The sequence below is a fragment of the Lycium barbarum genome, chromosome 7, assembly GCF_019175385.1.
Source record: "Lycium barbarum isolate Lr01 chromosome 7, ASM1917538v2, whole genome shotgun sequence".
Lineage (NCBI taxonomy): Eukaryota > Viridiplantae > Streptophyta > Magnoliopsida > Solanales > Solanaceae > Lycium > Lycium barbarum.
In genome coordinates, this window is record NC_083343.1 from 114,269,440 (window position 1) to 114,341,528 (window position 72,089).

At 34.5% G+C, this 72,089-nt stretch overlaps 4 protein-coding genes across 5 annotated transcripts in view; 3 read left to right on the forward strand and 1 right to left on the reverse strand.

Moving 5' to 3' along the window:
- The first annotated feature begins 24,952 nt into the window (after positions 1 to 24,952).
- LOC132603876 (protein BYPASS1-LIKE-like) lies at positions 24,953 to 27,286 on the forward strand. Its single transcript, XM_060317166.1, has one exon. It carries the CDS (start codon positions 25,619 to 25,621, stop codon positions 26,774 to 26,776), a length of 1,158 nt encoding a protein of 385 aa, XP_060173149.1. The 5' UTR covers positions 24,953 to 25,618; the 3' UTR covers positions 26,777 to 27,286.
- A 509-nt stretch (positions 27,287 to 27,795) lies between these two features.
- On the forward strand, positions 27,796 to 30,491 carry LOC132603877 (uncharacterized). 2 transcript variants are annotated; one of them, XM_060317168.1, is made up of 2 exons: positions 27,796 to 28,004; positions 29,622 to 30,491. In XM_060317168.1, the coding sequence occupies exons 1-2, from the start codon at positions 27,959 to 27,961 to the stop codon at positions 30,377 to 30,379; spliced, it is 804 nt and encodes a 267-aa protein (XP_060173151.1). In that variant the 5' UTR covers positions 27,796 to 27,958; the 3' UTR covers positions 30,380 to 30,491. The 2 variants fall into 2 exon arrangements, with proteins under 2 accessions (XP_060173151.1, XP_060173150.1); XM_060317167.1 differs by lacking the exon at positions 27,796 to 28,004 and adding an exon at positions 28,011 to 28,662.
- Positions 30,492 to 33,663: 3,172 nt separating this feature from the next.
- LOC132602455 (uncharacterized) lies at positions 33,664 to 37,216 on the reverse strand. Its single transcript, XM_060315301.1, has 4 exons — positions 36,741 to 37,216; positions 36,504 to 36,613; positions 35,642 to 35,983; positions 33,664 to 34,578 (listed from the first exon to the last, which is right to left on the reverse strand). The coding sequence occupies exons 1-4, from the start codon at positions 36,877 to 36,879 to the stop codon at positions 34,516 to 34,518; spliced, it is 654 nt and encodes a 217-aa protein (XP_060171284.1). The 5' UTR covers positions 36,880 to 37,216; the 3' UTR covers positions 33,664 to 34,515.
- A 32,550-nt stretch (positions 37,217 to 69,766) lies between these two features.
- Positions 69,767 to 72,089, forward strand: part of LOC132602456 (UPF0496 protein At1g20180-like) — a 3,093-nt gene continuing 770 nt past the window's right edge. The window contains exons 1-2 of the mRNA XM_060315302.1: positions 69,767 to 70,745; positions 71,582 to 72,089. The exon at positions 71,582 to 72,089 is cut by the window's right edge and continues 770 nt beyond it. Coding sequence (XP_060171285.1) covers positions 70,703 to 70,745; positions 71,582 to 72,089 — 551 coding nt within the window. The 5' untranslated portion in view covers positions 69,767 to 70,702. The remainder of the gene's footprint in view (positions 70,746 to 71,581) is intronic.

Genomic DNA, 72,089 nt, shown 5'->3' on the forward strand with positions numbered 1-72,089 from the left:
AGATTGATAAATACTCCTTCATTCTTAACCAAAATTTCAAGTTTGATCTTTGTTGTGTACGTAATCATCTTTGTTGGAGAGCGCTTAATGTAGGACTTCCCTGCGCGAATTCAAAATTTAACAGAGTCTCAATGTAGATACCGGACAATGTTAGAAAAAAAAAATATAACATGAGTCTAGAGGGAACCTATTGATCTATTGGTCCTATCTTATGACTTTTCAGCCTAGCTCAAACAAGAAAGCTTAACAAACCCAACAAATATAAAGAAAAGCCTTGATAAAAGGACCACTCATATCCACGGGCTTATTCAAACAATGGAAAAAAGGAGGCTGTTCATTTTAGACATGCCAATTATTGATTAAGGTGAGATTAGTTCCCCAGTCTTTTTCTAAATGATGATTATTAAGAATCCAACCCAAATATTATATTTTCTTGATATGCCATTATATATATTCTTAATATTAATGTTACAATTATTAGCTTAAAATCTTGGAAGTGAGTTGCTAATAATTTATTTGACCCATCGGAAGATGTTAAGAGTTTTGAGAATGACTTCTCATGTATTTAAAAAATTTACTTTTGGCCCTCAGGTTGAAGCTTAATTCTGATTTTAGTTCTCTTAATCACTGTTATAACTCCTTTATCTTTAGTTGTTATTAGAAGAGAAAGCTTCTGAATTGTACCTATATAACTAGAGATTGGAGGACGTTAAATATGACGTTACTTACTGTACTACAACATCGTGAATACATTCGTATGCCCAATTTTTTTGGACAAAATTCGAATAATCATTTAGGGAAAAAAGTCACATTAAAATTTTCTATTAGCATGACAGCTGGGTAGAGATATAATAGATCTCCATTCCCTAGGATGGTAGCTTCGAACTTGCAGAAAGCATGGATAGAAACAAGGCTTAGTAAATGACGATCTAACGATTTGATTCAATCGATCATCCACACGATGCCTAAGCTCTATAATTCCCATGAACGAGATTGATTCTCCTTATCAACATTAAGGGGCCCTTTCTTGCTCGTTTATGGGAATGCAGCTCACACAACCCTTATTCTATTTTCGGCCAAGGAGAAATTTGGAATATTGTAGTCTCTCATGATTATTTTGACTGGTTGAGTTTCCAATATTCTAGTTTAACAACTCTCATTCTTACACACATTTTCTCTTCAAAAAGTATGAAGGGTTAGGAATACAATGATCAAACATTCTAATTCATTTTAATTAGGATATTAATTTCTTATTATTATTTTTTACATAAACTTTAGATAACTAGAAATTACTTTTTATTATTAAAGGCATCTAAAACTGTATGAAAGAAAATCATAATTAAAGAAAAAATTATTTGATTCCTCAAAGTCATATCAAGTGGAACAGCATAGAGTAACTTTTACTAGCTAATCGCATTCTTCCCTTAGAGAACCTCGCTAAACAGTTTCTTTTTGCTTTACAACATTAAGCCCTTGTTACTAATGTAGACTTAGATATTTTTCTCGAGTGACTTTTTCTTTTATTTGAACTTCAAAAAGAATAGTACAAGCAAGAGGGAACTTGTAATTAATTTACTACTCAGTTTAGTTGGCAACAGGGGCAATGCCAACTATATTATATCACTTAACTTGCATTGGTGTACTAGTATACATCGGTATTATAATAACATATTAAAAAGATGTTTATTTAACCTCCCAAAAAACGACGACAGACACAAAAAGCTGAAATAGATAAGTACCTAATTTCATTAATGATCAGTACATCTCCAACAACAAAAGAAGATGATAACTAAATTTACATCAAATTTACACTGAGTTTTTGCAATGAGTTTTAACTTATATGAACCTGAATTATAAGGAATTCTTACACTGTCATGTCATATTTACCTGTCATAACTGGCTATCTGTCTTACATTTAAGATTACAAATCTTAATTTTCTATAAGCTGTAAATATAATATTGACAGTGTAAGGAAAAACTAAAACATCATTGTATATAAGTTAATCTCTTAAAATAGATCCCAAAAAGCCTTCAAGCCTTATTCATCTAAAAAGGCATTAATAAACATAATTAATCATCTAAAAGGCATAATTAACAGCGCCAATTGAAAGAAGAGATGAAGAACCGCTGTTCCAATTTAACCCCATGGAAAATTGTATTCTAATTACTAGCTTCTAATCCAGGCAAATATGCTGCTTGCTGCATGAGGTGGTCAAGAAGACTCAAACCTGAAGTTAGAAAAAGATGTAAGAATTAAAACCATCAAATATTTCGAGGGTTTTCTTGGAAGAAAAATGCCAATATTAGAGAACCATTTGGCTCTTTGGCAATGACAGATATCTGAGAAGTGAGCACTTTGTACTTTCAATCTTCACTTGAGTTCCATGCTTTACTTGTACACTTCATTTGTCTTGATGCACTCATGTTGAGTATCCAAGTACACAGTCAAAGAGGCGGATTTGAGCAGGTTTAGTGTATTCAATTGAATTCTACTTTTTGCTCGAATCACTTATACATATGGAAAACATAAAAGAAAAGTATATACTTATATACTAATTGATTACATAATATTTGTAACTCATTGGCTCTAAATCTTGAATTCGCCTCCGCTAATAAAGCCAAGTATGTGCACCATCAACTCGGTGATAATTTACCAATAACTTTCCATGGCCCCTGAAGATAGCTTCTGATTTTTGATCACCTTACTTTCCATTAATCATAGCAGATCATGATCTTGAAAAGCACAAGAAAAGACATGAACGTTAATCTCAACTTGTCTGTTTGTTGTTGTTGGATGATATATGCTGGCTTCTCTATGCTTGAGAAGCCAAAACAAAAGAAGAATATTGCTCAAATGGTTAATCCTAAGTGCCTAATATATATACACACACACACATCGTAAAGGGACTGAAAAGAAAAAAAAAGAAAAAAAAAAACTTTTTACTTAGTTAACATCATTGCGGAGATCATCATGTTCTTGACGGCTTATTTAATCATACAGTAAATATTTAATTGAATGCAAGAGTTAAATATTTACAAAAATTGATGTACGTTATGGCTAACTTCTTTTTTTCAAAAAAAAAAAAAAATGAGGAAATTCAACTAGTGGCTTACATTCTTTGTGGGGGTGGGGAGTCTTTGACATTGATTGGCCGAAAAATAAATCACGAAAGAAGGACCACCTCATCATAGGGATTTAATAAGATCAAGATCATAACATCATTGGAAGAATATGACACACCTTTAAGAGTAATTTTCTTAATCGTGTGTGATTATAGCAGTCATGTTCTAGTCTGCTAGTCTGTTTGTTGCTTTTGTTGCTTTCATCTGACTAATGTGATAAAAAAGCCAAAACTCCTATGTCTTTTTATTCATATATTTTTTAGAAACTCATGCTCTCACTTCTTTTGAGAATCACATGGAGGCCAGAACTCAATTTTGGCAACTTTAGTGCGACAATTTAACTCAAATGGTTCCTTAAATTTGAAGATAGGTATATTTCGTTCTTAATATTGAGCATAGATGGTCCTTTTAGTTTGTAAAATAAAAAAATTCAATTAGCTCAATTGGCAAAACATCCAAAATGCGCTAAATTAAAGGAAGTGCCACATGTCTTTTACGTGACCAGAGTGAAAACTATACATCCAATTTCAGCATAAGTCAGGAAATGTAATTGCATGTGGAAAACATATGACATTTCCGTATTAGTTTTAAATGACCCATTTGTATATGAGTTACATCAGTTGGATCAAAAGTGCTTCACATTTGTAAATTAAAAGGATCATTTTGCTCAAGGTAATACAATAGGAACCAAAATAAACTTACCCCCAGACTTAATGCATCACTTTAGTGCAGGCAATGAGACTAATAGAAGAGTTCAAATCTTTGGTTTGGGTTGGTAAAATCTTTGGTTTGGGTTGGTAAAGGATTAGCTAGATGTACCTAGAGAAATCCATAATTTAAAGTCAGTAGGTTCATGAGTTTAATCTTATTACACGTATCTGTCCATCTTATTTTTTTTTTTTATGTTTCAATACATAGCTCGAGATGAAAATAATAGATTTAATTGAATTTACATAACTCGACACTACAAAAAAAGGAGTAATTTGCAGAGGTTGAAAGTTGCAATTTCGGGGGTTTTAGCATCCTCAAACAATTAGTGCAGACTAAAACCCCCGCAAATTGTAATTTCAACCTCCGCAGATTACCCTTTTTTTGTAGTGCGATCTAGCTAACCCTTTTGGTATTACAAAGGAATTGCTATCCCTACAAGGAAAAAAAGGGTTAAACTGCCTCCATCTCAAATGATTTATCATGATTTTATGGACGTCTCAAATTATTTGACATTTTAGAAGTTCAAGACACAATTAATCATTTTCTACTCCTCATTTTAAATATTGTATAGTCTCTCTTGAGTAAATATTTACCTTACCTTATATATTTAAACATAAATAATTTTGTCTATTTAATGAGGAGTAGTAAATGAAGAGAGATTATACAATATTTAAATATAAATAAAGGTAAAGTAGTCAAAAACATCTCCTAATTATTTTTTTCTTAAGGAGCGTGTAAAAAAAACGACCAATAATTTGAGAGGAGTATAAGAGAGGATATGGTTGGATTACAATATATAATCTTGGAGGATTCCAAAAGTAATTATTTCAAAAGGTAACCTACAAGTGGTTTAGCGTTAGAGCATAATATTTTATTTTTAAGATTAAAAATTTCACATTTTAAGGAAGTTTATTTGTAGATATTCTTAGAATAAATTGATAGTGTACAATTTTTTTATACTGATAATACATATAACTTAAATATAATATTTTTCTGCGCGTGTTTTTTCCCAATACGATTTTTAGGGAAGGGTGGCCATGAATGAGAGAAGATAAAAAAGAACCAAGGCAAGAATTCTGAGTAAGATTTAAACTCTACACCTAAATTATGTTGGTAAAGTTGTAACTTTTGAATAGCCAATGTAAATAATACTTATACATTCAAATTACTTAGAAACCAACAATATGTGTGTCTGCACCAATTCAAGCACGAGCTAACATGAAAAAATTAAAGAGTGGGTATTATGTTAGAGAAAATTAATTTACAGTGAATATATAAATTAATTTTATATCATCAGTGTATGATCTTGACTGCTCTTAAAATAAGATTTAAGTGATATACAATATAAGTTACATTTTTCTTTTGTAATTTAAATACCTGTATCAAGTTGTCTATCCTTGATCATGTTACCAATATCCGTTGCAATAGAGAATTATCTCTTCTTGGTTTTTAAGTAACATGATAAGAAATTGTTATCTGCGGAAAGTTGGAAGGAGGGGCCTAGCAACTTATTGTTAAATATTACAACATTAAACTGTTTTTCCATATATATCCAGTTAAAATAAAAGGAAAGTGAGAAATTGTATAAACAAATGCTAATTTAAAATCAAAATATGAAATCAGGCTCCCAAATCCTATGACAAAACCCCTATTATAAGTTTTATATACAGTAGCAACAACCGACTGTGAATTAACTATAGTGGCAGTCACTTTCCTAGCAGGGACATCAATTTAATTATATACAATGAGTAGTACCTAAACATTTAACTCATATCTTACTGGCTAGAATTGTACTTGGGATATTATTAAAAACTTTTACCCAGAATACCTAACATTAAAAGAATACTATGCCCTTGAACTTGGAGATTTGTTTAAAAATTTGGCATATTTTGGTTTAAAATGTACTATAGAATTTAGAAAAATATGCTAAAAGTATTTGATAATACCTTGTAAATGGTTGATGTTATCTTCGTCATGGAGCAAGAAATTTTTTGTGCGAGACTTAGGGCCTATTACAAAAGCGCAATTTCTATCAAGATGATAGATGCTAAAGGTGTCTGTCTCTATATGAGTTTTGGGTAATCAAATATGAACTGGTATCATAGGCACTTTAACAACGAAAGAGGCGAAAGAACAACTCATAATTAAATAGATTTGGCGCCACTCACAAAATTATTATTTTTTTCAACTTAAAGCCACTTTCATGGTGGGGGTTATTAGGCTACCCCTACCTGTATATTAAAATCCAAAACTAGAATACATGTACGGGAGGTAGATGTTTTCTAACCTTTCCAATTCTACTTAAGCCAATGGGCATGCCTATTGTGCTACATGTTTTTCTCCAAGACAAAGTCTTGTAGGGTAAGCAAAAATTATAGCCCAAAGGCTCTTTACAGTTTATGAGAGTTGTGCTCTCATATTTTCCTTTAAATTCACAAAAAGTTGGGTACCAACTTTACATTATGTACCACATCATTGAATTTGATCTCTTTAGCTTTTTTGTTCCTCACTCGAAAGTTAAAGATGTGTGATATTATGATGCAAAACTTGTGTGATATTGTGATGCGAAAATACAAATTTATGCCCATAAAAAAGTTAAGGATTTATTATGAGGGACAAAAATTAATGATCAGCACAAAATAGGGATAAAAATGCAAATGATTACAACTGCAGGAAGAAGTTGGCCCAATTACGTTCTGAGTAAGTATTTTATAAATATTTTCAAAAGTCACATTACTATTTTTTTCTTTCAAAAATAGCAGCTTCATATATATTGCTAGCCATATGTATTGTGATAGAATTTCCAAAAATCAAGGGATTTGTTTCAATCCTTGTAAATCTATTCCTAATCTCTCATCATCTTAGTAACTAAGGAATTAAGTTACATCCTAATTAATACATATCATTTCTCTTTCATCATCATTTTTCTAACTAACTAAGAAATTAGTTTACATTCTAATTAATATGTACATATTCCTTTCCAGTAATTAAGAAATTTGTTTACCACTAGTTATCCATGTTTTCAGTTTGGTTATATATATTATACCATATATATCTTTATTATACTGTAATTATAATTAAACATACACGCATAAAATATTGGAATTTTTAAAAAAAAAATATACCTATAATATATTTCAAATATAATATATTATTATACCATCTATGTCTTTATTATACTAGGTATATCTTTATTATAATGTATATATATGTTACATATATTTATATCTTTATTATACTGAAAATACCATGCATATTTATGAGATAAATATGTTACATGAAAAAATACTTTTCAGTTGAAAAAATACCATGTATATTTATGATATAAATCTATTTCTTGTGAAAATATCATATATATTTATGGTATAAATATATTTTTACAAAAATACCAAGTATATATATATATATATATATATATATATATGTTTATGTGTATAATTAGATATATACACAGATATTGGGCAGTTTTATTTTATTAGATATATACACAAAGGTTGGGCAATTTTATTTTATATGCAAAATACATCTTAGGAAAGGAAAGAACGGAAAAAAAATGAGTGATTGTTTTAGTTATGAAAGATAAATAATTTATCCAAAAAACTAGGAACAGTTTCTTTTGGGACTAATCCTCATGCTTAATTCTAGGGATTCTTTTTGAGAAGTTAATAATTACTTGCTATGAAATGAAAACTAACTAATGCTGCTACCATCGTGAAATTATTTTTTAACTATTGCCCAGTTATGTTTTTTTCTCTCTATATAATGGGAAAGAAAATTCTTTTTTTTTTTTTTTTTGCGCGGATTGTCCTTCATTTGGGGTGGTCTTTAATTTTTACCCTTCAAATTGGTGGTCTTTAAGTTTTGTCCTTCGCCTAATAAGGGTTCGTGCCCCAGCTCAGTGAAAGAAAAAAAAAACCGCAAGGCAGAATTTTAGAAATCTGGTCATGCAAATTCTGTCTTATGGGCTAAATTTAAAGACCACCATTTTGAGGGATAAAAATTAAACACCACCCCCAGCAAAGGATAATTCCTGCAAATTGCCCAAGAAAATTCAGCATGTTAGGAACCAATTCAAGGCCCATTATAGGTACTTCAGTAGTTCAATTCACACAGCACAAGTTTCCGACAACACTATCAGATTAACACAGATGTTTTCATATGATTCATCTTGTTTATGAACTTCAATTTCTTATGCGTTTTCTTTTTAAGTATCGCGTGATGGAAACTTTAAATAAATTGAGCGATGTGATGGTGGTATATGTTAGAGATCAAAATAAAAAAAACGCCGTACGAGAACTAATAAAACAACCATATAGTATAGTGTCAACGTATGTTTGGACTTTGGAGACTTTCGTTTCCTTGAAGTGCTGCTACTATTTTCTCTATACAATTCAAAGAGACCTTTCCTTTGGATTGCACTTAAGTGGTTCTTTCGATTAACAGAAATATTGTGTTGGTATGAGGAGGAAACTTTGGCTTTTTCTGCTTTTTGTGGAAAGAAAAAGCCTTAAGTCATTGCTTGTTACCTTTATTGTTGTCGGTCCTTTAATCTGTTCCCTCCATTCTCGCCTTCATTTTTGGTTTTACAAATATCAAAAAATCTCGGAAGTCCTAAAAGATTTTTTAAATTTGATAAACAATTCATTAGGATAAAATATAATACAAAACGATGCATCATGAAACGATGAAAAGCAACATTTCAGATACGGATCGGAAAAACTTATTTGGACTCAATCCATACACATGAACTTGATGTAACCAAGAAATTACAGGTTCATCCAAATCCAATAATTATTTTGACTCGAAGCATGTATATGTGCTAAGAAAACAGATATTGGATCTAATTCAGCTCATGAGGTGTGAATTACATAAGATCACATAATGAGACTTATTTAAAAATCTTCATCTGATGTGGGATCTAACCATATGTTTCAAAAGATTTATTAAATTAATATGAATAATAGAGCTCAAACTTGGTAAATCAAATAAATCGTGGTTGAATGTCAAATTTGAATTCTTTATGTCAAACGATATAGAAACGGACTTTGGACCTAACTCAACTCCAAAAATTAGTTTAAAAGGTGAGAATTGTTCAAAACCATATAAAGAAGTCCAGTTTCCTCATTCCACCAAATGTGGGGCTTAACTCCCCGGCACGTCCAGTACTAGACATTTGAAGCGTAGACAATATATGATGGGACCCAACATCAGGTAACAATGAATTAGTTGGGTCTAACTCTGATACCATGATAAAAATAAACTTTGCACCTAGCTCAACTCAAAAGCTAGCTCGATAGGTGAGGCTTGCCAACATCATATAAAGAAGCTAAATTTTCCCATCTCATCCAAAGTGGACCTAACATTAAAATCCTAAATCCGTCTCTGTCTCATAATAAATCACATCACAATTGACAAATAAAGTGAGAAAACATATCACTTAGTTAAAGTAAAAAACCTTTATGTAGAGAACACAAAACTTACTGTTTTGAGGCATAAACTAGATTCAGATGAAGATTTATGGACTACTCGTTATTTCCCTGTCCATGTTCTCTCCTGAAACGACCACATACTAAAACTTTGAGTCAATTTTTCAGTTTTTTCTTTCAAATGAATCAGAGTCTACAAAGTCAAGTCTTCTGTCGAGTGCTGATAGTGAAAAATCAATGTGCAGATAGATGCAATTGTGTCCTTTGTCGGTGTCGATAGTGATACTAGTTGACGTTATGCTGCAAACAATGTTCATGGTTGTGTAAAATATAGTTCCAATTGTGCAAAGTGACATTGACAAGAATATTAGCTTTACTTACATTTTTCTGTTGATGTACAAATATGATTGTTTCCTCTTTTAATCCGAAGGGTGTTCTCTTTCTTAATTTGAAAATAATTTAATTTACGTTTCCATTTATCCTTAATGAGAATTTTTTATAAATACATAAATGTTGAATGTTCAAAAACACAAGTTTCAAAGTTTTCATCTCATTTTAATACTTTGTGTCCAGTCAAATAGGTATACAAAAATTGAAATGGATGGAGTATTAAATTCCACAATCTGTTGATGTACTATTTTCCATTAAATTGGTTCTAATTTATGATTTGATTGGATTTTTAAGCAAATATTGATGGACGTCTTAAAACATCCAAGGTCAGGTACTCGGATCTGCATCTCCATCTCTTCACACTCTCAGAGTCAATTTGTTTGGTTTCATTTCTTCATCGTTGAGATTTACAAAATAATATATCCTCAGAATGTCAAAGTACTATAATTAATTAATTAATTATGTGTAGAAGTTTATTAGTCTCGGGGTCGTCAATGTTTTAATTCAAGGTGCATGTGCTTTAACCTTTTATAGGACCTAAAACAAAGATTTTGTTAACCTCCCCTGAGCCGTTCCTGTCTCTGTCTCTGTCTCTGTTGACAAAGATATGTGTGTGTTTCTTGTTTGCCCTTTTGTTTTTCTAACCTGCTGATTTGAGGGAGTTAACTTGATGAATATTTCAAAGTCAAGGTCAAGATATCAACATTAAGATAGTGTGGTTAAAAATGCCCCTTGAACTTTATTAATTAAATATTTTTGGGATTCTTTTTGATTGGAGACCAAGAAATGGCACATTTTATGGGGTCAACAGTTTGGTCTAATCCTCATCCTCTTCAATCAAAGGGGGGAACTTTTGGGAGTTTGGACAAAATGAAGGAGAAACAATTGATAAGTTTTTACATTTCTAAATTGTTTGTTATCCAAGATTCCATAACACAAGTTGTGATAAAGTGTTTTTGATAGTGACATTAAATCAGCTTACTAAATAAACTCAAATTTGGAATTTAGATATGGTTCCATTTTCCTAATGAAAAAGAAATTTTTAAAAAGTGCTTATAATCACTTTTCAATCCCCCCCAAAAAGTAGAATAACAGAAAGAAACAGAGGGATTACGGACAGTTAACTTTTGGGAAAGGCAAAAATTGAACCATGTTATAAAATAAAACTATAAAGTAAATACGCAAAAGAAATATGTAGAGAGAATATGTAGAGAGATATCAGATTATATTACTTCTGCTCACTCAACATTGCATCTGTGCATCCTATTTATAGGAGCAACATACAAAGGATTAACATATTTAATTGACATGGGATATTTTGGGACATTTATAACTTAATGGATATCCACTAATTGGGATATTTTTAACACTCCCCCTTGGATGTCCATTAATAGATGGTGTACCTCGTTAAAACCTTATTTAAAAAAAAACCCTGTGGGAAAAAGTCCTAATGAAGGAAAAAGAGTGCACATATCTAGAAATACGCTTTGAGAGCTGCCTCATTAAAAACCTTACCAAGAAAACCCAATGGGACAAAACTTGGTTAAGGAAAAAAGAGTATAACACGTATTTCACTCCCCCTGACGAAGACCAAGATTCAGATGTCGGAGTCTTCGCATTCCAATCTTGAATATCATCTTCTCAAGAGTTGAAGTTGGCAAAGATTTAGTGAACAAATCTGCAGGATTGTCACTTGAACGGATTTGTTGCACATCAATATCACCATTCTTCTGGAGATCATGTGTGAAAAATAACTTTGGTGAAATGTGTTTTGTTCTATCTCCTTTTATGAAACCTCCTTTTAATTTAGCTATGCATGCAACATTATCTTCATATAATACTGTGGGCATTTTTGTATCACACTTCAAGCCACATCTTTCTCTGATGAAATGTATCACTGATCTCAACCACACACATTCTCTACTTGCTTCATGAATAGCGATTATCTCAGCATGATTTGAAGAAGTAGCAACAATGGACTGTTTGGTCGATCGCCATGATATAGCAGTACCTCCGCATGTAAACAGATAGCCCGTTTGAGATCGAGCTTTATGTGGATCAGATAAATAACATGCATCTGCATAACTAACAAGATCTGTACTACCTTTGTTAGTATAAAACAGACCCATATCGCTAGTTCCCTTCAGATATCGCAATATATGCTTAATCCCGTTCCAATGCCTCCGTGTAGGAGAAGAGCTATATCTTGCTAGCAAATTAACAGAAAATGTTATGTCAGGTCTTGTAGCATTAGCAAGATACATAAGTGCACCTATTGCACTAAGATATGGTACTTCAGGACCAAGTAGCTCTTCATTTTCTTCCTGAGGTCGGAACAGATCTTTGCTCACTTCAAGTGAGCGAACAACCATAGGAGTACTTAAAGGATGCGAATTGTCCATGTAAAACCGATTTAAAACTTTCTCAGTATATGCAGATTGATGGATAAAGATCCCTTTTGCGAAATGTTCAATTTGCAGACCAAGACAGAGTTTTGTCTTTCCGAGATCTTTCATCTCAAATTCTTTCTTCAAATATTCAATCGCCTTTTGGAGCTCTTCTGGAGTTCCAATGAGGTTTATGTCATCAACATAAACAGCAAGTATAATGAACTCTGATTTTGTTTTCTTAATAAAAACACATGGACAAATGGCATCATTTATATATCCTTCATTTATCAAGTACTCACATAGGCGATTATACCACATACGCCCTGATTGTTTTAAACCATATAATGATCTTTGTAATCTGATTGAATACATTTCCCGAGACTTTAAACCAAATGCTTCAGGCATTTTATATCCTTCAGGAATTTTCATATAAATTCCATTATCAAGTGAACCATAAAGATAAGTTGTAACCACATCCATAAGATGTATTTCAAGGGTTTCATAGACAGCTAAACCCATGAGGTATCGAAATGTTAGAGCATCCATAACTGGTGAATATGTTTCTTCATAGTCGACGCCGGGTCTTTGAGAGAATCCTTGTGCAACAAGACGTGCTTTGTATCGCACAATTTCATTTCTCTCATTTCTTTTCCGTACAAAGACCCATTTGTGACCAACTGGTTTTACACCATTAGGCGTTTGGATTATAGATCCAAAAACCTCACGTTTAGCAAGTGAATTCAATTCTGATTGAATTGCTTCTTGCCATTTTGGCCAATCATATCTTCGTCGACATTCTCCGACAGATTGAGATTCCTGATCCTCACTGCCTTTTATAATATTTAGTGCAACATTATATGCAAAAACACTATTCACCATAATTTTCGAACGATTCAAGTTGTCCTCATCACCAGTAAAACTTAATGATAGTTCTTCACTCACTGAAGTCTCGGGTTTGCTGATTTCTTCAGGAATATCAGAATTAATCAGATCTTGAATCTCTTCATGAGATCCTTTCATAGTGTCATTCTGATCATTGTTTGTATTTCTTTTTCTTGGATTTTTATCCTTGGAGCCCAATGGCCTACCACACTTCAGGCGTGGATGAGATTCAAAGGCTATGACACTAGTAGATTGTCCCTTTGGAACATCAATTCGAATAGGCACATTCTCTGCAGGGATATGCGACTTAGTTATTCTTTTCAAATCAGTAAATCCGTCTGGCATTTGATTTGCTATTTTCTGTAAGTGGATGATCTTCTGGATCTCCTGCTCACATATAGGGGTACGTGGATCAAAATGAGATAGTGATGGAACTCTCCACGCAATTTCTCTTTTGACTTCTTTTCTCTCTCCCCCTAATTGTGAAAAATTTGTTTCATCAAATCGACAATCTGCAAATCGGGCAGTGAATAAATCTCCCGTTAATGGCTCAAGATAGTGAATAATGGAGGGTGATTCAAACCCAACATATATTTCTAACCTTCTTTGGGGGCCCATCTTAGTGCGTTGTGGTGGTGCTACAGGCACATATACAGCACAGCCAAAGATTCGGAGATGAGCAATATTCGATTCATGACCAAATACTAATTGTGACGGGGAGTATTTATTATAATGAGTCGGTCTAAGACGAACAAGAGATGCTGCATGTAAAATAGCATGACCCCAGACGGTTGTAGGCAACCGTGTTTTCATAAGTAATGGTCTTGCTATCAATTGCACACGCTTAATAAATGATTCAGCAAGGCCATTTTGGGTATGAACATGTGCTACAGGATGTTCAACCTTTATCACAACTGATAAACAATAATCATCAAAAGCTTGGGATGTAAATTCTCCAGCATTATCAAGACATATAGCCTTTATAGGATAATCTGGGAAGTGTGCCCTTAAGCGTATTATTTGTGTCAATAATTTCGCAAACGCCAGGTTGCGAGACGATATGAGGCACACATGAGACCATCTCGAAGACGCATCTATTAGAACCATAAAATATCTGAATGACCCACAAGATGGGTGAATAGGTCCACATATATCCCCATGTATACGATCTAGAAAAGCAGGGGATTCAATGTCAACTTTCATTGGTGATGGCCTGGTTATCAATTTGCCCTGATGACAAGCGACACATGAAAATTCACTACTTTCAAGAATCTTCAGGTTCTTAAGTGGATGCCCTTTTGAATTTTCAATAATTCGTCTCATCATTATTGATCCAGGATGACCCATTCGGTCATGCCAAAGCACAAAAGTTCCTGAATCGTTAAACTTCTGGTTTACGATTGCGTGTGCTTCCACTGTACTAATTTCTGCATAGTACAGGCCAGAAGACAAAGTTGGTAATTTCTCCAAAACATATTTCTGGCCGGAGACATTCTTTGTAATGATAAGATATTCATCATTTGTTTCATTTAATGTCTCGACGTGATACCCATTACGGCGGATATCTTTGAAACTCAACAAGTTTCTTGGGGATCTAGAAGAGAATAATGCATCTTCTATAACAAGTTTCGTCCTCTTAGGTAGAAATATTGTAGCTCTTCCGGAGCCTTCAATTAATTTCGAATTGCCAGAAATTGTATTAATATTTCCCCTTTTTCTACGCAAGTGAGAAAAGTATTTCTCATCTTTGAATATAGCATGCGTTGTTCCACTATCAATCACACAAATATCTTCATGATTGGTCATTGATCCAAATAATATTTGAGGATTTTCCATATATTCTTCAAAACGAAAGAATAGGCAAAGTAAACATCGAAGTAGATATTTTGATTAGACAAAGTATTACACACACTTTATTACTTATATATGGAAACATAACCACATTAGCTAATACAAACGACATGTATGAAATATCTAAGTTAATACAGATCCATCACCGATCAGATGATCTATTTTCCCTTCAGGGAATTCAAAGAAATCTGCCACATCTAGATGCATGGGCTCAATATTATCTTCAGAAATAAAATTTGCTTCGGCATCCTTTTCTGCCTTTTTGAGGGAGGCTTGATATAGCTCAACAAGGTGCTTTGGCGTACGACAGGTACGTGACCAGTGCCCTTTTCCTCCACATCGGAAGCATTTATTTTCTGAATTTTTCTTTTGCACAACTTCATGCTTTTCATCCTTCCTTTTACACTGCTGGTGGTAAAGGGTATTATGGTGCAAAACGAGAATCATGATTAAAATTCCTTCCTCGACCACGACCATGACCACGACCTCTTCCACGCCTAGAATGGCGAAAATTTGCCTCATTCACTTCAGGGAATGGGGCAGTACCAGTGGGTCGGCTTTCATGATTTTTCATTAATAATTCGTTATGTTGTTCAGCAACTAGAAGATGTGAGATTAGATCAGCATATTTCTTGAACTTCATCTCTCGGTATTGCTGCTGCAGGAGCATACTCGAGGCAGGAAAAGTGGAGAATGTTTTCTCCAGCATATCATTATCAGTAATATTTTCACCACATAATTTCAATTGAGAAATAATTTTAAACATTGCAGAATTATATGCCTTAACAGATTTAAAATCTTGGAACCTTAAATGGAGCCAATCAAAACGTGCTTGTGGAAGTATGACCATCTTCAGGTGATCATATCTATCTTTCAGATCATTCCACAGCTTAAGAGGATCTTTAACCGTGAGATATTCCATTTTCAAATTCTCATCAAGATGATGGCGGAGGAATATCATTGCCTTAGCACGGTTTTGGTTTGATGCCTCATTTTTAGCTTTGATGGTGTCTTCCAGACCCATCACATTAAGGTGAATCTCGGCATCAAGAATCCAAGACATATAGCTATTGCCGGATATATCTAAGGCTACAAATTCACGTCTAGAAAGATTTGCCATTAGTAAAGGAAAATAAAGAAATCAATACCTTCGAGGCTTGTAGAGTATTTGCTCGAGATGACAGTTCGTGCTGATAACGTGTTATAAAATAAAACTATAAAGTAAATACACAGAAGAAATATGTAGAGAGATATCAGATTATATTACTTCTGCTCACTCAACATTGTATCTGTGCATCTTATTTATAGGAGCAATATACAAAGGATTAACATATTTAATTGACATGAGATATTTTGGGATATTTTGGGATATTTATAACTTAATGGATATCCACTAATTGAGATATTTTTAACAAACCACAAGTTTCGGCACTTTTCTTCTTTCTATTGTGTGGGGTTTCTAAATTTATAAGCCAATTGATTTATTATGCTCTGGATTTGTTTAGTTTGGAAAGTGGAACTGCTTGTATTATCTTGGAGCTTGAATGGTGAATGCTTTTGGGAAATATCATGTGAGTTTGATTTAAAACACGATCGAAGAATAACACACCATATTAAGAATATTTTGGACTGACTTAGCCAAATAAATTGATATCAAAATCAATAGTTCAACAAGACAAATATGGAAATGATGTAGATTAACTCTAATATTACAGCTCATTTTTTTATCGGATGTCCACGAAGGGACCATATTACAGCTCATAAAGAGCAAATAAACAAGCTTACACAGTGATGGCATGGAACATTGTTGATTTACTGTCTTTCTCTGTAATTTGGAGATACGCATAAGGATAACTGTATGGACTTCGGTGACTATAAATACTCGAATGATATGAGTTAGACACAGTAAATATGAGATTAATCCATGCATGTTTGTTGGTTATCAATCATATGATACTTAGTTCAATTGGGTTTGTTCAATACAGTTCAATAGGGTTTGCTCGATACATTGAAAGTTGATAAGAAAAAAAAGTTTAGAACATATAAAAGGTGTAAAAAGACTCATAATGATATAAGGTCTTTTGAGAAAAATAGTATGAATTTTCTATAAAATTGGAAGTAGCACACCATGTCAACTGTGCTTTTGGGCTGGTTTAGTCCAAACATTTCATTCAACCTGCAATTTCACCAAAATCAGTATTTTATATATCTAACATAATTTCTCAACCAATTAATTTCCCTGTTCAATACCGGAAAGGAAGGAATATACAAGAATGTGTTTTATCAATGTGTTAGCCACGAGTAGACCTCATGGTATTGTTCTAGGCTGGAAGGACATGGTGGAGCCTGTGACACCTTTTCCCAAAAGAATGGTTAAATACCACGTGAAAAGAATATATATATATATATTTAATCTATAGTTGATAAACACAAAATGATAAACTCAGGTGCTCCTTTCCACCAAGACAAACTGCAGCCTTTGCAAAATTTGAGAGACCTAGTGCATAATTAACAAAAGTGTTACTACTACAATTAATAGCTTGTTTGAAGAACCGAACTTTTATTTATCTTTATGTCCTAGCTAGTTCCATGTCTTTATCCTACCATCATCTAGCCCAATAGTGACATAGCCAGGATTCATATTAAAGGGTATTAAAAATTATATAGCATGTCGCGACCTAGATTCAAACACGCGACCTTAGGGAATTTTTTTCAACCCTTAACTGCTGCGCTGAGCTTTCAGCTTGTGTCAAGAGGTATCAATACTGGTATACATACATATAAAATCAAAATTTTACTTATCTATACAATGTAATTTTTTGGCGAATGGGTGTCGCTTGACACCCCTCAGGCAAGGGTAACTCGTTCTTTGTCGCCCAGGGATAAAAACGATCAGATAGACATGATGATTTCAATACTCTTAATCAGGTCTCGTGTTTGAACTGTATAAATAAAGAAATTTTTTTATATAAAAAATTTTCCTTTTAAATCATGCGCTCCCATGCATACAATATGAATCTGAATTAATTGAGTCAACCACTAAAAATAGGAATGGATCCGATAATATACCACCATTATTCTACGTTTGTTTTCCTATGATGATTAAGACCAATTTTCCAACAACTTGCATTCTGTCATGACATTTGGGAATCAAAGCTTCAAGAATTATCTAGAAAGGAAATACTCCTTCAAGTTCTATGGATACGGTCCTCTCTATAACCTACGCCCCAATGTAGACTACTCTGGGAAGGTCCCTCAATAGGTGTGCATCCAATACTTAAACGAATTATTATTTCACATTGGTCAAAAGAAAATTCAAAAACCCAAACTAATTACGTCAATTTGATTCGTAAGTAGTTCAAAATGTCTTTAGAGAAAACAAAAAGAATCAAGGTTTATTTTCGTTAAAATTAACACAATATTTTTAGAAAATACTCTCTTAAAAAAATCATTTCAAAAGGGAATGTTAATTACCCGTTTGGCCATGAGAATTTCTCACTTTTTTTTTGGAAATTTTTCCACTTTGTTTGAAAATTAGTGTTTGACTATGAAAATTTTCAAATACAACTTGAAGTTGTATTTGAATTTGGAGCACACCTAAGACCCCATTTTCACCTTTTTGCACTTCTAGTACATTCAAACAACCAAATATTCTTTGCAAAAAATATTACCAAACACAGCTCCAGCTTTAACTACAACTTCAAAATTTCAAATAAAGTGAAAAATATTTGGTTTTCATGACCAAACACCTCCTAAATATCTCGTTTAGTTTTAGCTGTGGAAAAAGGAAGAAATACAAATAACAGCCTGTCCATCCATAGTTGAATGCTTCAAAATGAAATCAATTTTTTTTTCTGGAAAAGGAAATGTTCAACCTCATATGTTGCAAAGACAGAGCAAAAGGAAAACTGAAACTCGTTTTAAAATTGAAGCCAAACAACAAACATATTTTTTATAGTTTCAAAAATAAAAAAGTAACATGCCAAATGATACATAATTTCCTCCGTTTTGATTGAAATTATTTGGGCCTTTTTCTTTTTCAGCTTTTGTAAAAAAAAAAAAAAAAAAAAAAAAAAAACTAGTAGAAAAAGAATTTCGCAAAGTTTTTTCCCCACCATATATATGCTCTTTTAGAACGATCCCTCAATATAGTATTCCATCTATCCCAAGTCATATTATATATTAGTTTTCTTTTTAGTCTGTTAAAAAACATGTGAGTATTTTTTAACTAAATTATTAAGTTTTTCACTTTATCCTTCTGACATTATTTATAATCACATAAATATCAATGATTTGTTGTAGACCATAAATTTTGAAGTTTTTCTTTGTTTCTTACTCTCTGCGTCCATTTTTACTTATCTTGTATACTTAAAATTCAAGGAATTGCTAGTGGTTGTACAACTTTTAAAGATATATTTGATTGATTTCAACTATTAGATTACTTAGTAATAATTAGGGATGATATAGTAAAATTGACATTTTATTTATGACTTCTTAAGGGTATATGCCAAGTAAACAACAAGAGTAAATTTTATATTCAATCAAACACTGTCGCATAAATTTGGATTGATAAAATAATAATTCTTACGTGGAGCCGAAAGAATAAGATCTAGTCCAATGACACGTACTACAAGCGAACATACCAAGATCACTTGATTTTAGCTCTCCATATGAAAGCTAGCTTATAAAGTTGTATTTATTCTCTCCTGCAATAAGATTTATATCAATCTAAAAGTTAAACTGAATATTAATCATCTTCGAATGAAATATCTTAAAATTTAAATATTTTAACAATTGAGAAAAGTTTCCTATTGTGATACCTTTAGTTTAATTTTTCTCTACGTGTACAGGGGCGGATTTAGAGGGTGTCAAGGGTGATAAAAAATTACGGTGTATATATAGGGTAGATGTTGTGTGTTTATGTACATATATTAACTTTTGAATACTTTAAACAAATACAAAAAGTTAGTTCAAGCAATCCAGGTAGTTTAAGTAGTCCAGGGTGTTCAAAATTATCACTAGCGTCCTAGGTTCGATTCCCATTGATGTTTTTTAAATTTAGCTTTTATTGTTTTTTTTTTTCTGAATCCCCTGAATGAAAATTCTGAATCCGCCACAGTACGTGTATATTTAAATAATTGATCTCTTAAAGTTGCATGTATATTTATCTCAATACAATCTAAAAGTTTCCTAATTATACTTGGGTGTGAACAGTTCTTTAATGATCTCTTCAATATGATTAAACAAATAAAAGGGGATTTGTTATTAGAGATTCCTTACTTTAATTTTTTTTTTCGTTCACGTTATTGGCCCATCTCCATAGGTGGTATAGCGTGTCTGATGCGTGTGAAAGTCCGCGTTGGAGGAATGAAAAGTTTTCTTTTTTCTATTTTATTTCTTAAGTGGGCCATTAGATGGCTGGGAGTTTAAGATTAAACAAGATATTGGAGGAGTATATACCCCTTGGGGGTGTGATAGGATTTCACTCTCAATTATAGGTTTTAAGTTCGAGTTTTAGAAATAAAAATGAAAAGATTACATTTAAATATCATTAGTGCATCTAGTTTACAAAATATATACTTAATTAGTATATAAATAATGTATATGTTATATTTTAATTACCCATATGTTATACATACCTATATACAATATATAATCGAAGTGTATAGTTAATATATACTTCGGTCATATTTGATAAATCACCCTGAAGAATATATTTACAAAAGTATAGAAAGCGCTCTCTCAATTAATAACTTGTATGAGGCTCAAGTCCGAAGTAGTTAGTTCTGACAGGGAATATTAAATACCAAATGATTATTGACAAAGAAGAGTACATCACTTATATGAATTCTGGTTTGATTTTTGGAAATGAAAATGCTTTTCGGAGGAAGTATTTTTTTTTAATAGGTTTGTTGTGGCGCGAATATGAATTAAACCCGTCAATAGATTCTGAATACTGAAGGGTATAAAAAAGGAGGAGAAGAAGAAATAGTATATCCTATATATGGATTTGAAAGGGAGATAAATTTGATGTCTCATAATTGCAACTTTTTTTTTCTAGCTATATAGTCCTTTTTATTGGAGATCGAAAAAATGTATAATACAGAAGATCGACAAATGAAAAATATATTTTTTTTCTAGCTATATAGTCCTTTTTTTAAAAAAAAAAATCTTAATAATATCCGCAATATATATAAAAACCTATATAAAAATTTATGTGTAGTATTACTTTATGTGGAAGAGACTGTAAAATAAAATTATGAGTTGGGGTGTGACCCTGGTTGTTTATGAAGTGGACCGAGAATTATAAGGTCTTAGGTTCAGATTTCTAGCAGAGGCAAAAATGCTAGGTGAGCTCGAACACCACGGTCCACAGGTTATAAAGAAAAAAATACTTGGATTGAAACAATTTAATAAAAAAACTAATTCTCGTTATAAGAAACAAATTATCATTTTCCTTAAGAGTACACACATATTTTAAAGGCTATTTTAAATTATACATCATTCATCAAGGGGCTCCTAGCTGGAAGTTCATCTTGTTTCTTACTCTTCATTCATCTTGTTTCTTACTCTTCATGAAAGATTGTATACAAGAGATATGGCATTGGGTAAGTGGGGGCATCACTGAGATCCTGGATTGTTCCATATGTATACTAGTAATGAAAGTGTGGATCACCTCTTCTTTGAATGTGAGTGGTCTGCCAAGATTTGGGACAAGCTGTTGGCATGACAAGGCTATCATAGAACTGCAAGGCAGTGGCAGGAAGAGAGATTGTGGGCAGAATCACATGCTAAGGGGAAAACAATAAAGGCAGAGAGATGTATAAAGTGATCTTGGCTGCTAGTATAAAATTACGCTCTATGTTTACTCGGAGAAAATATTAACGCCAAGTAGCTCATATTTTGAGTTTGTTACCCGGTTTAGCCGATATTTGTGTATAAATACGTTTTATACACTATTATATTATACACTTTTATACAAGGTTGACACATTTATGTATGATGCTTTCCCCCAAATATAATATTATATAATATTGTATATTGGATTATGTGGCGTAGTATTTTACATTGACTGTAATTTTTTTGAAAATTTCACGCTATTTTATCTGGCAAGAAATCAATTGCAAAGGACACCTGAAGTGTCACTTCGTCTGATGATCTGGTTGTTGCACTTTGCACGCTAAGTTAGCCGTTCTGTTTTGAATTGTGTACATATCGCTTTTGGTAAATAAAATTTTGAATTATAAATATAGTTATGTCATGGTGATGCTTACATTACTAATACATACATTCCACACTACCTCCATCACAAACCCACGTTATAACTTCTGTCTAAACTAAGGAGCCGTTTGGACATGGTTTGAAACCGTGGTTTCAAATCATATTTGGATATGCAATTTGGATATCTTAAGTTATATTTTCTCTTATAGAAAAAAAAAAACTCATAAATTGTGAAAACTATCAAAACATTCCCAATTCTTATATAATCTTACCAAATGAGTAAATCATAGTTCATAACAAAATTAATACACTACTAGAAGGCCTTTCTAAAAAATACAACAACAATTGATCAAACTTTAGTTCAATAAAAATGAAAATTTAACATGAATATTAATATAACTACTCTTTAATATCATCCTCTCACATAATAGATATAAATAAAGGTTGATGGAAGTTAATGAGGTTGGTAAATGGTTGGTGTGAGTAATTGTTAAAAGTACTTACCAATTTATGAATCTTTATTATTAAAATATAAACTTATGGGTCAAGTTTTATATTTAAATTTTTTTAAGTCATGGTTTGAAACCCCAAATCATACTTTTTTTGATGATTTGGGGTTTGAAACCATGAGATGAAATGCATATCCAAACGCTGGTTTTAAATCATGATTTCAAACCGCATGACCAAATGCCTACTAAAGAATCCCTAATTTAATTTTGGATATAAAGTTTTTCTTACTTAATTATATTGTATAGAGTAGAATTAAATTTTCAAAATGGTACGTCTAATCACAAATAAAAAGTTATTGACTTTAGTTCATCGACGTTGATAATTTCGTTATTGACTTTAGTTCATTGACGTGGATAATTTCTTTACTTTTCACTGATGAATCTGGATCTGCGTAGAAAATTTTTACTTTAGAAAGTAAAGTAGTACTAGTATTTTTTATCAAAAACGATTTTCTCTTAAGATTTAGGTGCCGTTTGGCCATAAATATCAAAAATAAATTTACTTTCTTTGGAATTTTTGAAATTGGAGTTGTGTTTGGCCATAGTTTTTGGTGAAATGTAGTGTAAAAAAGTGAAAAAAATTTGAACAACAAGTTTTTCTTGTTTTTGATATTCCGAAATACAAGTTGTATTCCGAATATTTATGGCCAAACGCTTAAAAGCAAAAATAATTATGAAAAAATTATTCGAAAAAAAGTAAATAATTTTTATGACCAAACAGCTACTTAAATTCAATATCTTTATTTAAAAATAAAAGATATTTAGCATCCTAGCACAAACGTTGATGGTACATTACTGCACTTCGATCACGTGGCCTTGCAGTTAGTAGTTACTCAAACCGAAAAAAATGAGAGTAATAGGTGTCAGGCTCAATTCGTATTGAAGTGTCTGTTTCTATCCCTTTTGATGTGTATGAATTTAAGGTAGTAAGAAATATAAATAAGGGAAAAGGATCAAAAATACTCCTCTATTTTGAAAAAAGGGTTAGAAATATCTTTCGAACTTATTTTAGGTTAAAAATACCTCTCTCATCCTTAAAGTTTTCAAATATACCCTTATCTTGATAGAAATTATCCCCCAAAATAATCCGAAATCATTGTTTAAATCCGCTCTATCATTTAAACCCGACCCTACTAAATAATAACCCATAAGATCCCCTTATTCCCCCAATCCCCTCAAACTTCAAACCTACGTATTGGGGAATAAGGGGATCTTATAGGTTATTATTTAGTTGAGTCGGATTTAAATGATGAAGCGGGTTTAAAAAATAATTTCGAGTTATTTTTGGGGGATAATTTTCCTCAAGACAGGGGTATATTTGAAAACTTTAATGATGGGAGGGTTATTTTTTACCCAAAATAAGTTCGGAGGATATTTTTAGTTCAAAGTAGAGGAGTATTTTTGACCCTTTCGTTATAAATAAATACTATATAATCCAACTTTCTCTAATTTTTTTCACCTGGCTCGTATTAACTTGACATTCTTCTTAAAAAATATTTATTAAAAATTCATTTTACTAAATTAATCTTGTTCATTATATTTTGAAAATCAAAACTTAACTATTAGTACTTTTTCTTCAAACGTGTTTATTTTTTCCAATAAGTGTTTATTTTTAAAAAGTGAGGTGTTTGATCAAGCGTTTAGAAGAAAATAAGTATTTTTGGGGAGTAACAAAAGTTGTTTTTCAAAAGTTAAAAGAAATAGTTTTTGCCCAAAAGTTCTTTTCTAAAAAACACTTTTAAGAAAAATATACTTAGAAGCAATTTTTAAAAGTTTAGCCAAATACTAATTACTGATCAAAAGTATTTTTATATTAATTGGTCAAACATAAATTTCTTTCCGCCAAAAGTATAATACTTTTTAAAATAATCTAATTTTAGAAATTTAGCCAAACAGGCGACGTTAAGTAGACACTTAGTTTGACCTAGAGGGAGCACTGACTAGAAGGGCAATTTGCACGATTGACCTTATTCGGGGGATGACCTTTAATTTTTTCTCTTCGCTTAAAAAACAACCGAAAATACTTCAAGGTTCTAGGTTGGAACCCCGACTCAATCAAAAAAATAATAATTTCGCAAGGCAGAATTTTATAGTAAAATTAGGCCTATTTTTATAGAATTTCAGCAGAGTAAAAAAAAAAAGCAAACTTTTGCCTTTTTCGTGAAGCCTTGCCTTGCATTTTTTTTTTAACTGAGTAAGGATTCAAATAAAAACATCGGGATATTTTTGATCATTTTTTTTAAGCAAATGACAAAAATTAAAGATTAGCAATTTAAAAGGCAAAAATTAACGACCAGCGCCTTCGAAGCACAATCCGTGCCAAAAAAGAAAAAAGAGGCCTAGAACAGTTTGATTAATCCTTAATTTAAACAAATTTAGGTTCCAATTATTAGCATTTAGATTAACGTTAAAGTGGTTGCTTTTTCGACAGTGGCACCAAACTCTCTTTCATACCCTTATTTTTCTCAACAAACAAATGTACGCGGTCCAAATCGAGCACAATATAAGCCCCCTTTTTTAGGGTTCCAAAAAAACATCCTTACCCTTTGTCTTTTGATACTTTTCTCTTTCCTTGTCTACTCAATTCTTCAAATTACATCACTCCTTTACTCTCATTTTAGTGAAATTAAAGGTAAAGTTCATTTTAGGGGGTACTTGAAATTTGTTGCACTAATCATTTCCATCAATTCTTGGTTGCTCTAGTGAAGAATTATTGTGGGGTTGTCACTAATTTTCATTTCAAAGTTTCTATTTCCATTTGTCTATGTAATTTGATCAATTCTTGATCATATTTAAGGTGTTCTAGTGAAGAGTTTATGTGGGGTTGTCACTAATTTTCATTTCAAAGTTTCTATTTTTATCTTGGATTATTCCATTTTGCATATGTAATTTGGAGTTTCAGCTTGAAAAATTGATCTTTCTTTGATCATTTCAAGTTCCATTAAGCCTGGGATTTGGAAATTTGATATAAATATCCAGTTTTTTTTTTTTTTTCACTACTTATCTGTCTGTCCAAACAGCAATTTTTATTTGCGGGGTTTCCTTTGTGAGACCTTTTGGGTTGAATTTCAAGATTTCTGGGGGGTATTTTGATTGTTTAATGTAAAATCAAGAAATGCCAGCTACAGATTATCAAGGAGCATCTGCGTCATTTTCAACTTTTGGGCGATCCATTCTAAGCATACGTACTCGTGATCAAGTACATTCGATGGAATCTGTAAGCACTAGCCAAGAACTCGAACTCGAACTCGAAGCTTTTCAAAAACAAGTAGCTGAGGGTTTCAATGATTTAGCATCTGCAGATAATGATCAAATCCTTTCAATTCCATGGATTCACAAATTATTAGATGTTTTCCTTTCTTGCCAGGAACAGTTTAGGGCCATTGTGTTTAAGCATAATAAAGGGTCCTTCAATAAGTCCCCCGCGGATCGTTATGTGATTGAATATTTCGAAAGGAGTGTGAAAGCTTTAGATGTTTGTAATGCGATACGAGATGGGATTGAGTTGATAAGGCAATGGCAGAAGCAGTTGGAGATTGTTTATTACGCGTTAAACAATCAGAGGAGTATTGGGGAAGGGCAGATTCGTCGTTCCATGAAAGCTTTGATTGATTTGGCAATCGGAATGCTTGATGAAAAAGAGAGTAATTCAAGTTATGCTCATAGAAACCGGTCATTCGGACGAAACAATGCCCAGAAGGATCAGAATTCGTTGGGCCAATATCGATCGTTGTCGTGGAGTGTATCGCGGAATTGGTCTGCTGCTAAGCAACTTCAAGCGATTGGTCAAAACTTAAATGCTCCGAAAAGTAACGAAATTATTGCCACCAATGGATTAGCTGTGGCTGTTTTTACAATGAGCTATGTGCTTTATTTCGTAATGTGGGCCCTTGTGGCTGCGATTCCGTGCCAAGACCGTGGACTTCAGACGCATTTCCATGTTACTAGGCAATTCATTTGGGCTGCTCCGGTTCTCTCCCTTCACGAGAGGATTTTGGAGGAGTCAAGGAAGAGGGACCGTAGAAGTGCTTGTGGATTGTTGAGGGAGATCAATAAGATTGAGAAATGTGCTCGCCACATGAATGAATTGACTGATACCATTCATTTCCCCCTTTCAGAGGAAAAGGAAGCGGAAGTTAAGCAAAGAGTTCATGAGCTTGGGCTAGTTTACTATTCTCTAAAGGACGGATTGGGCCCTTTGGAGCGCCAAGTAAGAGAAGTGTTTCATAGGATTGTTCGAAGCAGAACTGAAGGGCTTGACTCTATTGGATGAGGGATTCATGAGTGACACAGGTAACTACGCGACGAGGTATTGTAAGTGGCATGGTAGAGTGGCTCTGCCACCACGATCCACTAAGATTCAACCCTTTGTCGTTCCGATTAGTAAAGGAAAAAAAAGATTTCATTTAGAGTTGTAGTAGTTGAGTGTGTGTGTGTGTGTCTGCAACCATTGTTAGAAGAGCAGATTATGCTTTCAATTTCCCCTTGTTTTCTTTTCTTTCTGTTTGCCCTTTTTTAGATGAGAAGAAAAGAGGAGGATTAAATGGTGCAATGTCCCAAAATAGTTGATGAGGTAAAAAGTCATGTATTTATTACTATTTATTAAGTAAAGAATGCAACATAGTGGGATCTCTGGTCCATATTGTTGTGGTGTTCATCTTGTTTAGGATTGTATTCGAGTTACTCAGTTTTCTTTTTCCTCTGCTGAGTTTCTTTTCAACATTTTGTTTATGATGCTGTAATTGGTGATTAATATATATTTCATTGAAGCTCTTGCATTCTATTTTTAGCTTCTGTCATTGTAAAATTATTGTATTTTGAGCAATATCTCCAAATAATTTTCATATGGTTTCTGATCTTTCATTGCGCAAGTCTGTTCTCTTTACATTAACATTCCATAGCTTACTATTTTCTCCTATTGGATGGGATGACACTTTCCCTTTTGGTTCTCATTTTCTGCTAACTCAAAAATTACCCTTTCAAATTCCAGGATAGTGTTTTTTTTTTTTTTTTTTTTTCTGACATGAGTGCTGGCTTTGTCATTGACCGTCTCTCCGGTCAATAACAGAACTTAGTTAATGACTTATTCAAAGGTTTTCTTGACCAATGACTATCTGAAGAAGTGTTCCTGTTTTCCACTTGAAATTTTCTGATCTTTCAGGTTAGGAGTATTAAACAATTCTCATCATGTGAGTTAAAAGGAGGTTGTGGTCTCAAGATTTTGGTCAAAGCTCTGGCTTTCTTGTTGACCGAGTCAAAGGTTTCGATAATGGTGGCCACAAAGTTAATTCTAGTCAAAGAAACACATTTCAGGTAATGACTTCGGTGCACTAAGCTCCCGCTATGCGCGGGGTCCGGGGAAGGGCCGGACCACAAGGGTCTATTGTACGCAGCCTTACCTTGCATTTCTGCAAGAGGATGTTTCCACGGCTCGAACCCGTGACCTCCTGGTCACATGACAGCAACTTTACCAGTTACGCCAAAGCTTCCCTTATCTTCAGGTAATGACTAATTTCACTAATTTGCTTGCATGTTCGTGCTTTCCCTTTCTTTGCTTATTTATTTCATAGGATATATTATTATATTTACTAAGGTTTTGTACGTTTTTTCCTCGAGCCACATCTCAATCTCAGCTGGTATGGTTTATTAAAGATGTCCTTTTTGGTTTCATTATTGTGAACAAACAACAGGTTAAATACTTTGATAGCGTAAAAATCCTTTACACTGTAGGTGCATATAGGTTAAATCCAGTAAACTACTGTTCATTTTATATTTAACGAATATATTCATGTCTTTGGAATCAAAGGAAAAATCCTCAGTTTGAAGGGGAACTTGGACAAAACTTTGTAAACAAACTTTCGTCCATCGTGACTTAAGAATCAAAGTATAATTGGTTATGAAGCAATGGATATGTGCTTCTCTCTCATGTTAAGCATTTGCTTTTAATTAGTCTTTGAGTTTAAATACCTATTTATACTTTGCTCAATCAAGGTTTCCCCAAATAACCGAAAATGGATACGGAATTGGGATCCAAATTAGCAAGACTTGCAGATGAATTCACCTCTAATGAATTCCTTCAGTTTGGGAAAGATCGAGCTGGCCTTTTTTTCCAGTCTGCAGAAACAAACACTATGTTCATCCTTACTGCTCATTTGAAAGGTTATCTCTATTATGGGCCCGTTTGGCTTAGCTTAAAAAAAGCAGCTTATAAGCTGTTTCAGCTTATAAGCCAAAAAAAGTAAGTTGGGCTACCCCAACTTATTTTTTTTGGGCTTATTTTAAGCACAAAATGGCTTATAAGTTGGCCAGTCAAATACTTAAAAAAGCTTAAAACAGCTTATAAGCTGTTTTCAGCAACTTATAAGCTAAGCCAAACGGGCTCTATGTTTGATATGAAGGAAGTTATTTTCAGGAAATACTTTCTATGAGAAAGTCAATTACCAGGTGTTTGCTTAAGGGTTCGGCCGAACTCATTAGCTTTTGCTCAAATACTGTATTTTTGTTGCGAAATTCATTAAATATTTACACGTATTAAATTTAGAACTCAGTTATTTGCCCTGCAAGTCATCCTTTTAAACTCCAGAGCCCGTAAAGTTGAAATCCCAGCTCTGCTTCTAGGTTACTGTCATAATTTATAAGGGAGAAAATGACTTCTTCGCTTATGAGCGGAAGTCATTTTCCTTACAAGAATTTGAACTTTTAACTTTATATTACTTGCTCCAACTAACACCGAGACATTATTATTAATCTTTAGTACTCAAATTTTTTATGATAGATCAAACACTGTGAAAAGTTACCATTCTGAAGAAAAAAAAAAAAGAGGAAGAAACACTGAAAAATATTTTTAAGGAGAACATGACTGTTGTCATACGGAATACACTCAGATAAACGTCTCTTCATTGATTCCTCCTTACTATTATTATTGAGTATTATTTATGGGAGACATTGGTTATTTTAATTTGTCTATCGGAAACCTCTCTGCCTCTCACAAGGTAGGGGTAAGGCCTGCGTACACCCCACCTTCCCAAACCCCACTTGTGGGATCACGTTGGGTATGTTGTTGTTGTTGTTGTTGTATTGTTTATTTTAATTCGATTGTGGAAATTATACTTGTGTAGGTTACACGCGAGAAAACATAAAGACCAATATTGATGAGGAGGGGAATAAAATGGTGATAACATGTGAGAAGCCGGTCCAAGAAACTGTAAAGGTGGGGTGGACAGTGATCAAGAAAGATATAGAAATTAGAAAATTTACAAAGGTTTTCAAGATTCCAGTTGGGGTAATCTTGGATAAAATTGAAACTAATTTCAATGAGGAAGCCTCCATTCTGACTATTACAATGCCAAAGAGAGTGGAGGGGATTCTTGGAACAGGAATTCAAGAAGTGAAGGAGCCAGAAAATCTGCCTTTTAGAGTTGATGAAATTCCTAAAAAAGCGACATTTCATGAAGACAAAGGAGCGGAATTTTCATCAGCTGGTTCAGAATCTGCATATCGAAAAGGAGAAGCGAGTCGAGAAACAGAAATGCAGCCAGGTTTTCCATCAAATATCCAAAAATCTCATGCAGAAGTCGAAAAACCTGGTGCTCAAGATGAAGTTCCTCAAAGGGAAACCGAAAAGCCAAAAGCAGAACCAAAAAGCCAAAAAATTGAAGATATGGGGGATGGTAAACTTGAATGTACAAATTTGAAAGATGATAAAATTTGTGAAAAAGCAAATGGGATTGAAGAAGAAGAGGAGGACAAGTTGCCTGAGAGGAGGAGCAAGATATGTGTTCCTGTAATTGCTGGCTCAGCTGTAATTTTATCTCTAGTTGTCTTTGGGATTTATTTCATGAGAAATAAGAAGCAACCTGGAAAAAGAAAAGAATAGGACAAAGAACATTGTATGCACACATGTAACTTTCAAAACCTTCTGTTCTTTTACTAATTTTTATTTTATTGTGGAGAAAAAAAAGAGTATGTTGTTCAACTTTTGAGGATTATTTAATGTTTGTAGTCGAGCCTAAAAACCAGTTTTGAGCATCTGAAATGATAAGAAAATGAATTTGGGTATAGCTGAATCCACAAAGTTAGCCTTTTGAGTGAGGTTTGTCCAAAGATTATATGAGAGACTTGTTCCCAATCAATGTAGGGACTAGGGACGATCCCTCATGCTCATGCCTAGACAACTACAGCTTTGATAATATAAATAGTCTTAACATTGGGAACACAAACACAGAAATGAGTCAAGTTGTGTTCCATGATAAGAATTAAGGAATAGATCTTAGGTTAACTCAACGTTTTTAAGGTTAGCTCATGAGATTAGTGTTTAATCGAGAGCATAGTGTTAATTACACCGGAGGTTATTGAACTTATAATATTATCGCAGGAAGAAGAAAATAGAGAAAACTGCTAATTCCACCCACGTCATAATCGGATGCCCACTTGATCCATTTCAAATCCAGTCTGAGGTCTTTGAGCAATTATCAAACTACTTTTTTCTAACCATTAAATCAGTCAACTTTCACTATTTTTCATAAAAGTCAGCTTGATCGATCACTCAACTTCCGCTATAAGTTCAATGACCATTGGTAAATATGAAGTTATATTATTATATCCAGTTTCAATTCCAGCCCAATCCATTCATAAATTGATTACGTTGTGATCCATAATTAGCAAAACAAACAACCTATTAAGGATGAAATATCGATGTTGCAGCATTTCTCTTAATAGGGAAACCTGGACTTAATTCTCTTTATAGAAAGAACAATCATAACCTTAAAAGCCCTTATCACTAAATGATTATGATACAACAACAGCGAGTCCGGAGCCAAAATGACTTATTTTTGCAGTCATTAGCCCAAAATAGGCTGCCTTTTTTTTATACCACAATGGGTATTTGGTTGGTTATCTAACGAAATACCCGCACAACGCACTGTTCATAGCCGGAAAATTTAGTTGCATTTCGCTACACTTGTAGCGAAATGCAACAAATATATATATATATATTTTTTTGCATTTCGTGAATTAATCAACGAAATAGGTTTTTTTTTTTTTTTTTTTTTGTATTTCGTGAATTAATATGAACGAAACTGATTTATTTATTTATTGCATTTCGTGAATTATAACGAAACTGATTTTTTTTTTTTGCATTTCGTGAATTAATCAACGAAATATGTTTTTTTGTATTTGGTGAATAAAAAAACGAAATAGGAAATTATATATATTTTTTTTTTGCATTTCGTGTATTAAAAAACGAAATAGGTTTTTTTTTTTGTATTTCGTGAATAAAAAAACGAAATAGGAAATTATATATTTTTTTTTTTTTGCATTTCGTGTATATAGGATAAAAAAGCCGTTGCCAAAAGGTTTTTAACTGCAAGATTTTTTTTTATATAGCGCAGTAAAACAATACCAAAAAAAAAAATTGGCCAATTTTTTTTTTTTTGCAACACTTAGTGTGTTTTTGCATACTTTGACCAACGATTAGTCGTATGTCAAGACTCCGAAACGTCAATATTTTATAAAGCACCTGATATTTTTTTCTGCGTACAATAATGTAGGCTCAATACATCAAAGATACGTATACATTCAGATCGTCATTTTAGGGGTTGAAAAGGTGCCCGAAGTAAGTTTTGTTTGAAAAAACTTAGTGTTTGACTGTAAGGTTATTTTAGTCAACTTTATATGTCGAGAAAATTAGTCAGCTTTATTTTCAAAAATTGAAACAACAGAAGTGAAATTGACATTCACAACTACATTACCCCGGGATTTTTACGTTGAAATCTATTGCGTATCATCACCTTATAAGTAAATAAAACTGAAAATTTCAGGCCAATTTGGGGGAAAATTGAAATTGAATGGGATAAAAGGTGTTTTTTTAAAAATTGGTTCGGCATGGCGGTTTGTCCGCGTAGATCTCGAAAAAATACGCAAGTTAAAAAAAACGCGTAAAACGGAGGTCCGAGCGCAAAGTTATGACCATCTAAAGTTTGACGACTTTACTAGTTTTTCTCCCTATATTTTTTAAAATTATATTTATATTCAAAATAAAGTTATGTCTTGATTAAAAAATAACACGCTTAAATCAAAATCTTAAAAAATAAAACACCCTAAAGTTTCCAAACAAAACTTACTTCGGGCACCTTTTCAACCCCTAAAATGACGATCCGAACGTCTACGTATCCTTGATGTATTGGGCCTACATTATTGTACGCAGAAAAAAATATCATGTTCTATATAAAATATTGACATTTCAGAGTCTTGACACACGACTAATCGTTGGTCAAAGTATGAAAAAAACACTAAGTTTTTTCAAACAAAACTTACTTCGGACACCTTTTCAACCCCTAAAATGAAGATCCGAACGTCTACGTATCCTTAATGTATTGGGCCTACCTTATTGTACGCAGAAAAAAATATCAGGTTCTATATAAAATATTGACGTTTCGGAGTCTTGACACACGACTAATCGTTGGTCAAAGTATGGAAAAAATACTAAGTTTTTTCAAACAAAACTTACTTCGGGCACCTTTTCAACCCCTAAAATGACGATCCGAATGTCTACGTATCCTTGATGTATTGGGCCTACATTATTGTACGCAGAAAAAATATCATGTTCTATATAAAATATTGACGTTTCGGAGTCTTGACACACGACTAATCGTTGGTCAAAGTATGAAAAAAAACACTAAGTGTTGCAAAAAATAAAGTTGGCCAACTTTTTTTTTTTGGGTACTCTTTTCTATAACGCAGTATTTTACTGCGTTATAGATTTTTTTTTTTTTTTTGGGTACTGTTTCTATAACGCAATATTTTACTGCGTTATAGATTTTTTTTTTTCTATAACGCAGTAAAATACTGCGCTATAGCACTTAACGGCTCCGTCTCCGTGAAGTGCTATAGCGCAGTATTTTACTGCGCTAATGGTACTTTGGTAATTTGTTTTTTGTTGGGGTATTTTGGTTCAAAGTGATTTTTTTGGGGGCATTTTGGTTCCGGGCTCGTTTCGTTCATTAATTCACGAAATACTAAATAAACCTATTTCGTTCTTTAATACACGAAATGCAAATATATATATATATATATTTTCCAATTTCGTTTTTATATGAACGAAATAAAATAAAAATTATCCTATTTCGTTTTTTAATACACGAAATGCAAAAAAACAATATATATAATTTCCTATTTCTTTTTTTTATTCACGAAATAAAAAAAAAACTATTTCGTTCATTAAATTACGAAATGTAAAAAAAAACAAAATTAGTTTCGTTCATATTAATTCACGAAATACAAAAAAAAAAAAATGTTGCATTTCGCTACAAGTGTAGCCAAATGCAACTAAATTTTCCGACTATGAACAATGCGTTGTGCGGGTATTTCGTTGGTTATCCAACGAAATACCCATTGTGGTATAAAAAAAAAGGCAGTCTATTTTAGGCTAATGGCTGCAAAAATAAGTCATTTTGGCTCTGGACTTCAACAACAACAACATAACCAGTAACTAAATGATTATGATGATGATGTCAGTCTCTAACCCTTTAGTACTATGTAGGGAAAAAAAAACACAAAAATAAGATTAATAATAAGTTTCCACATTTACAATGAACCACTGTAATTATATTGATTCTATCAGCTGCAATATATAGCCTCTAAAGTTTTGTATTAAATAGGAATTCAATAAAATTCTCATCCAGAAAGAAATGGAACAAATAAAGAAAATAAAAAGGCAAAAAGATTCGAATAAAATTAAAAAAGGAGAATGCAAAAATGACTGCATGCCAAGACTAAAGAGAAAAGACAGAAAGAAATGATTCAAAAGTAGGGTCAAAGATAGTACTAATATAACACAAAATACTGTTACTACAGTACTTAAACATGGTATTAATCATCATTAGCACCACTTTAAAGCTATTTTAAATTCAAAGCTACAGTTCTGGCGCACGTTAGCTCTACTCAGTAGTGCAATTTCTCTTCTTTACATGTACTGACTTGCAAATATCTCTTACTTTCTGTCATTTGGCCTATTTAAAACATCATCAAGAAAATTGCACAGCACCAGAAGCTTTGAATTGTTACAAAACTCAGCACCTGCATTTAAAAATTCGAAGACCCAAAATTAACCAAATAAATAAATTAAAATGACAAATTAAAAGAAAACTATGAATCTAATCAATAACACTATCATCAGTCTCCATATAGTAAATATTAATTAAAGTTTCCTTCTTTCATTTTATCAATCAATGCGCAATTGATAGTTCTCTATTCTTTGAGCAAAATAAAAAATAAAAAATAATACTCTATCAGTTTTAATTATGTGATATAGTTTGACTTGATATGAAATTTAACAAAGAAATATTTTTGAAACTTATCTTGAAAACATGTCATTTTATTTGTGTGATGGCAAAAACTTAATATGAAAAGTTTAAAGTTAAAGTATTTCTAAGTATAATAATATATCATTCTTTTACGAATGAATTTGCTAGAAAATAATGCCACGTGAGTTGAAATAGAAAGAGTAGTAATTCTTTAAAGAAAGAAACAAAAGACTTTTGTTTCCATTTTCCCCCCAAAATGACAAATTCTTAGAAGCGACTCAAGTTAATAAATAGCCAATATTAAAGTTAACGGTTCAAGCTAAGAAGTATTTCAAGTTTTCATTAATAAAGCTGTAAGAAAAGTTCAAGTGAAACTTATGTCCAAATTTGAAATAGATATATATATATTTTCAAATTTCAACGAAATCATATACAAACTCCTAGTTTAGATTTATGATTCTGTGTTCCAAAAAACAAAAATCTAGTCATAAAGTAGAGAAGGTGAGTTATGGACTACAAATATATTAAAAAAAAATCATAAAGAATTTCTATATTAATAGGAGTAATAATGTAAGCGAATCAAATAAAGAATTTCAATATTAATAGGAGTAATAATGTAAGCAAATCAAATGCTTAATATTTTAATTAAAAATTTTAATCTTAAAGTTTGATAACACGGTCAAACTTCTTTATAATGGGGTTATTTATTCGGATATTGAATGTTATTTAGCGAAATAATATGAAAGTCCTCAGCAGAAAAACCTTAACCGTGAAATGTTATTATAGAAAATGACCGTTATGGAGAGGTCTGACTCTAATATCTTATAAGTAATTACCTGTATATCATGGTGACCAGAAGTGGGGAAATGGTGAACAGTAGCAGAATCTACTTCCCCAGTAGGCAAAGGAACTGCTGGATTACTGTTTATAAATGGTATATCATACCCCACCATTGGGCTATTTGCAGGAGAAATTGTTTCTCTCGGCTGTAACGGCCATGTGTACGCCGGAGAAGATGACGCGTTGCCGGATATCAATGGTGGAGCTGCCACCGGTGATATTTCCGGAGATGAAAATTGTTCTTTTACCTTAATGGCTAGTTTTCGGCCATGTAAACATGATGTATTAGTGCCATTGTTGAATGAGAAGTAAAAGAAACCAGGCCTTGATGGGTGCCACTGCATGCATTTTTCAAGAAAGCTCATCAGAAAAAAGAAATAACAAGGGATAATTATGCTCAGTTATCTACTTTAACCATTGTTGTAGCTCGTCATATGCATGTATTTATGCCCCCTTATCCGTATCTAGCTACTGACTATGGTACGTAACTGTCATTGTTCACACATCACATGTGGATTTCTCATAGTTGGTGTTGCCGCCATGCAGCATCTTTACGATAAGAGATTATGATCCAACTATACCATTAGATGGTGTCCTTTGGACCTCCCTAGAAGATAATAGCCGGTAAATGTATATGTTCTGTATATTAAGTGGAAATATACATATAATATATATCCATTGTATACATCATATACGTATAATAAACATAATTAATGTATATGTTTTGTATATTTAGACTAGTGGCCGTAATTAATTTCGGCCGACAGATCAAAAATCAAATCTTTAGCCCCATTTTAAAGATTATGTTGAATCTTGAAATTATGAAAAATGGGGCGTCTCCAAGAAATTTGAACTTACAGTGTAGGATTTGGATTTGGTAAGAAGTGTAGCTTCAGTGAAATTGCACAAAGTAAAGGCATTCTGGTTCTGGAAAATGTAGAGATTGTACTGATACTTATGCTGGAAAACTGAGAATCAAAATCAAACAAATAAAATGGGTCATCAAATTTCAATGCAATACTTCCAAAATTCTGCTTCTTAAGTCTAATGAAGCTGGCAAGAACAGCAGAATATGGTTAACATTGCAAGACTTACTGATGGCATCCCCAATTTGGACAGTTGAGTTTCTCCATTCTGAAACTCCATCAACCACTAAAGTTGCTGATTGAGAAACCTGAAAGACTATACTTTCAAGAATGAAGAAAATAAACCAAAACATGGAGAAAACTCCCATGAAGCTTGTGCTAATTTTGTTTGTCTCAGCGTGGAAAGAAAGAAAGAAAGAAAGGAAAGGGATGAAAGAGCTAATTAGAGTTAAGCTTTACTAATTATTCCTTCCGTCCCATAATAAGTGTCGTCATAGCTAAAAAAATTATCTCCTAATAAGTGTCATTTTAAGAAATCAAGATATAAATTTGCTATTTTTTTCCAACTATACTCTTAAATAAAAACGTACAAGTTAAAGTAACATCTAATTGAAAAGCCACGTAATAACTTGGTATTATTGGATTCCTTGTGCATGCTCTACTCAAAGAGGAAAAGGTAATTTCTTTTTATTATACAGGGTAATTTAGCAACTTTCATATTGTATTATTAATTTCTTAATATGCGTATTTTTAATTAAAATGACACTTATTATGGAATGAACGGAGTACAATTTTAGCATTGCATTCCAATAAAATGAAGAGAAAAAGAAAGTGTGCTACAGAAAAGTGTGCTCGTGCTATACAGAGAAAGTGAAAGATGGAGAATTTGGGAATTGGGAACAAGGTGGTAAAAGAGATTGTCAGGCTTATCATGAGAACAATTTAAAATGGTGGACAGAGATGGATCAACTATACATGGATAATAATGATGACATACTTACACGGTGATCGATACAACATGAGATAGCCAATACTCCCTCCATCACAATATAAGTAGGCGTTTGGCCATGAATTTTCAAAACTATAATTTCAAATTAGCGTTTAGACATGAGTTTGAAATCAAGGTTTAAAACCATGATTTCAAATCTCAAATCATCCAAAAAAGTTTTGAATTTTGAAATCATGATTTCAACTTTTTAAAATATAAAATTTAATCATAAGTTTATATTTTGTAAAAAAAAGACCCATAAGTTGGTAGATATTTTTAAAAATTACCTTCATCAATCATTTACCAATCTCATTAACTTTCAGCAAATTTTATTTATGTCTACCAACCTTTTATTTTTGTAAAAAAAGATCCATAGTTTAATTTTATTTATTGAACAAAAATTTAATCAATTAATGTTGTATTTTTAGAAAGACCTTCTAGTATTAATTTTGAGTCGGTTGTTATGAATTAGCGTATTAATTTTGTTATCAACTATAACTTGCTCATTTGGTAGGATTGTATAAGAATTGAGAATGTTTTGATAGTTTTCACAACTTGTGGGATTTTTATGTCTATAAGAGAAAATACTCCTTAAAATATCCAAATTGCATGTCCAAACATGATTTCAAACCATGTTCAAACGGGGCCTAAGTGTCTTAATTGTTTTTTGTCTATTCCAAAAATAGTGTCTCTTTTTATATTTAGTAAGTTTTTTAAATTTTAAAATTTTATATGGCAAATTTAAAACCACAAGAATTAAAGGATTACACCTATTTTTAATTTAAGATTACAAGAATAAAAAATCTCCATTTATTTATTAAATTTTATACTTAGTCAAACTAAAACATTTAAATTTAGACGAAGAGAGTACAAAATTTGGGAGAAGAAAGAAAACCAGTTTGCTAGTTCTGCGCGGCGTGTCTAGTGAACTTTTATTAACAAAAATAAAAAAATTCTCCATAGGGTTACCTTATCATTTTAATCCTTAAAGCTGACTGTTTATTCTGCAACCACTAAAATACTCATCACTTACCATTGTCTTTTCGGTTTAAAATCTAAAACAACTTTTCCTTTTTTCAAAAAAAGTAAAAAAAAAAAAAAAAAGGTGCAACTAAAAGACCTTAACCGCAAGTGTTTCGGTGATCACCTTATTCTAGCCGATCTTAAAATTGGTACTCCTTCCGGATAAAAAAACAAGTCCACTTAATTATTTGCACACCCCTTAAGAAAATACTTATTTTTAGGCAAAAATAGATAATTTGACTAAACTATCCCTAATTAAATAGGCATTGGGATTTGATTATATAACACTTAATAGGGGCAAACATGGAAAAACAAAGTTAACTCTTTTTTGATTTGCTAAGTTGACTCTTTTTTTAATCAAAAAAAAAAAAAGGCTAAGTAGACTCTTGTTTTGATCCGGAGGGAGTATTTTGTATGAATTGTCATTTCAAGTATTGCTTTGGTTGGACTATTTATGTTGGGATATGGATCAAATAGTAACTATCTCTTTTAATATTCAATTCACAGGAATCAATAGAAAAGCCAAATCGCAAATCCCCTTATGATATAATAGATCCAGCTCGGTTATTGATAGAATGAATAGATCTGATATTTTTTGAAATCTCTCTAGTGATTTAAAATCATAGTATAACATGTATCTTCCCCTGACTCTATAACAAAATAGATAAAATAAATAAAAAAATGAATTTTTGTTCAAGAATGAAATCATATAGACATGTCAATATCCGGTTCATCTTTCAAATTTGATGACATATGATAAATTGAGACGATATTGTAAATACATAATTATCTTAAATATATTAATCATTTCTTTATTTTTCAATTACCGGGAAGGGACAAAAGAATGATCTTATGACTATACATTTTCCGCTATCGATCTCAAATGATCTCCTCACCAAGGTTAAGAAAACACCAAAAGACACATACCTACACTTACCCCTCTTAAGTAGAGCTGTCAATATGGTCTTGGCCCGCGAAGCCGACCCAACTCAACCCTATTTTCACAAACAGCTACCTTTTAGCTCCTTCTAACAACCTATAACTACATATTCTATATTTACAATTCGTAGCTAGATGACTTTATATTTAGCTAGTAGTCAGGTATACCAAAATATAGTATAAATATAGCGGAAATACAGACGCTAGGCTAACTGAAAGTGTTATATTTATGGAAACAAAATCTGTTCCAATTTAAATTATAATCGGTTCTATTGTTCCCTGATTCACGCAAATATCCTCCCATTCCATATCTCATTCCATATCTCATTCAAACAGCTAACAAATTCAAAAAAAATTGAATTCAAAAAGTACAATCATATTTCTAACCAAAAATAAAAAGGTTCAAAAACTAGTTCATCAAAAATCTTTGAAAAATGACAATATAAAACCAGTGAACAGAGCTTGATTATCACGACGAATATATATTTGATTTCATCAAGTTGAGTTCATAATTTAGGTAACGATTTTTTCACTGCAAACTTTTTTTTTTTTGTTCGTCTTTTCAGAAATTTTGAATATACGAAAACTCAAATTCATAGATTCAAAATATTATTGTTTCAGCTAAACTGAATATAACACATTACTGTATTCGAAAACAACAGGATAATGACAAGCGTAACTGCGTTGATCCGTCATTCTGGTTTTGGAACGATCAGAACTGTTTTGTGAATTACAAAATTGATGATGTTGTATTCATTGATAATTGCAATTATGATGAGTTAGTTTCTACGATTACAAATCAATTAGGCGTGGATACTTGATACGCTCAAATTACACCTATTAACGATGTAAAGCGGACGTTGTCAAATATAGTAACCTAACAAGGCTGGGGTCGAATCCCACAGGGAATATGGAGAGAAAAGAGTACTAATCGTATGCGATACCAGTCTTTAAATGCTTTAATCCTATTCCGGATAGTTTGAATTGATTGTTGAATAATGTAATTGAATACTTTGACTTACAATGTAATTAAGGTGAGAGAGAGAGACTAAGGTTGTGTTCCCCAATTTGATTAGATATTATGCTTCAGGTTTCAATGTGATATACTTCTAATGGTTGTTCTATGAATATGCACTTGGTCTCTTAAGGACTTCTTAATGCTTCCCAACAGTTAAGTAGTATTTTCTCTTTATTAGTCTTCCGAATATAAAAGAGTTACAATCGAAGAGCGACCAATAATGCCAATTTAGACTTATTCTTATTCCTAAGTTAGTCCATTAAACGAGGGTTAACGCCTCGAGTCATTGTCATTCAATCTTACCAATACTAACTTTCTTTCCCAAGAACAGTTAATATAATGGCTTAGGATAATGCTTGCAATCATCACCCAACACTAAAGTATAAAAACTGAATGAATACCAACAACCATTATGCATATATCAATAATAGAAACCCATTCACATAATATCCATCATGGGTTCCACAACCTTAGCTTTAAAATTAGCTACTCATAATTCTGGATAACAAAGAAAGCTTACAAGTAAACATAATGAACTTACAATACAAAATACAAGATGGAATGAGAGTGAAGTTGTTGCCTTAAATGCTTCAACAACCAGCAGATTATGACTCCACAAGAATCTATGCCAAAAACTGCAGGATAAAATAAACCAAAACCCTAGCAAATCTATTTATAGCATGTCCAAAACGGGAACAATTTCCAGACGAAAATGCCCCTGCGCATAGGGTGCGATTCGCACCTAGTGTCGCATGTTCAACCCGCGAATCTCGGATTTCACCAGACCATCGCAGGTGTCGCATCTTCAATTAATTGTTGAGCAACATCCGCGACACAACATGCGATTCACATGTTACACCTGCGACTCGCAGGTGGTGTCTCATGTGGTGCCACATGTGGTGTCTTATTTTTCCTCTCTGTCAATAGGTGCTGCACCACCTGCGACTCGCAGGTGGTACCTGCGATTCGCAGGTGGTGCCATTGTTCAGTTCTGCTGGGTTTTTTTGCTTCATTTTGCTTCAAGTTGCTTCCGGCACATGTTATTCTACAAATTGACACAAAAACACGAGAAACGACATCAAAAGCACTTGGGGATTTACAAAAGACTAAGTAATTGGCGTCGAATGAGCCGTAATTTCACGACTCATCAACACCCCAAACTTATACTTTTGCTTGTCCTCAAGCATTTAAAACAGAACTACCATATATGCCAATTGCTAGGTACTACAATGATGATCAAAATCAGCCAAAACATTAATTGTTCAAAATACGAGTTCCCTCCCTCTTGTTGCGAGACATGGTGCCTTTCCTCAATAGGCGAGCATTAACCAACTGATGCACTTCATGACACAATGTTATTCTATCTTTAAAAGAAACGGCTTTGAATGAGGCGTCAAGAAGTAAATCTTTCATTGAGCCTAGTTATCCACATGCCCTCACAATAAGACCAAAGAAAGTCCCACACACACATATTCATGAATAGCAACTGGGACAAAAGACGAGTAAGGAGAGAACCACCCACACTCAGAAAAGAAAATGTACAAGTACAAAAAATGTGGTGCCATAAGCTTGCCCTTTAAGTATTTCTCCACTAATATAAACACACTTTGTTCAAAATCAATTAGGACTTGCGGGTCATAGCTAAGGTTCTGGGTTAAGGTGGGGTGAAATTTGGGTAAGAGTGACTTGACGTCTCCCTAAGCATTTTCGAGCACGCTTCTTTCACCTAATTCGTCCCTTCTTTAGCATCTAAGCATTTTCCGCCAATTCGTGCCTCCTTTTGCCAATGTCGTTATTGCTTCTCTAGTTCCCCGCTTATTCCTTACGTCACAACCATTATTCACACACTTGCGTTCACTGCTAACCCTACGATTTATGTGTACATATACACATCTTTCTTTACACAACTATCTACATAAACTTTTTTTTTAAGCTACCACCCCCAAACTTATGCGTTTTAGCCTATTGTAGCGTATTCGATTTGCTTAGGGAGATAGGGTGCTAAAAAGTGGATGTGGTTGTGATGAAAGAAAAGAAAAACAAAGTTACGACTCAAAAATGGGTTAACTAGGATATCAATGCAATGGGTAGGAGTTTTTAGGTTTAGTGGCGGTCCAAAGAGAGCCTAATATCCTTTTTCAAACAAGTGTAGTTTAGTATTTCTCCTTGAGATACTTTCCGGGCAAGTTCTAGATCACAATTATGCACAAGACTAGAACAATAACTACTTCTCAACCCATCATTTTAGACTTGAAAAACATTTGTGTATCACCAAATGAGTCATGTTAGTGTTATTCCTCCCCTCTGAGTACGTATGCAAGAATTTTGGGAGGGGTGTTATCAAAATACGATGGAAAAAATGAAACAAGAAAAATTTATAAACCGATCAACCATCACTATTATACTTGGCAATGACAAAGTACAAGTGTACAAACTTAAACATGAGCTATCCAAAAACAATAAAAACAAACATATGCCGCGCGAGCTGTCCTACCCCCAACAAAAGGAATATGCAGTGTCCCCAATGCATCAAATGTAGTACAAGGGATGAGTAACTCACGATGGACGCCTGGCGTCCGATGGTGTCTGATTAGCAGGGAGGACCTCCAACGGAGGTATAATCAATGGAAGCATGGCAGTGTCACCCTCCAGCCCCGGTGTCAGTATCTCAGGCCCCACCGGCGGGGGCAATGGTGTGTCAGCTGGAGGAGCGGTGGATGAACTAGCCTCACCCGCCCTCGGGGGTCGAGATGCCCCACTGGATTTCCTGCTTGCCTCTAGGGACTGCTGCATCGCCACATATGTGTCAATCTCCTCCTCAGCGATACCAGCAGCCCGGGCGGAAGTACGTGCCTTCTCAACAGCTGGATCAACCTCCAGCTCCTCATCAAACTCTTCATCACTTTCTTCCTCTTCTTCTTCCTCAGTGTCTTCTTCCCCCCAGTTGGCTCCACCACCCCGTTTCCCGAAGGCATAGCAGGCGTTGTGGGCCCAGTGGATAACAAGGAAGCACCGGAAGGTAGAATGGGTGCACTCAGCTCAATGTCGGGGACCTGTAATAGTCGAATGTCCTCCTTGACCTTAGCGAGGTCCGCCCGAATGGCCGGAAGGCCGCCTACACTGCCCCCTCAATCTGCTCCAATCGACGATCAATGTGGCGAACATGCTCTTTAATTTTGTCCTGCTCTGCCCTAATTTCTGTGATCGCCTGAGTGTAGGGTGCCATGGCTGCCTCAATTGCCTCTTTCACAAAATTGGGAAGCCTCTCAACCAACCAATTAACTTTAGCATCTGCTGCCCGGAGTACTCGCATACCCTCAGTAGACACTCCACGGGCTGCTGTGCTGGATGGCAGAACCGTGTCAGTGGGAACTGTAGTGGAAGAACTTGGAGGGTCAGACCTCGGTACTGAAGGGGCAGTGGTGGGAGCTGTCTCCTCATCATCGGTGGCCAAGTCTTCGGGCTCAAGAATATGAGCATCAAGTGTTGTTCCCGAAGCTTTTGGCTCTGTGGTCACCCGCTTTCGCTTCCGAGTCCCCGGTTCTAATTTTGTGTAATCAATCATTTGATCAGCCGGTAAATTCCTGTCCACCCGAGGAATATCACGAACCTCTTTCCGGCGGCTTAGTGTAGTGATCAAACAAGGAAACGGGAGCGATGTGGTCTTTTGAGTGGACCTATTCTTGATCTCGTCTCGGATAATTACCCCCACATCGACAAGGTACCCGGACATGAGTGAAGCAATGAGAATATACTTGGTAATAGGTATGTCAGTGCTATGCTTGGAAGGACTCACCCGCGATGTTACTAATGATAACCAAAACTTGGCTTCGCGGTTGAAAGTGTTCTTCTCAATCGGGACAGATGGATCCAGCCATGGTGGAGTCCCTGAGACAATCACTGAAGCTACCCACTCGCGTTGCTCCTCCGGGTTTTCCATCTTCAATTCATATTAAGAACTAACCGGAGGCCAACCTTCAACAGGGTCTGTTTCGCTGCGTTGCTTATATAGGATCGATGTTATGGTATCGGCAGCACAATCAATCTCCTTCCCCCGAACCGGAACCCAACAGAGGTTCTCCAAGTTTTTCTTTGGTGTGCGGCGCGTCCTCTTTGCATTCAATGTAGCCGCATAAGCTGCATAGAATTCCATTACCAGGACCGGGCAGTATTCAGTAGGCTGCATGAAATAGGTCCATCTCAAGGCTTCAAGCTTGCGAATGATGCCCGGGCATTGATCTTGCAGCCCTTGTAGAGTGACCCTTTTCTCGACAATGAGGCCCCGGACTGGATTCCCATCAGACTTAATTGTATTTCAAGTCTTATACAGCTCCCTGGATCCAGGCACGGTGAATCGTTGCTCCATTGCCTCTCTTCGCTGACCTCTAGTGACGGCATCCTCGGGCTCAGGGGAGGAAGCTCTATGTGTCCCCTCTTCAGACTGGGGGACGGGCTCGGGCTCAGCCGGTGCCTTTTATTTTCTCCTAGAGGTGGAGGTTTGTCGTGTTGCTCGTCTTCCTCCACTTTGAGGTTGATTTGATCGAACCATCCTGCACAACATACAAAAATATACCCATTATTTATGGTGTTCGTTTAGCAACAATAAAAAGGTATATATAAGAAAAACAAAAACAAAACATTTAAGGATGGCACCACCCGCGAAACATCACATGCGAGTCGCATGTGTGACATGCGACTCGCTGATGGTGTCGCGGATGATGCCAGTAAACTTGTTCTTCACTGTCAACACCTGCGACATAAGGTGCGATTCGCATGTCAAACATGCGAATCGCGGATTATGCTCGCAGGTGAGACAGTTGATATCTTTTTTTTTTACGCAACACAGATGCACACACACAAGAACATATTTACGTAACTTTCTCCCTTAAGAGCGTTGTCACCCCGTCAATCATTGGGAAAATCTATTCAATTACTCGCACCTATGTTCGATGATTGTTCCTCACAAACGACAATGACGTTTTGTGACTCAGAAGGTATCACGGGTCCTATTTTACAGGTAATGTGCCATGGGTACTCAAGAATTCCCCATTTTGGGCAACTGATCATATTTCCACAGCATTTAAACACTCACATAGTCTTTTAGGCATTTCGTCAAACACGTGGCGAGCGTGCGTCAACTATTAGTTCTTACAACAAATGGGTACTCAAGAATTCCCCAGTCGCTATCTAATTCAGCATCAACAATAACTTCCTAGAAGGACTACACAAGCATGGCTACTCAAGAATTCCCCATTGATCATCAATTTCCAACAACCAATTTAACACATAAGATAAATCTACCCAAATAACTAATTATAACAAGTGGTATGGCATGATAATGACATGTAATTGAGCAATTAGTAGATACTACTTAATGTAGAGAATAGAAAAGTCAACATACCTTGAGAGTAGATGAAAGTAGGAAACCTTGAAATCCTTTGTTTTTAAATAAGAGGGAAGTTAGGGTTTTGATTTGTGATTAAGGATGATTGTAGTGAAATGGAAATTATGGGGTGATATAGGAGTATTGAAAGAGAAGGGGGAGAGGGAAAGTGAAGATTATAACTGATGAAAATCAGTTACAATCTTTTATTTAACAAGAAACGAATCGCGTCGGGTCGGGTTGACCCGCGACTTTTCACTTACCTGCACAACATGCGACTCGCGAATGACGTCGCATGTGTGACATGCGAGTCGCATGTTGTGCCATTCCATCGCATGTGCTGACAGAGAGTTTGGCTCTTATGGACTGAATTTTGGCATAACCTGCGATTCGCAGGTGAGTTCGCGGACATGACATGCGAATCGCGGATGATGTCGCATGTCATGCCAATTTGCATTTTTCAAACTCTTCTTCGTTGTGCACACACTTTATTCCTACACACTTGGACACACATCAAAAACATCACAAAAGAAAAAAAAAATATATATATATATAACAATACATGAAAATGAAACTTGGGTTGCCTCCCAAAGAGCGCTTGATTTTACGTCGCAGCTCGACGTGATACCTCATTGGATGCTAAGGTCCGGTGCCATGTTTTAACCGGTGAGCATCAACAATTTTGTCACCATCAACCATCCAATGGTAGTGCTTGACCCGATGACCATTGACTCTGAAAGTACGCGTCCCGTCATCGGACTTTAAATCCATTGCTCCATTGGGTGACACACTCACCAAAGTGAAAGGGCCGGACCACTTCGATTTCAACTTGCCCGGAAAGAGTTTCAACCTCGAATTGAACAGTAACACCGAATCACCCGGTTGAAAATCTCGCTTCAGAAGTTTGACATCATGATAGTGTTTCATCCTTTCCTTGTACAAACTAGCACTCTCATAAGCATGATGCCGAAACTCATCCATTTCATTCATTTGAAACAACCGCAGCTTGGTTGCTTCGTCCCAATTCATGTTTAATTTTTTTAATGCCCACAAAGCCTTGTGTTCTTGTTCAACGGGTAAATGACAAGCTTTACTGAATAGCAACCGATAAGGGGAAGTACCAATGGGTGTCTTGAAAGCTGTTCTATAAGCCCAAAGAGCGTCATCAAGCTTAGATGACCAATCAGTTCGGTTTGCATTAACCGTCTTTGCTAAAATGCTCTTAATCTCCCGATTTGAGACTTCAACTTGCTCACTGGTTTGGGGGTGGTAAGGAGTTTCCACCCTGTACTGCACTCCATACTTCTCTAAGAGACTAGTGAACTGCCTGTTGCAAAAGTGAGTGCCACCATCACAAATGATTGCCCGTGGAGTGCCAAACCTCGTGAATATGTTTCTTTTGAGAAATTGGGTGACACTCTTGCCATCATTGTTAGGAAATGCTACAGCTTCAACCCACTTGGACACATAATCATCCGCGACCAGGATGTATCGCATACCACGAGAACTTACAAAGGGGCCCATAAAGTCGACGCCCCACACATCAAACAGTTCAACCTCCATGACAAAATTCATGGACATTTCGTGCTTCCTCCCAATTGATCCTTGGCGTTGACATTGGTCACAAGATTTCACCATTAAATTAGCATCATGATAAATGGTGGGCCAATAATAGCCACATTCAAGCACTTTGGCTGCTGTGCGGTTCCCACTGTGATGACCGCCCACGGGGGAGTCATGGCACGCCTTCAAGATGTCCATGGTCTCAGATTCGGCCACACATCGCCGAATGATGTTGTCGGCACAAGTACGGAATAAATAGGGCTCATCCCAATAGTATTGACGACTATCTCTCAAGAATTTCTTCTTTTGCTAAGCTTTGACATCGTCAGGGATAAGACCTGTCACCAAAAAGTTGGCGATATCTGCATACCAAGGGGCAACATCACAAGTTACAGCCAAGAGCCTCTCATCCGGGAAAACATCATTCAACTCAAGATTTCCACTTGGTCTCCCAGCTTCCTCAAGTCGAGATAGATGATCCGCAACTTGGTTTTCACAACCCCTTCGATCTTTGACCTCAAAGTCAAAATCTTGCAATAACAAGACCCAACGAATCAACCTTGGTTTTGCATCTTTCTTTGTCATCAAGTATCGCAAAGCCGCATGGTCTGTATGAACAACCACCTTGGACCCAAGTAGATAGGCCCGGAACTTCTCAAACGCATAGACAATGGCTAGAAGCTCTTGTTCGGTGACAGTGTAATTCATTTGAGCTCCATTGAGGGTCTTGCTAGCATAATAAATTGGGTGCATGATTTTGTTGTGCCTTTGCCCAAGCACCGCAGCAATAGCAAATCCGCTTGCATCACACATGAGCTCAAACGGCATTGACTAATCCGGAGATACAATAATTGGAGTAGATGTGAGCATTTCCTTCAACTCATTAAACGCCTTAAGGCATTTCTCATCAAATGCAACCTTAGCTTCTTTTTCAAGGAGCTTACACATAGGGTTGGAGATCTTGGAGAAATCCTTGATGAATCGCCGATAGAAACCGGCATGTCCCAAGAAACTGCGAAGCCCCTTTACAGAGATTGGTGGAGGGAGTTTGGCTATTACATCAACTTTTGCTCGATCTACCTCAATGCCCTTTTCGGAGATCTTAGGGCCCAAGACAATCCCTTCTGTCACCATGAAATGACATTTCTCCCAATTAAGTACAAAGTTGGTTTCCTCGTATCGCTTCAATACCTTGCTTAGATTGGCAAGACACTCATCAAAGGAATCACCAACAACCGAAAAATCATCCATGAAGACTTCCAAGAAATCTTCCACCATATCTAAGAAAATAGACATCATACACTGTTGGAAAGTAGTTGGGGCATTACATAAGCCGAAAGGCATGCGGCTAAAAGTAAAAGTGCCATAAGGACAGGTGAAAGTGGTCTTTTCCTGGTCCTCTAATGCAATGTTGATTTGATTGTACCTCGAGTACCCATCCAAAAAGCAGTAATACGCTCTTCCAGCTAGCCGATCAAGCATTTGATCAATAAAAGGCATATGGAAGTGGTCTTTACACGTTGCGGTGTTCAGCTTTCGGTAGTCCATACATACTCTCCATCCGGTAACTGTCCGCGTAGGAAGCAACTCATTCTTGGCGTTAGGAACAACGGTAATGCCTCCCTTCTTTGGCACACATTGTATCGGAATAACCCATGGACTGTTTGCAATTGGGTATACAACACCCGCATCTAACCATTTGATTATCTCTTTCTTGAACACTTCTTGCATAGGAGGGTTTAGCCTCCTTTGATGCTCAACACGGGATGAACTATCCTCTTCAAGCTCAATTCTATGTTCGCAAATACCCGAGGGAATTCCCCTAATATCTACAATAGTCCACCCGATGGATCTGCGATACACCCGCAATACTTCAAGCACCGTTTGAGTTTGATCCTCATTCAGCAAAGATGAAAGAATAACCGGTAAAATATTATCTGGGCAAAGAAAAACATACTTCAAATGAGAAAGAAGTAGCTTGAGCTCAAGTTTTGGAGGCTCAATAATCGAAGGTTTAGCTGGATGCGTGGTTCTTTTATCAAGATCGAGAGATAATTTCTTCGGCTCATAAGAATACGAACCCCGGCCAATGAGAGAATTAACTGTTTCGATATATCCCATCATGTCATCCGCCTTAAAGTTCACCAAAATAGCTGAAAGTGCCTCATCGAAGTGATCCTCTCTAGTTGATGCTCCACCGCTTCGTCTATCTCATCGAATGAATCGATGACAGAAATGCTTTCATAAGCACCAGACAACTTTAACCCTTTGCTAGCTTGGAAGGTTACTTCTTCATCATTGACTCGAAATTTTATTTCATTCCTTTCCGAGTCCATTAAGGCTCTTCGGTAGCAAGAAATAGCCTCCCCAAAATAATTGGGACTTGTTTGTCAACCGCACAATCAAGGATGACAAAATCTGTCGGTAATAAGACTTTCCCCACTCTAACAAGGATATCATCAACAACCCCCACAGGTATTTTGATTGTTTTGTCGGCCATTTGGAGACGCATGCTTGTTGGTTTAGGTGTTCCCAACCCGGATTGCTTATATATGGCTAGTGGCATCAAATTAATACTAGCTCCATTGTCACATAAAGCACGAGCAAAATTATGATGACCGATGGTGCAAGGGATCTTGAAAGCCCCAGGATCTCCCTTCTTCTCAACATTTGATGACGAAATAATAGAACGCACACGGTGGGTGACTCCCACTGTATCATGCTTGACTGGCCTTTTCTTTGTCAACAAATCTTTCAAGTATTTGGCAAATCCCGTCATCTCCTGGAATGCGTCTAGGAATGGAACATTCATTGACAACCCCTTTAAATGGTCGTAGAATCGTTGGCACTTGGCATCCTCCGTTATTTTCATCAATCTTTGTGGGAACGGAGGAGGAGACTTATAAGTTTGAGTCAAGGGTTTGATTGCCCCCGTGACCTTACTCTTTTGAAAGCTCTCTCCGGTGGCTTTTTCACACTTGGCTCTTCGTCACCCTTTTGAGCACTAGGGTGTGCTTCCTTCTATTTTTCCACAACAATAGGCACTTCAACTGGTGCCTCTTTTTCTTCCTCGACCTCTTCTTCAATAATCTCATCAATAGTCGGCTCGACACTGATAGGTTCAACCTCTTTGGATTTTACCGCATCAAGGATCTTTCCGCTTCTAGTGGAAATAGCTTTGCATGAGCTAATGTGATTACCTCCACTACCCCTTGGGTTCGGAACTGTGTCGCTAGGAAGGCCTCCTCTTTGCGGTGGATGTTGTTCACGAGACAGATCTCTCATTTGTGACTCGAGTTTATGAATCGAAGCGGTGTGAGAGCCTACCACTTCAGTCAAATTTTCCATCTTCTTGTCACTTTTGTGCTGGTTGTCTAATATCTTCTCAAACATGGATTCCATCCGAGAGGTCCCTTGATCATTGGAAGGACTTTCTCGCCAATTCTGAGAGTTAGACGTACGGCCCTTTGGTGGAACATAGGCATTGGAATTCCGATTACCATAGTTGTTGTTGTTGTAATCCCTTCTGTCCGAACCACCATATTCATTTCTACCATATTGATTGCTTTGTTGTTGTGGTCTCCATGGCTTTTGATAACCCCCTTGATTGTGATCGATATAATTTGCATCCTCACGTTGTGGCTGCCCCTCTAGATAAGCTTCCTCCGAGACTTGGTACATTCCGGGAGCATGAAGTGGCATCTCCTCGATAACATTCACACTTTTGGCTTCTTTCTCCATAAGCCTCTTCTATAATAAATCCACGGTGGTTTGCAATTGAGAAAAAGCATGATCTCGCTCATGATTTTCTTTGGCCACCGCGGCAGCAGAGGGACTACCATAAGATAGGGTTTCACTATCACTAGAATGTCAAGCTTGATTGTGGGTAGTAAGCTTGTCGAGCAACCTGGTGATGTTGACAAATGATTTGTCCATGAAGCATCCCCCAGCTGCAGTGTTGACAGCAATTTGATTCATGGTATCTAACCCCTTGTAGAATTTCTCGGTGAGGATAGCATCTGGAAATCCATGAGTCGGAGATTGAGCTAGATAATATTTGAAACGCTCCCATGCCGCATATAATTGTTCCCCCGGAAGTTGTTTGAACTCAAAGATCTTGCTTGGTGGAAACCACTTTTTCAAGAATATATTGGCTAACTAGTTCCAGGTATGAATAGTATTGCTGGGGAGCTTTTCATACCATTCCCTTGCTTGGCCAGCCAAGGAATATTTGAAAATCCGTAACCGCAGTGCATCAACAGGAACAGCACCTTGAGATTGTTGAGAACATACATGCACGAAATTCTTCAGGTGTCGAAGTGGACAATCCTCCAAAGAATTTCGGAAATAGCCTTCAAGTTTCAATAGCTGATAGATAGAACTATCAATTTTGAAATTAGCATTTCCCGTTCTAGGAGGAACTACAACAGAAGCATAATCAGCTTCGTCGATGAATTCCGCAAATACATTCTCATCATCCTCTTCTTCTGGTGCAGGATGGTTCACTTGGATTCCCCCTTGGTTTCCTTGATTGCGATTGTGTCTTCCTGCCATGTTCACCTGGTTCACTACAACAGCAAACAAGGTGTGATGGAATAGAAAAAGATTTAAAGAAGAGTACACAACAATCAGTAATTTCTCAACCGTATTCCCCAGCAACGGCGCCAAAATTTGATACGCTCAAATTACACCTATTAACGATGTAAAGCGGACGTTGTCAAATATAGTAACCCAACAAGGTTGGGGTCGAATCCCACAGGGAATATGGAGAGAAAAGAGTACTAATCGTATGCGATACCAGTCTTTAAATGCTTTAATCCTATTCCGGATAGTTTGAATTGATTGTTGAATAATGTAATTGAATACTTTGACTTACAATGTAATTAAGGTGAGAGAGAGAGACTAAGGTTGTGTTCCCCAATTTGATTAGATATTATGCTTCAGGTTTCAATGTGATATACTTCTAATGGTTGTTCTATGAATATGCACTTGGTCTCTTAAGGACTTCTTAATGCTTCCCAACAGTTAAGTAGTATTTTCTCTTTATTAGTCTTCCGAATATAAAAGAGTTACAATCGAAGAGCGACCAATAATGCCAATTTAGACTTATTCTTATTCCTAAGTTAGTCCATTAAACGAGGGTTAACGCCTCGAGTCATTGTCATTCAATCTTACCAATACTAACTTTCTTTCCCAAGAACAGTTAATATAATGGCTTAGGATAATGCTTGCAATCATCACCCAACACTAAAGTATAAAAACTGAATGAATACCAACAACCATTATGCATATATCAATAATAGAAACCCATTCACATAATATCCATCATGGGTTCCACAACCTTAGCTTTAAAATTAGCTACTCATAATTCTGGATAACAAAGAAAGCTTACAAGTAAACATAATGAACTTACAATACAAAATACAAGATGGAATGAGAGTGAAGTTGTTGCCTTAAATGCTTCAACAACCAGCAGATTATGACTCCACAAGAATCTATGCCAAAAACTGCAGGATAAAATAAACCAAAACCCTAGCAAATCTATTTATAGCATGTCCAAAACGGGAACAATTTCCAGACGAAAATGCCCCTGCACATAGGGTGCGATTCGCACCTAGTGTCGCATGTTCAACCCGCGAATCGCGGATTTCACCAGACCATCGCAGGTGTCGCATCTTCAGTTAATTGTTGAGCAGCATCCGCGACACAACATGCGATTCGCATGTTACACCTGCGACTCGCAGGTGGTGTCGCATGTGGTGCCACATGTGGTGTCTTATTTGTCCTCTCTGTCAACAGGTGCTGCACCACCTGCGACTCGCAGGTGGTACCTGCGATTCGCAGGTGGTGCCATTGTTCAGTTCTGCTAGGTTTTTTTGCTTCATTTTTCCTCAAGTTGCTTCCGGCACATGTTATTCTACAAATTGACACAAAAACACGAGAAACAACATCAAAAGCACTTGGGGATTTACAAAATACTAAGTAATTGGCATCGAATGAGCCGTAATTTCACTACTCATCAATATTGTTAGGAAAACTGTTTCAATAAAATATACTGTTGAAGGCGATTTTCAACCAATTGAAATACACAACGATATGGGAGTTCGTGTGTACATTGAGCTTAAGAGAGAAAACAGAGTTTTGGGGATGTATCCAATGTGCGTTAGTATTCATGATTTTGATGTTGAGGATGATGTAACTGGTAATCGTATTATTAGAGATGATGTGCTGCAAATTGGATATAGCGAGAATAGGGATGGTATGAAAGTTTGTGATTCTACAGGAATGGCTGTTGTTTTGTTTGGGAATGATAACAATTTGGTAATTTCGAAACCGGAAGCGAAAGGAGTTTTTGTCGATCAAATTTACCAGGATAAGAAAACTTTGAAAATTGCGATGACGAAATACGCAATGCGTGAAAGTATCAATTTCAAAACAGAGAGATCGAATGCTATAAGGTATGATTTTCTAAATGTATTCTGGTAACAGAAAGTGCAGATGTATTTTTGTTATATTTGTACTATATTGAGATTATTTGTTAACTTATTTAGCACACTGTTAATTTTAAAAATGTTTGATGCAATATATTTCTGATATATTTTTGTATATTTATACTGTATTTAATTGATTCAATATGTACTATTTGCATTGAATTATGTAGCTACACTCTGGCATGTTGGTCGCCAGAATGTAAATGGAAATTCAGAGCGTCGAGAATTGGGGATTCTGAAATGTTCAGGGTTAGAGATTTCGATGACGAACATACATGTCCGTTGAAGGACAATGTGTATTCACAAAGACAAGCAACAAGTTGGTTTATTGGGGAAGCGGTTGTCATGGCGAAAATAACTAACCATAAAAGGAAGGTCACACCTGGGGATATAATAGATGATGTTAAAAATGAATTCGGCGTAGATGTTTCTTATATGATGGCATGGAGAGTTAGAGAGAAGGCTATAAAAGATTTCAGAGGTGATCCAGCTGATTCATACAAGAAGTTGCCGGCATATATATACATACTTGATAAAACGTATCCTGGATCGCTCGTTAAAATGCATGAATCACCAGAAAATGAGTTTATGTATTTGTTTGTAGCACTCAAAGCATTCATAAAGGGATTCGAGTGTTGTAGACCAATAGTTGTAGTGGATGGTGCACACCTTAAATCAACGTATAATGGTACATTTGTGTCGGCAAGTACTTTGGATGGAGCGGGTATGTGTAATTCTATTATATGAATGTTTTTTTAATAAATACAACATTATGCTATTGATTTGCAAATAAAGCTGCTAAAAACATACTCTGGATATATTGCTGGTGTTAATTTGTGAATATTATATGCTGAAATACACTGTAAATATGAGGTGAATATATTGTAAATATATACTGTTGTTTTATAAATGATGTTGCTAAAAATATAGTATGAGATCAAATTCAGTTGAAATATGTGTTGAATATATTATAAATATATACTGATTTTTGTAAGTAATATCCTACCACTAGCGTATGGTGTGATAGATTCTGAGAATAATAAGTCGTGGACGTGGTTCTTTGAACTGTTCAAGCAAGCTTATGGTGTTAGGCAAAATATGTGTGTCGTGTCCGACACACATGAAAGCATAATACACGCAGTTTCTAAGGTGTATCCTACTGTTCCTCATTTAGCTTGTATATGGCATTTGTGGAAAAATGTGACAAAGCAATACACAACAAACAGTGAGGTGTTGAGTCCTATATTTTATTCACTAGCGAAGGCATACAGCCAGGATGAGTTCGATAAATTGATGGAGAAGATTGGGAATGTTGATATTCGGGTAAAACGATACCTAGAAGATGCTGGAAGAGATAAATGGTCTAGGCTTTATTCACCTGTTAATAGAGGATGGACAATGACTTCGATTATAGCCGAATGTATTAATGGAAAACTGGTTGCTGCAAGAGAGTTACATATTTTTGATTTCCTTGAAGAAGTGAGGAAGATGTTTGGTAGATGGAATTGCACAAATAGAAAAAATGGTACCTACACATTCACAACACTGATGAGGCGGTATCAAGAGATGTTGTCGATCAACGAGTGCAAATCAATACGAATGAGGGTATCTTTGTTTGCAACACAAAAATTAATCTATATTTTTACTATATCTACTGTATATTTATATATATTCTCAATATGGTAAAACTGCTCAGGTAATGCTTGTTTATTGGTTAAATGGTTCTCAGGTTGAAGCGTCAACTGAATATGTTTACACAGTGAATGATGGACCGAGGCGTTTCATAATCGATTTGAAGAAGAAAACTTGAAGCTGTAGGATGTTCCAACTGGACGAGATACCGTGTTCTCAAGCATGGGCAGTATTGAAGAATAAAAATTTGACTGCTGATGCATATTGTTCGGATTTATTCAAGTCGGAAACAGTTGTGAACACATATGATGTGCCAGTTGATCCTCTTCCCGATGAGACCGAGTGAAATGTTCCTAAAAGTATATTAGATGAAGTTGTTATGCCACCGATCTATAAGAGACCCCCTGGGAGGCCAAAAAAGAAGAGGGACAAGCCATTACAGGAATTGATGATTGGTAAACGCAGGAATTCTTGCGGTAAATGTGGACGTCTTGGTCATAACAGGCGTTCGTGTGATAATCCACCGCTCAATAAGAAGAATAAATAAGTCCATTTTGATTTTATTTGTTAAGAGAATTCTACTTTAAATTTCAGTTAAAAATAAAAAATGAATTCATCTTGAATTCATATTATTCTAGTATGATTGTATTTCACATGGTTGAACATCCGATGTTTTTCAATGTAATGCTATATTGGTGGTTAAATGGGATTTGGAAAGTCTATTGTATGTAAACTGATTTGACCTTTTGTTTTGGATTTATGCTTTAATAGTTGTATTTCGTATATATTTTGGCTATATTTTAGTTGCATTTTGTCTGATCTGGTAGATAATACTTATTCTGGTTTACTGTTAACTATATTTGATATATATTTTACATATATTTGAAGTGTATTTAGATGAAATTTTAAATTTTGTAACACACTGTACATTAAAAAATGGACTTATGGAATATATCTGAGTTATATTTTCTGTATATTTCGACTGTATTTAAATGGTTAGATATACTACTTTGTTAAATGAATACATTTCACAGAAAATGAATACATTTCACAGAAAATGAAAATGGAATTTATGCATTGAAAAAATAACATACTTGAAAGAAACAACAATATAAAAACCATAAGGTGGTGTTCAATAGTAATCATCCTAAAAAACATTACTGCACATGAAACGATATGTCCAAAATGAAAAAAAAAAAGTCGCAACCAACTATGCTATTGTTCAACATGAAAATCAAAAAAATAAAAGATTTGGTGGCCTAATCAAGATCCTCTTTATCAACTGCATTGTAATCAACTGCTGGTCTAATTGGTCTTGGAGGCTGCTCGTTATCACTTGATGCATTGTTGTTTGACTTATCCCATGCATAGTCGCATAAAAGGGCGTCGTATCGCATACGGAGTAACTTTGCATCGAATTCGGTTGGGATGACTTCACTTGAGCTCAAGTATTCAGTGAAGGCTGCCACATACACACCACAATCCCCGAACAAAAATGATAAAAAAATTTACTGATCAAAAACCACGAAAAAAAAGATGTATTTATTGTGTTTTTTATTGGAAGAGATTCTTACATGCTAGAGGGAGCTTGTTGCGGGAGATTATCTACATTCACAATGTCAAAGTTGTCGGTCTGTTCTCTATTTCTGTAAGAAGGATGTGTGGCAAAATCTATATCAGCCTTCTTCTCATAGAAATTAGTCATTTGTAGACTGTGTGTCACAAGAGTAGCCAACATTTTCATTCCGGCTCTAATGATAGCATCATGCCCTGAAGCTCGGTATGAGTTGTATACGTAGATGCACCTGTTTGTAAAAAGAAAATATACGAAAAAAACAAACATATAAATTTTGTAGAAAAATGAATGATCTTTTCATTGGATGAGAGCGCACCTGTCAGGGAATGATATCACAACCAAAATCCAGTGATTTTCCTCTTTTATGTTGACAGGAATTAGTACATTGTCAACAGTATACCATGGTACATTAGCCAACAGCCTGTGCCCATTAATGTACTCACACAGTTCATCTTCCTTACTGGCGACACATGTGGATGAATCAGGGTTTTCCCAAGATTTGTAAATTTCAGCAACTAAAGTGTGAAAAATACAGCTGGCAGTGGTGAATCTATAATTGTTGTTATTGTGATACTTCCCCTTCTTGCGTAGGTAGTAGAAAATAACATCAATATGCTGTAAAAACATCAATTCAGTGACTATAATCAATACTATGTTCAATAAAACTATTGTTGTATATATATTAAATATAGTGAAATATACTCTTAAATATAGCAAAAATACAATTCTGTATACCTGATCAGTACTATGCTCAACTAGTAAATTAATGTCTCTATATTAAATATAGTGCAAATATAATGATGAGAATATTTTAAAAATACAATACAGTCTTAACGTAAATACAAAATTGTGATCTATATATAGATATATATGTCAAATATAGTAAAAACTATAATCTAGATACATCACATTGTAATTCTATTATAAAACATAAAAAACTTAGATAACAAGCAGAAAGATATCAAACCTCATCAGTCCAAAGTTGCCCATCCATAGATAACAAGTAGAACCAGTTTTTGTCGGATACGGCTGTAACGCCTAAATGTAACCGAAGTTCGGCATCCGCAGGATCCAGTCCTTCCTTGTTCTTTCTGTAATGATTTTCCTTTGGCTTCCTGTATATCAACAATGGAAAGAACATACGTTAAGTTTATTGAGAATTGATTTCTGGGAAACTAAAAAAATAAGTTGTGACAATAAGTACCTTTTGTCGTGCGATTTCAACAGATCCTTCTCAAGCCACTTTTGATATTCTTGAAGAAACAAAGTATCTAACGGGGCATTTATAGGGTGGTCAACAAATGAGTGTTTTTTCTGATAAATGCAAGGACTGATATTTTTGGCAGAAGAACCCGCTGAGCTGAAATTGGGACAATAAGGGGACAGGTTGTATTTGCTTGGTTTCCTTTCTCGGGCAGCACCTGGATGGACAATGATTTGTTTTTCAGTGTTTGAAAGCTGTGCAGTCTCACCACTTGAGCTTTGACCCGCATTTGGTTATACAGGAACTTGTTGTCCAGTTTCATCACTTGAACTGTGGCCAACGATCGGTTGTACTCCAACATGCTGTTCAGTTTCATTAGTTGAACTTTGTCAGGTTGTTGGTTGTACTCCAAGTTGGATTGGTATCTGAGAATCAGGAATCATCCACTGAGAGATCATTACCGGGTTATCGTCCAGATTCTGAGGGGTCCTTAAACTTGACAAATCAGTTTGATCATCGCGTGGTACTGGAGGAGGACCGAGAGGAATAACACATGCTAAAGGACAGTTGACTAGCAAGTCCGCTACCATTTCCTCTGATGCGGTAAATTCAGCATTAGCATTCTCCATATCACCGATTTGCTGAGATTCCTGAAATAAAAAACAAGAAAAAAACGACTAGTGTTTGTCAATTATTGCTTATCAAAACAATATGTGATTGGCACTTAAAAGCCACATTTCAGTACTTACATCAAAATTTAAATGGATTAGTGTTATGGGCACTCCATCTGTTTGTGCATCACTTTTAACTCCGGTTTCTTTATCCACATCAACAACAGAAACTGGATCATTAATTGGCAACCCAACTCCCTCAACCTAAAACAATAAAAACATGGTTCAAATGAATTTAAAGGCATCAGCAAAACAGATACACATATATAGCATTGCTATAAAAGTTAAAAGTTTCATATAAATATAGACAAAATATATGGTAAATATACCTGAAATATAGTAAACAGAAACCAGAATAAGAAACATTGAACATAATAATCAAAATACAATTAAAATATAGCCACAATATATATGAAAAACTACTATTAAAATATCAATCCAAAACAAATATAGCACTACTATTATATATAAACACAATCATAACAAAAATAGCACAAATAGATACATCAAATGGAACACTACTAACAAATCAGCATGTGAAAACTATATATGTAAATACACTATAGGTAATACTAAACACATATAAAATTCCAATATTTTCACTTTGAAAAATATACTGCAAATGTAGCAAAGTGAAAGAAAAAATGAGTACCACTGGATGACTCCTCTGCGCGGAAGTGGCACCACCACCTTGATTCTCTTTGGTTGAAAGCTTTACTGCACCGCCACTTTGATTGCCTTGAGAAATCCCACCATCACTATGTAAGTCAGCTTGCAACATTGTGTCTCCGACCTTTAAAATTTTCCAAAAGAAAATTCAAAGTCTTCCAATAAATATATCAAAATAACTTAAAAAGTAAATAATTTCCATTTTTAGTTTACCTTATCTGGTGTTTGATTGCCCTATATTGCATCTAACAACTTTTTGAAGTTGTTGTCCATGTAGTCAAACACCTACAGTTTTGAAACACAAAAAATAGAATTAGAATTTTTAATTACTTGACACAAGCAATATGAAGTAAAAAAAAACATATTGAAAACAAAATGCCTACTTCTTTCTTGAAAATCCGAATCTCTTCCCTTATCAGTTTAAACTCATCTGTTCGGGGTCCTGTAGGTGCATCTGGTTTCCTTGTCCCTTTTATCCGAGATTCCTTCCGTGATACTTGTTTCCTGGAAGGAGGAACAGAAACTGGAAACTGTGTCCGTTTCTTGCCTCGCGGGGAATCAGAATTGGCACTCCTTTGTTGTTCTTTGCCACTGGACAGATGCGGTGGTGTGGTACTAAAATTATCGTAATTATCGTCTACCAAATCAATACCATGTACACCATCAACTCCATGTTTGACGTCTGGTATGTCATGTGCAACATGAGGCAATTTAAGAGTTTCCAACTCATGGGGTGTTGGCACAACTTCCTCAAATCTACAGGATTGTGAACAACAAAATATAGAAACTACATTACCATATATATCTATATTGGTAACATACTAAAAATATGAGGAAAATATAGTCAAAATATATTGATCACAAATGACTTATTTCATAAATATAGACAAAATATAATCAAAATATACCATGTAAAACAAACATATTAAAACAGTTAAATGGTAAAGGACACAAAACTGTTAAAAAACTGTTTTACCAGGTTTTTGTCGTCTCTGAACATGCCATCCATCCATCTCTTGAATTCTGGTTTTCCTTCCGTAGTCCGCCAGTTCAAAATTCTAGGAATTAAATTCCAGTCTTAACTGCAATGGTGGACGGGACTTTTGAGCAACATTCATACAACCATACTTGCATAGCAAGCGGCAAACCATGAATCCTATAATATTTCTTAAAACCAACATATTTCTGCCCAATGCTTACAACCAACTCTCTAAACGAATCTTTACCCCAAGTATACTCATTATATCTCCCGTCCTCTACAACATCAAAATGGATCCTTGGTATGTTTGTTGAGTTTGGCTCACCACAATGTACCCACGTATTTATGAAATACAATATTGTCATCTTGACTGCGTCATCCCCTTTATCATCCCAGACAGTCTTGTTGAAACACTCAATAAGCTCGTGTCTTTTAACTGGCAGTTGGTTCTCCTGATTTCTACCAAAATATTCAACTATAAGCCTATTCGGTTTTGAGTTATCATAAACAAAATCATTTTCATCATATACACAATCTAGCCCAGTGATCAGTGCAAATTCTCTAAGGCCAAAACGCAAAACTTTACCATTTATTTCAAATGTAAAGCACCTATATGTACTGCCTCGAAGTTCTTTGACTATAAAGCACCGAAAAATATGTGCTTGTACATCCAATTGTTGCATTCTAAGATATTTTTACCAAAACAAGAATTCCTAAACATATCCATCTGTGAGTCTGTTAGTTTGTCTCTAATATCTTGCATTACATTAACATTCGTGTATGTACACATAGATGGTGCCACAACAGGGTGCTTGGTAACCAAAAATTTAGATACCTGAAACAACATGCCAAAAAACACATATGATTGACAAAAAACAGTGAACACAAACAGGTAAAAAAGAGATCAACCAAAAATATATACAAATATAAAACAAAACAATGATTGATAATGAAAAAATATAATGTAAGTGAACAATAAATATATATATATATGAATATATTGAAAATATAATGACATATATCAACTGAATATGTAAATTACAGAATTGTAATAACTGTCAACAAAATATACACAAATATACTTAAAAATCTTAAAAATTACAGTTATGGTGAAGAACAATAAACACGAAATAACTGAAAAAACATGTGTAAAAAAAAAAAACAGAAAATATACTTAAAATGCACATATAATATAGATCTGGTTAATTCACAGATCTGTAATAACTGAACTAAAAAAAAACGAACTAAATATACTGAAAATGCAACATAAATATACCTCTTCATCATCATCCTCGTCCACATTATGTTTGGCTTTAGCAATGTTTTTGCCCTTAACATTAACAACATTGTCACCAGCCTTTCTCTTCTTTTGTTTCTCCATTTGAGAAACCTTTTTCACTTTTTCTTGTTGTTTACTCTTCGAATCAACATATTCCTTAGAACGCCTAGTATCGTTAATTCTTTTTGAACGATTCTCAGCATAAGAGCCTGCAATGGCAGTTTCATGTTGAGAAATTCCCAAAGAAAAATTAGGAATCGCACATTCGGGTTCTATACCTGTATTTCTCATCGGAGTAGAAGCTTTCTTAGTCATTTCAATTGAATCTAAGAAAAAACAACCAAGAACAAACATTGATAGTTAATTACTTAGAGTTGCATTCCTGATTCAAACGAAAAAAAAAAACACCCAAAATATAGGTTAAATACACGGTGAAAATTAAAAATCAGTATAGAATCTTACCTTATTTTGGGAATTAGATTTGAAACGTGAGTGAAATTAATGAGTAGTTAATTAGAGATAAAAAAGGAAGTTGAAGAATTGTAAAACTGATTTGAAATTGGAGGAAATTTTCCATAAATCACGCAAATCTTATTCTCTTCCATATCTAATCACATATCTCATTCAACATCTAATAATTTACATAAATTTGAATTCAAAAACTCTCTTCATATTTTTTCCCAAAATATAACTAAAAAAAATCTCTTTTTAATGTTCCATAAATCATGCAAAGCTTGATATGTTCATCAACTAAATTACACGTTTCACCGTGAAATTGTAACTTTTTTATTTTTTATATTTTTCTGAACTTTTTAGTTGTTTTTCATATATATTTTGGCTATATTTTTAATTGTATTTTGATTATTATGTTGAATATTACTTATTCTGGTTTCTGTTGACTATATATATATATATTGACTATATTTAGAAAAATTTCAGAAAAAAAAAAAGTTGCAGTGAAAACGTTGCTACCTCAATTATGAACTCAATTATGACTATATTTTGGCTATATTTTTTAATTATATTTTGATTAATATGTTCAATATTACTTATTCTGGTTTCTGTTGACTATATTTCAGATATATTTTTCATATATTTTGACTATATTTTTCAAAATTTCAGAAAAATAAAAAAATATGAAAAAGTTGCAGTGAAAACGTTGTTACCTCAATTATGAACTCAACTTGAATTCGATATTTCAATAGATGAATTCAAATATATATTTGTCGTTTAAAACGCAAAAATAACAGAGAATCTTACATATTTTAGGAAATAGAGTTGAATTTTGGGGGTAAAAGGTTGAAATTAATGAGTAGTTAATACAGAGTAAAAAAAGAAAGTGGAAGAAATTAGAAACTGATTTGAAAAGCACGAAATTAGGGGAGATAGGGAGTTAGAAACGTGTATATTTAAGAAAAGGGGGGAGAGAGAAAGTGTGCAGCTAAAAAATAGGGGGGTGGGGAGTGGTAAGTTAATTGGTAGAAAAGTGGGTAGCTATAAGTTGTAAAAATATACTATTATAGCTACTAAACTTAATTATTAAAAAGTATAGCTATGTTCCATAAATATATAACATAGTAAGCTATGCCAAGTAAAAATTACTCATTTGTTTGCGCTGGTCTTTAATTTCTGGCCTTCAAATAAGCTGGTATTTAATTTGGAAAATTTACCTGCCATAGCTACCTCTAAGACTAAGACTTATTTATGAATAATAACTACCTTTTTTTAATTTAATTTTTGTAGGTTTATTTTTTCAAAATTACATTTCATAACTGGTCCATTAACTTTTGAAATGCATATACATCTCTATTCTCCCTCACTACACATTTAAAATTTATCATCTTCTTCGAATCCTAAAAGAATTCTCTCTCCTCTCTTCCCTTCCCCTCATTGCCGCCTCTCTCCCTCCCTTTCTCTATCTCCAGCCTCTCTTCTCCTTCCCCTCACGTACCCCTCCCTCATTTCTCTATCTACACCACCCACGCCGCTGTCAACACCACCACCACCACCACCACTATTACTACCGTCTCCATCTCCAATAAAAAGTGAAAGATTGTTTATGGTAAGAAGAGAGTGTGGACCACCAATTACTGAAGTCCTATGTTGGGCTTGAACTTGACCCTTAGACTAGTAGTTTACCAAATCGGAGACCCTCTGGCCTCACGATGTAGCCAATCTCAAATTTCAATTATGTGAATGATGGTTTTAAAGCTGTAATATACATTAAATTATCTATTAATAGTTTGTCCTCCCTCTTTTCTCTATCTACACCACCCACGCCGCTGTCAACACCACCACCACTATTACTACCGTCTCCATCTCCAAACTCGAAAAAAAACTTAAGCTTCTAGTTCTTTAGATCTGAACTCCGACGCAGATAGTATATCAGATTTATACAACATAATTGGTGAATCTTAGAAGTGTTTTAATTGTGGAAAAAGAGGAAGTAGTGGGTTTCACCGGAGCCGCCACCACCACCATCACTATTACTACCATCTCCGTCTCCAAACTCGAAAAAAAACCTTAAGGTTCTAGCTCTTCAGATCGGAACTCCATATGCTTCATGTATTAATGGTTTTTGGTGGTGGTTCGCTATTGTTTTTGGAGTGGAGAAGGATAGTGGTGGATCGAAGAAAGGCGGCGGAGGAAGGAGGAGGTTTTTCTAGTTTGTTGTAGTGGAGGGTTTTTGGAGTGAAGCAGGATGGTGGATCAGAAGAAAGGAGGCGGAGGAAGGAGGAGGGTTTTTCCAGTTGTTGTGGTGGTTCGGTAGAGTTTGTGGTTGTGGTGTTTCAGTATATTTCTGTATATTTCAGTATATTTCGCTATATTTCAAAGTACTGTTTCAGTATATTTTAGTGTATTGTTTCAGTATATTTTAGTGTATTGTTTCAGTATATTTCGCTATATTTCAATGTATTTCTAATTTACGACACACTTTCTGATACATTTCATTGTATTCCATTGTATATACGCATATTACAATTTTATATTTCTTAAACAATCAACCATATTTCATTGTATTCGAGTGTATATTTTTCTGTATTTGGAAGTATTTCTAAAAGTTTGGAATGAAGCGATTTGGAGAGAGAAACGTGGATTGTTATGGAACTTCAGCCGTTGCGTGATACATGGTTGATTTAATTTGACTTACCAGTTAAAATAAAAGAAGAGAATATGTTCTATAAATACAGCCTATTTTTACTCTGCCAAATTTTGTATTTTCGTGTATTTCAAAAACACGAAATACAACCGAATACAACAAAAACCAGCAAAAAACTTTTGAATGGAGTGATTTTGATAGAGAGACGTTAGCTATAATGGAACTTCATGAGGTTTTGCATGAATCATGGAACCATTAATACAAATTACCATATAATTTGAAAAAGATTTTTATTGCCATAAATATAGCCTTTTTTTATTCAACAGCCACGCTGTATTTTATTGTATTTCGCTATATTTCACTGTATTTCAAAAACGCGAGATACAACTGACATATAGCCAAAAGCAGCTACGAATTGTAAATCTTCAACTTATAGCTATAGCTTGTTAGAAGCTGTTAAAAGGTAGTTATTTGTGTAAGTTTTACATTTAATTTTGCCCTTCAAAATCAAACTTATGTTCAGTGGGGCATAACTTGTGAGATATTTTGAAGCGAAAATATAAAAGAACTTAAGCCACGCTAGGCATAAGTTCTATTTTGAAGGAAAAAATTAAAGATCAGCTCATTTGAAAGCAAAAATTAAAGACCAATCCATTTGAAGGGAAAACCGTGCAATTCCTTCTTTGTATAATATGGTACCTCCGTTATGTATCAGAACTCACAATTATGATCCAATTGTGACATGATCCTTGCACTTTTTGGGCTTATCATTGTGACTTGATCACAGATGAAAAAATGTGGACTTTAGTCATGTTGTGTATGCAACAGTTCCTTCTTCTTTCCCTACAAATTTACAATGCTAGTCGCCAGAATGTCAGATAAATTAGGTTTTACTTTTGTAGGTAAAATGTCATATGGTACTAAGCTCTTTAGGAACTAGCGACTCCACATCACATGTATTATTTGTCCGTGAACAATTTGTATTTTGTTATGATATATATTAATTATTAATCTATTCTCGGTATCTGCATTGGATCATGATTATTCTGGATTCACGTCACGTAAGGCTCATTCGGCGCAAGTGCTCCTTATCAAGAATTTTTTCATACCAGGGCTTGAACTCAAAATCTCTAATTAAAGGAAGAACAACCTTACGGGAGAAATGGTTATTTGGCCTTTTACAAATTTTTCTAAGTTTTATGACCCTTTTACAAGAGCTCTTCATTTTTTACACACAAGAGATGTGAAAAAATCATTTTCGTCTATTCAAATTGTAAGAGGAAGAGAGATTTTATTTCCTCATATACTTTATAGGATGTCTTCGAATTTTGTTTATAGGATTAAGGTCCCACGGGAATCAAGATGACATCCGTTTCGTCAACTTTTCAAGTGGCCTCTTACGTATATATAAATTTGTCATTTACATGTTCGAAAGAAAGTAGGAGGAAGCTGGAAAGAAAGTAGGAGGAAGCTGGAATTGTGCCGTTAAGTTATTTATATGGATAATATTTAAAGTTTTTATACTAACTGGTTTAGAGTAACTATTATAATAGAATATGACTATTTTTTCGATTTAACAATCAAACGTTTGTGAGAGAGCTAGTTATACAATTATTTTAAATATGACCTAATTATGCAAATACTATTACAATATTAGTCAATAGATACTTAACTCATGTTACCACCTAAACATCAAAGCACATAATCACTAGCGATGGAGCTACTTTTGTCCAAAAGAAGTTAATTGACACCTATGAGCTTTTCGCTGAAAAATTATATTGCGTAGATAGGTTAATTATTTTATGTATAAACATTATGTTGGATTTTCTTGACTAGAGATTTTTTTTTTTGTTTAACTTATTCGTATGTTTATTTCTTTATATTTTGAAATCCTTTAGTGAAAGTTTTAATTCTCCATTCATAGTCGAAAATACTCGTAAAATACATGTCGCTTGGATCGATAGGATAAAAAGTTCTGTCAATATCGACATATAGATGAGGTGTAGATATACATTACAACTCGATTCTTAGACGCTACAACTATTAATGCAACTGTTATCAAATACCTAAATTACTTAGACGCTAGTACATGAATAAAGCCTGATTTTTATAGAACTACACTTTTCTTCCTCCTCTTCTTTGTCGTTTTGTTAGGTTATAGAATCCTATGAAGACGTCATTGGTTTTCTTTTTGTTCAAATTGTGTAACAGACGTAGGAATAATGCAGTTTCATCCGCCGTCATTTTCCATGCAATCTTCGTGTTGGTAACCATTCACGTTCATTACTCTTTTCTTTCTTTTTTTTTTTTTTTTTTTTTTAAGTTTCCCATCCGGTGCGGGCGTCCGGTACTCACATTGAAGCCCGACTAAATTCGAATCATCACGCGTTGCAGGGTCCATTCTGAGGGGAGAGCTCCCAACATGATTCTTTTCATTCTCAAGGCTCGAACTTGAGACCTCTACTTAAAGGTGAAGAGACCCCAACCATCCCATCACAACCCATATTAATACGGTCATTACTCTTTCATCATTACCCTTGAAAACCTTTTATAAATACTTCCTCTTTGTTCCAATTTATGTTGCAGTTTTAGTTATCTGAACTCTTTCATCATTACCCTTGAAACCCTTTTATAAATACTTCCTCTTTGTTCCAATTTATGTTGCAGTTTTAGTTATCTGAAATTCAAACTGTGTAAATTTTGATGTACATTTTAAAATATATTTTTTTCATCATATATTAATATGAGAAGAATTTCAAATTATACTATTTTTTGTATAGTTTTTGAATATCTAAATTTTAATTTTAGAATATTGCGTTGACATAATCCAATTCAGCTTGCTCTCCAATTTAGCTTCAAGTTTAGTCAAATTGACTCTAGGAAAACGAAAAGTACTGCTACATAGATTGAGACGGAAGAATAACTAATTAAGCCAGTGGCGGAGCCAGGAATTTTATTAAGGGGTGTCAAATTTTTATTTTTATTTTTTAAAAAAGGCCAATGACTGAAGTCAAAAAAAATAATCATATCGCCAACTGGGATCGAACACGCAACCTTGTTAGCCTAAACCTTTGACACCCCTCAACCACTCGCCTAAGCCCTCAACTTATTACAAGAGGTGTCAATAGTAATACATATATGTATAAAATCAGAATTTCACATACCTATATAACGTAATTTTCCGGCGAAGGGGTGTCGCTCGACACCCCTCGGGACCAAGTAGCTCCGCCCCTGAATTAAGCCTCCATCACCGATAACTAACTTTCATTTTACCATCGATTTAAGTTGAACTGCGTGATTATTTCATTTAAAAATATTTATATTTATTTATTTGATTATATTTTTTTTCCTGCCCCTCACATGCAAATCTGATCTTTTCATAGACGAAATATTTGATTTTTATTTAAGGAGAACGACAAAGAAACTTGAATAAGGACACGTTGAAGACATAGTTACTTTTTTTTTCTTTTTTAATTTTTTTTAATTATATTGGGGGTGGGGAAAGGGAAAATGGAAAAGGGGATTACAATGTGGGGATTCAAACCCTCACCAACAAAGTGAGAGTTCAAGTAGCCAACCAACTAAGCTACTAGATCCCTACTAAAACATAGTTACTTGATTAATTTGGTATGAGTGGATAACATTTAAGGAAATTTATTTCAGGAACATTTGTGCTAGGTTTTGTCAAAGCCTACCTAATTCTGTTAAATTTTTATGCTGAGATACACGTGTCATAACCCTCTTCCTCTAGAGGTGGAGTAGAAGAAGAAGAAACAGAGAAATTAGTGGTAATTAATAGGACGTAGCATGGAAAGCTACTTTGGCAAAACTCATTAAGCATGCGAAATAGATGCCTAAAATGAGGGATCGAGAGATAATTTTTTACACTATTAAGCTAAACCGTTAATAACAATACGTAACTTTCTATAGCAGACTTGGTATGATAATTTTATAAAGTAATAATATGTCATAATCAGTAAAAAAATCACAGATAATGTTAACATCAACTTTCAGCAAGAGCGACGTGTACTATGACACTTTAATTTCTTTGCGTAGTGGAAGACAGCGACAGATATACATGTCATGGAAAGTTCTGTTAAGTGAAGTTGCTAACCAAAATTGTTCTGCCAGCCTAACGTTAAGTAGGTTGGGTGAGGAGGAAGAGGAGTTTTAGTTGATAAAACTTATTCGGATTGAGTGTTTATATAAATCAGTAACTACATAGCATGTGTTTGTCGTACATATACTTTTGTTAATCGTGGTTAATTAATACATATATTCATTTTATTTTAATGATGGTAACTTGAATTAGCTTAGTATAAATATTCGGTGTGGATAAGTATTTACCGTTTTAGATCCTCCTTCATGCTCTGTAACATTTTATTACAACTCAAATCCAGCTAATATTTCCTTAAATTTCTCTAGTCTTTAGCTTATACTTATGTCATATCGATCATGATTGTGCTGGATTTGTGCAACTTGGTCTAAATTCTCTATATCCTTCGCAATTACGAACTAATCATTTTAATTTTAATTAAGTACGTAACATCTTTTTATAACCTTATCCTCCTTAATTGTGTTAGAGATTATTACATGCATCCCCTCATCAATTGTACAAGGGGTTATCAAACTTTTCCCGCAGAGTTGCTCTGACTTCTTTTATTTTGTCTTTCTCAAAATATGTTTCTCTCTATTTATTTCCTCTCAATTCAGTTCATCGAACTACTAACATTGCTTCAGGCCCACTGATAAGCCTATTTATGTTAATCTTTCTCTACTTCATACTCACTCCTTGTTGAGTCTCATCTTTCTCTATTATGAAAAAAAAAAAATCAAAAAAGAAAAAAATCAAATACACACTTACACATGAGGAGAGTGTTGTGAAGAACGCTACACTTATTTCTCATTGATTATATAATAGTTCTTAATAAAGTGGTTATGATGTTCCTAAGCTACTATTCAGTACTCTTTACCTTAAAGTTTTGGCTTCAGTAGTTAATTAAATTCTTTCCGAAATTGTTCCTAATATCAAAGAACCAATAAAAGGGCTCCTACATTAATTATCCCAAGTTGCTTAATATTTTTCAGTTTTGTTATGTACCAATTCATGCACCGTTTTATTCAACTAGCAAACCTGATTCTCATTAGATATGTAAAGCATATACTTTTGTACATAAATCATGAAAAAAGGCATATAACCGTGAAAATAAAGTTGAGGAGAGATAAGGATACCACCTGATATATAGATCATTAGAATCTTTCTCATGCTACAAAGACAATAAATTAAAGCCTGTTTCAAGAAGCCACCTCTTATTAGCCTCAAACTTAGCAAAAATATATGGCACAAACTTTTTTTCTCTCTCCCTTTCTTACCTAGAAAGTGAATGTATGTGTAGAGTTTATCATCACAAAGTGAAACGTAAGATACAATCCTTAAAACTATATATCAATCATATAAGTGGCTTTAAAAGGTTCACAACTCAGCCACACAACCTAGGATTTAATTCTTTTTGGCAGCCCTCTCTCATCATCTTGCATTGCTTCTAAGGTTTTAATGTGATACACACATTTTGGAGTGATCGATCACTCTTACTAGTATATATTTCAATGCATGGAAGCAACTTCTAAACATTATATATCCATCTAGGATTTTAATTTCTTGAAGAGTTTCAAGATATGGGTGCAGGAGATCACAAAACTTATTGTAAAACCATCAAAGGTAAGTTAAACATATGCTTACTGTTTCTTTTTCGTTATACAATCAGACCTCTCAACAACATCATTTCACTATAATAGTCATGTCTTCTATGGAACCAATCTTTCATGTTATGCTATATTATATGTTCTCTATAACAACGTTTTGCTATGACAGTAAAAAAAGATCGGGACAAATGATGTTGTAGAGAGGTTCGAGTGTATGTTGAAATTACATACTAGTCTCTTTTGAACTTCCATCTATTAAAGGAATTTTCATGAGCTTTTTGAAATAGTTTCATTTGTACTGAATAATTGAGATATGCTTAACTTCTAAAATGGTACTACTTGTTTTTTCAGAAATTGAAAATTAATTAGATGTTCTACCTATTATCTATGTATTTATTTATTTGTTGGTTCGTCGATCTGTTAAATCTTTAGAAACTAAAATTTAGTTATTACGTCTTTGTAGAATTGAGCCCACTGATTTTATGCCTTTTTTTTTTTAAAGGCAATTAAATCACTCAGGCAAAGAATCTGTGTGGATTATTTATTACTTTTAAAACTTCAGAAAGAAAAGTACAAGTGAAGAAGGTCAAATTTTACCTAATTCTATCACTTTTAAATTACTATGATCAACGTAGGACGTTCAGTATATCCCTATCAATAAAAATAGTTTACTGTCATTTGTTAAAGTAACTAGTCTCTCAGTTTCATTTTATGTGATAACTATTACTTAGTAAGCAAAAGGATTAATCCTCTTTACCACTTTTTTTCATCTCTTAAATATTTTGAATGATCTGTTATTGTAATTTATGCTACTTTTTATGTAGTTTCTAAATATGTAAATTTTATTTCCAGACGAGAAGAACATGATAAGAGAGGCACGAAGAAGCCTCAATGTCAATGAAGAGTACCTTGGCGCATTAAGAACAAAATCCTATGGTGATTTCTTCATAAAAGCTAATGACCTACTTGAACATAATATTCATAATCAGCCATCATCTCCCAATTCTCAATATACATTATTTTCAGATATACTTCTTGAGCCAGGCCAAGAAACCATAACATCAATTCTTGAATCAACTAATATATTTCCAAGAAAATATAATCTCAAATCCCTTCTTTCCAATTACTTCAATATTAGTGCAAAAGCCTCAAAATTCTGTAGCCACCTTCTCAAGTCCATCAAACAAGTCCAATCTGACTACAATTTTGTTGAACAAGTCCTTGAATCGATCGATAACAATTGTTCTTCTCAACAATTTGGTTACCTTGTATTAGAACTAAGAGCATATATTATCCACAACAATCCGTTTTCCGACCTCAAGAAACAAGATTTCACACGAATCAACGATGAATATTCGTC

What these genes read in the sequence shown, in the direction of transcription:
- LOC132602455 (XM_060315301.1), bottom strand. Translation starts at nt 36,879, where the DNA reads ATGGGAGTTTTCTCCATGTTTTGGTTTATTTTCTTCATTCTTGAAAGT. An exon ending in CCAAATCCAAATCCTACACT is followed by an intron (nt 35,984 to 36,503) that starts GTAAGTTCAAAT and finishes AAATGCATGCAG; the next exon opens with TGGCACCCATCAAGGCCTGG. An exon ending in CTGGTCACCATGATATACAG is followed by an intron (nt 34,579 to 35,641) that starts GTAATTACTTAT and finishes TTTTAAATGCAG; the next exon opens with GTGCTGAGTTTTGTAACAAT.
- LOC132603876 (XM_060317166.1), top strand. Translation starts at nt 25,619, where the DNA reads ATGCCAGCTACAGATTATCAAGGAGCATCTGCGTCATTTTCAACTTTT.
- LOC132603877 (XM_060317167.1), top strand. Translation starts at nt 28,515, where the DNA reads ATGGATACGGAATTGGGATCCAAATTAGCAAGACTTGCAGATGAATTC. An exon ending in CCTTACTGCTCATTTGAAAG is followed by an intron (nt 28,663 to 29,621) that starts GTTATCTCTATT and finishes ATACTTGTGTAG; the next exon opens with GTTACACGCGAGAAAACATA.